Below are 72,089 nucleotides of genomic sequence, written 5' to 3' on the forward strand. Positions count from 1 at the left end.
ATAACTATGTTAAGAAAGGATTATTATTGGCCAAATATGAAATCTAAGACAAAAAGCTATGTGGCTAAGTGTTTAGGGTGCCAACATGTGAAGGATTCTTATCAATATCGAACAAGATTATTGCAACCTTTAATAATTTTAGAATGGAAATGGGAAACCATATCCATGGATTTCATTACCCAATTGCAAGGACTAGAAAGTAGCATCACTAAATTTTGGTAGCGGTATATAAGCTTAGTAAATCTGCACACCTTATCCCTATTAAATATACTTTTAAATCTATCAACATAGCATAAATTTTCATGAAGGAAATATTTAGGCTTCACGGTATTCCCAAACCTTACTTTCAGACTGTGATGCTAAATTCACTTCAAAGTTTTCGAAGAGATTATTTGAAGGAATGGGGACCAAGTTAAATTTTAGTACAACTTATCACCCTCAAACCGATGGGAAAATATAATTCACTAACCAGATCTTAGATGATATGATAAGAATGTATGTTATAGACAAACCAACTAAGTGGGAAGATTACCTTCACTTAGTTGAGCCTTCTTACAATAATGGGTACCAAACTTCTTTGAAGATGAGTCCTTTTGAAGTACTTTATGGCATAAAATGCAAAGTACCTTTAAGTTGGGACCATCCTGAATATCAGTTAGAGTTGGGGTCGAATATGTTAAAATAAATGGAAGAAGTGGTTAAATAGGTAACATAAAATTTGAAAACAACACAGGACTGCCAAGAGAGTTATGCAAATTTAAAAAGGGTTTAAAAGGAATTCAATGTGGGAGATCATGTGTATTTAAAAGTGAAACCCAAGAAAAACACGCTTAGACTTGGAAATTGTGCTAAGTTATCACCTAGATACTATGGACCTTTTGAAGTTATATCTAAAATTGGACCAGTTTCTAACCAAATTTCCCTACCAACAAACATAAAAGTAGACAATGTCTTTCATGTGTCTTTATTAAAGAAGTATGTACATGATATATCTCATATAATTGATTGGAATGTTGTATATGTGGAACTAGAGGGAGATTTCCTAGTAGAACCACTACATATTCTAGATGGAAGGTAGCCATGCTCCAGATTAGAAACATAACACAATAAAAAATTCAGTGGAAACATTTTAGTCTAGAAGCGGAAACTTGGGAATTGGAGGATGCTTTTAAAGAAGCATATCCTTCTCCATTTTAAAAAACTAGGAAGTGTTTAAAAAAATTGTGATTAGACACTAGGACAATGTCAAATTCAAGCAGGGGAAGATGTGACATCCCCTGGCTTGATGTTTTTACGTAATTAATTGTGCATATGTGTGTTTATTTTTTGGAATGTCTTAAGACTAAAATAAATTTGAATAATTTAGTTATCAATAATTTATTACTAATAATAATTAATTGTAAACTTGTAATTATGATGTTTTTTTATAAATAAAGAAATTTAAAAAAAATATTTTTTGAGTACAAATGGTTGAGTGTTATGCAATCATATCACAAACGTAAGAAAATATAGATCAATGACTTAAAAATTAGCCTCTTTGAGGGGGAATGTTATAGCACCATTTACCACTCTTGGTAGATCTCATGCTTTGATTATGGCCTAGGGTAACCCTTCCATCTAGACTTGGTCCAAAATTTAAAAAATAATGTTTTATTCCCTATACGTTACTTTGCCCTGTGATAAAAGCGTGTACACATGGGTCAGAATATACCCAACCTGCGTACATATGTTAAAACACTTAAAAAAATTAAATCTCCTTAATTTCGGGCAAAGTTCACGAGTTTTACTTGTTACTCACCTCCTATTGTCCGTGGTCCAATTGTTTCCCAACTGAAAAAACTAATTTGGAGAAGTATAAATAAAACTCCATGGGAAGGCCTTAAAGGAGAAGATATGAGATATTGATACTATAGTGAGATTATCCCTAATCGAGTCTGACGAAATCCTGTGCCTCCTGCACTCCCCAGAGCTTCAGGAAATCCTTGTTTCTTTGTTGGAGATATCCTTCATCTTTCTTGAGATATCCTTGTATTGGTGATGGAGGAAGATAGCTAAGGTCGGGAAAGGACGGATTCGGAGGACGGTTCCGCTTGGAGCCAGAGAAGGACTTAGGTCATATTTCTCCACTTTACTTGTAGCTAACTCCAATAAAGGAATGTTGTTCTATTTCCAATATTAAATGTGTTTATGCATCTATTTATATTGTAATTAGTTTTTGAATCTTACAATGATGCATAATTGTTCATTCATTCATATGATTTAAAGTTTATATCATGAACATGCTTTATGTTTCTACTACTGTATATGTTTCATTTGAATAATTTTTAGGTTTCGAAGATATCAAGAGAAGCTGAGGGTTTTCACCCTGGGGGATCTACTCAAATGTAGGACTTCTGGGTAAGGACACTCTTGCACAATTCAATAGAATAAGCATTTAGGTTGATTGCCTGAGCATTTCTTATTTTGGTTTTCCCTCTGCTCTATTGGGGTCTTCAACCCAAGACCTTAGGGTGGTCTCACGTGCAACAGGGAAACCTCCTTTACATCACATAAATGAACAATTCTTGGATGATACACATGACAAGACCTCCTTCCTATATATAGGAGTATGGGGTCACAATATAATCAGAGCCTACATAAAAATAGTAATGTAAGGGCACAACAATAACAATAGTGGGCTTGTATTGGGTGAAAAAATAACACTAAGGGGGATACACTAGTATTATAGGGACCTAACACACTGCTCTCATTCAAAAAACCATTTTTCTCAAAGCTTGAGTAGTTATGGATATTTTTGTATAAAATTCACATTCTCCCATGTGGAATCTTCAAGCGGTTAGTTCTTCCACTTAATGAGATACTCTGAAATTGGTCAATTTCATAGCTATTGGGTTCTTGTTTCTATGACTTCTTCAGGTTCCAATATGATGTTTCCTTCTTCGTCAAGTTCTGGAAATATTGTTTGAATTGGGAGCTTGTCACTGATAATCTTATTTAAGAATGAAACATGGAAAACTAGGTGTACTTGAGAAGATGCAATAAACTCTAATTTGTATGCCATAGTACCACTCTTTTGAAACACCTTATAAGGACCATATTACTTGGGTGATAATTTATTATCCTTCTGTTGATGGTGCTTGATACCACCAACATACAGGGGGTCTTCCCGATGTGAAGTCCCGATTAGACCTCACACCATTTGGAGTAGGAACCCCATCTGGAGTATCGATCTGACCACCATAGCACAAAGATTCATCTTGATTTCAAAGGATAACATAAGAGATTATATACATAAACCTTGAATAATAAAGTAAGTTGACATTGTGAAACATCGGTTGTAATGTGTAAAAGGAGACCTTGATGAGCGGGAGACAAAAGGTGAGCCTCTAGAAGGAAGTAATAGTAATAACCTAAGAGAGACACTCGAGAGAATAAAAATATTCATTAGCGAAATAGTTCACACAATGATTGTAAAATAAATACAACATGATATGTACCAAAGCCATAGAAATAGTTCAATTTCTCCAGTATATATGAAAACAATATATACTGTAAACATCCCAAGCATAGTCCTAAAACATTTGCGATACATGCATGAATGTGTGTTGGCTCATTAAATTCAATTATAGGGTGAAATATCCAAGTATAGAGTTATAACGATGAGACACTAGTTCTAATAGTTGAATATTAAGTCACTTCTTGCTTCTCCAAAGAAAAGTTTTCTCTCCTATGCCAAGTACAGAAGGAAAGACTAGCTCTCCAAAGATTAAACCTACAAAATCAATTTGCTTGAGTTATGAGGTTGCTTTTATAACAAGAGGAATGAACTTTTATATCCTTATGACCCTTGCATTACCCTCATGACTCTTGGACTTCTAGTGTCCTTTAGATGTTTAATTAATTCTTGAACTTCTAAATGAATTTTCAACTTCTTTACAATCTTTGTCCATATATGAATATGTGACTCTTCATGTTCCACATATGACTCTTGGACTTCCACACATTAAATTTTTTCCTTTTCTTTGAAAATACATCATTACACTCCACATGATGATGTGGCATGACACAAGGACATACATTGACCACTATGATGACACTTGTACAAGTTACAACTTAATAATGATGACATGGACTTGATGATGAGGTGGAAATACCAAACTGTCTTCCTTGCTGATTTATCTTGCATTTCCTATGATAGATATGATCTATGCTTTATCTTCATGAAAGATCCAATTTGTTGCTTATCTTTGTTAGAAAATCAGAAAGGAAGAAATATTTACTTATGTTGACAATTACTTGTGATATTCTTATGTTCTTATTTTGTCTTTGTTTCATCAAGAAATTATCAAAATAAAAACATGAAGATTAGGGACACTAGATGTAGGCAGACATCCAGGGCTAAAATCCCTATATAGGGGAAAACCTAGTCAAGAACTCTTCCTTCAATAATTAAGATTGAGATGGACCGAGACCTCAGACAAACAAACTTTCCTCCTCCACCAAGTCAACCTTCTTATCTAGCAAATCCAACCCAAAAACAATCCAAAAATATGACTTCCCAGTTGCAGAATTTCGATCCCCAGCAGTAGAAGTTCGGCCTCCTTGTTATTGCAGAATTTCAGCCTCCTTACAACAACTGCACAACTTCACATGGGTGGTAAAGAGAGAGAAAAAATTGACTTCTTATGCTTGTGAGAGACCTCCTTCTCCTTAACTATCCTTCTTCCTTGAAATTCACACTTTTTATGGCCACAGAAGTTTCAGATCGAACTTATTGTGAGTGAGTGACAAATGAGGTCGAGTTGCTGCCTTTATATAATGATTTTTCTGCCCGGTTTAGGCCGACTTGTCCAGATTTTAGGCCGAATTGGTGGAGGAGGCTTAGAATACTAATTTTAATATAAAATAAATTTCTTTCTTGACAAATAATTTCCAAGAAGGATTCTTTACATTATGACATGGATAAGGACACTTGACACAAAGCCTAGAAACCCGCAATGGAGGCTTTGACCTAAAAATAATTGACCCAAGCATGAACCCCATGCTTTAATAAGTCATTTTTAATAATAATAAAATTTCATTTTCTTTATTTTGAAAAATACATTATATTGAGACTTAATTACATTTATGAAGACCAAACGTAGTTACATTCTTGAACACCCCCTCATAACTAGGGAGGTATTCATAATTATAACCATATAAAGGTACATCAAAGATGTCCAATATGAACTACAAATATTTCAGGCACACTCAGTGCCACAGACTAGATACCTGACCAGGGTTATCTATCCAAGTGGGACTAATATGGACTAAAGTTTTCATCTAGTCTAGGTACCATGAGGCTCACTAACTAACCATCAATCTATGGATCTAGGTGCGTATCCAAGGCCATAGCTCCAATACCAAGCCACCCTCCCTCTTTAGGATATGGAAATCAATACACAAGCTAACCATATGTCCTCCCAAGAATCCACCATTAGATGCTTCAACTCTCCTTAATAAGCTAGATATATCCATCATGCTTCTCAAGTGTTCATCCTTCTTTATGGGGAGTTTTACCTATACAAACGCCCAATGAGAAATAAACTTTCAAATACACATATAAGTAAACACAAACCTTCAAGGTCTTCAATAATCATGATCCTCCTTTCATCATCAAGCTATATATAATATTTCAAAATATTTCTTCTTCTTTCATTTCTTCAACAACACCAAACACATGCTCAAATCTTCTCAAAGTATTTTGCTTGCAACTTGATATTCATTAATTACATTTTCTTACCTCAATATATTAATTGTCATAATATTCCCTCCCTCTTAACTGGGGAGATATACTTTATCTAGACTCCCTCTTAGCTTAGGGAGATGAACCACTTCCTTCTTCTACAACATTGGAGAACATTTCATGGATTCAAGGTCATCTTGATATATAACTTCCTTCATCATGCTTATACAAACATCTTCATCATCTTGAAGATTATGCACATGCAACACTTTAATAGAAAGTACAACCAAATAAAAAATAAGCATGAAGTTAACTATATTAAAATCATATTACTATAATGGAAGGATTTAGACTTTAGACACCTAAACCTAGTTAGGTTCATAATCAATAAAAGTTACATACTCTCCCTTTGGCTAGGATTTTGTCATAAAGCCTAGACTACATTAGAAAATCAATAAAGATATAAGTCTTATTGTATCTAGGGATTCAATATTACTTTCAAATATATGTGATCGTCTCTACTATATATTATTGTGAACCTTAGATTTCATTTTTGATGCAAAAAATCTTAGATATCAGTAATTCAATCAAATAAAAATTATACTATACATCAAATGTTTTATACTTTACTAAGGTTTGATGCAAACCCTAGAATAAACCATATCAAAAAATATAGCATCATATTGTTAAGTTTAGGTATGTTCTATGCTAGAGAAATTTATTTAAATTTTCACAGTTAGCAATCACATCACCATTAAGATAAACTGCAGATAGAACATAAATATAAATCGCAGGAGATAAGCCAAGGCAAGAGGACACAAGATATGGCGCGAGCTAGGGACAAACCCCACAATGTGTGGGGAAACCCTTTGATCAAATCTTCTTTTATCTTCAAAGTTCAGCAAAGAAAGAGAGAGAGAGTACATTTACAACAGAAGTCAACACTTTGACTTATCTAGATCTGAGCATAGATCATCTCCTATAATGATGAGATCAGTTGAAGACATTCTACTTAAACTGATACCTATCATCGTGCTGCATCTAGTTCTCTAGTTGCACCACTGCATACTTATGCACCATGCTGCTCTAATCATGATTATCATCACGCTGCCCTTCATGTCCATGATGTCATTGATCATGCTGCCCATGAATTCATCCTGATGCTGTCCATGCTCCATGTCATCATGCACCTATGCTACCCATCATGCTGCTCATAATGCTGCCCATTATGCTGCTCCTAATGCTGCCCATCATGCTGTTGTTATAACTTCTTTATGCTCCATGATACAGCCATATGCGCATCAACCTTACCTGCTTGCTATGGCTTGCAGCCTAGCGAAGTAGCTAGGCTATAGTTCCAAAATTTTCCACACAGTCCCATTGTTTGCCATATCGGGTTTGTTGTGTGATCATGGCTACATATTGGGCTTGAACAACGTATGATCCTTTTTACTGCGTAGCCCATGACTGTGTATGGATATGACCAGCGTATATAGTGTTCTTTTAACCAACGTATCATTGTCTATATGACCAGCATTTATAGTGTCTTATTAACCAACGTATCACTGTCCAGCGTTCTTCATAACTTGCGTATCAACGTTCTTTATAACCATGGTGGACTGCAATTATGACTGAAGCAAATTAGGGCTGCGTGGTAAGGTATAACAACATATATACATCCACAATGTTTTCTTTCCTTTACTGCGGCTGACTCTGCCTGATATATTATATGACTGCGTTCCAAGATACAATGACTGCGTGGTATATTATGTGACAGCGTTCCAAGATATAATGAGTGCGTGGTATGACAGCGTTCCAATATATATCTTGCATTATCACTGCATGACATATTATATGACAGCGTTTCAATATATATATTGCATCAAGAACGTCGTATTACATTTCTTCATGAACGTATTTATGCCCAGCATATATTCTGCGTATATAAGACATTAGAGTGTGCTGCCATGACTGCGTTATCCATTACACTGCATGGTAGGTCCTTTATCACTGTGGCTTCACCAGATTACTGCGGCTACCATTTATTGTTAGCGTATTAGTATTAGGACAATTGTATCAGACTTTTGGACAGCGTAGAAGCTTACCATGTTGTGCGTATATATCTCTTCATAAACAGCGTGTCTTAGGGCTGTATGAAGATCTTCTTTGCTGCGTATTAGGACATGTGTTAGGGCTTCTACTAACTGTAGCTATACCTCTTAGTGACTGCGTATAACAGGTTCATTTCTTGTTGCGTATAGGCTTCTCTTCCATGCTGTGTATAGATGTGTGTTAGAATTAGGGCATCATAGGCCAGTGTACATTCTCATGGTGTCTCTCTCCTGCTCCAAAAACCCAAGACGTGGAGAGGAGGAGATCACCTCAAGAATGAGTGTGTAAATGATATCAAATCCTCATCTATTTATACCACAACGAGGATGATGAATAGACACGTTGGTTGGGCTTCTAGAGCCTACATAAGAGTTGGTCGGCTTGATAATAATTACATAAACAAAATAAATTCATATCTCCATAAATACTTATCGGAATCGAACGATCTTTGGATCAATCCTATACCTCTCGACGAGAGGGATCCAATAAAAATATCAGCTGCCATAAATAAGCCAACCCACATGGAGTTTGGTCCTAGTTGCCAATTTAACACTCCCTCTCAACTAGGGAGAACTCCATCCATTGATCGATAAGTCCGACTATACTATCTCTGCCATCACTGCCCTGCACTGTTCTGCCCAACTCTGCTTAGCTCTGCTGGCTCTGCTCTACTCTACTCTGCTCAACTCTGCTCGCTCTGCTAGCTCTGCTCTGCTGGCTCTGCTAGCTCTGCTCAATGCTGCTGGCTCTGCTAGCTCTGCTCTGCTCAGCGTTGCTGGCTCTGCTAGCTCTGCTCAGCTCTACTAGCTCTGCTCTACTCAGCTCTGCTCAAAGCTGCTGGCTCTGCTAGCTCTGCTCTGCTCAACTCTGCTCAGCGCTGCTGGCTCTGCTAGCTCTGCTCTGCTCAGCTCTGCTGAACTATGAAGAAGAAGAATTGATCGAGAATGTCTCATACCATTCTCCACTAACCCAAAGTCAGAATCAGAGTGCGTACCACTGGTCCCAGACCAGTCTCAACCGACCCAAAGTCAGTGTCATAGTAGGTACCACTCCTACTACTAGTCCCATACCAGTATCGCAGTCTTAGAGAGTGTACCACTGGTCCCAGACCAGTCTCAGCGGACCCAAAGTCAGCGTCATAGAATGTACCACTCTCATTGGTCCTAGGCCAGTACTGCACTGACATGAAGTCAGTCTCAGAGTATGTACCACTGGTCCCAAACCAGTCTCAGTCGACCCGAAGTCAGCGTCATAGTATGTACAACTTCTATCACCGATCCTAGACCAGTATTGCAGGCTCAGAGAGTGTACTACTGGTCCCAGACCAGTCTCAACCGACCCGAAGTCAGCGTCATAGTATGTACGACTCTCACTGGTCCGAGACCAGTCCTGCACTGACACGAAGTCAGTCTCAGAGTATGTACCATTGGTCCCAGACCAGTCTCAGCCGACCCGAAGTCAACGTCATAGTATTTACAACTCCTACAACTGGTCCCAGACCAGTATCATTGATCCCAGATCAATGGAGGACATCCTAGCATAGGGAGTACGGTAGATACAACGATGCGTCCATCGGTACTACTATGGTCCCTAACTTCATTTCCATGCTCATTGATCAGATGAGAGGTACTTCCCATGAGTCCCAGATTGCATGGGTAGGATGCTTCGACAGGAGAACTTAATCAATCTTGTCCTCACAAGAGAACACATCAATCCTGCTACAATCGCCATGGAGAACACATCAATCCAGGCTGCCATGGAGAACACATCAATCCTGCTACAATCGCCATGGAGAACACATCAATCTAGGCCTCACAGGAGAACTAATCATCCTGCTACACAAGAGAGCGAATCATCTTGTCCCACAAGAGAGCGAATCATCTTGTTCCAATGCGCACCACCGGGGGAGGGTGAGTCACCCTGTGGTCGTATGTTGCTCCAATATAACTGCAAGCCCCCCAAAGCTCCCAGAGCTCAATGTATGCAACATGCAGGACCCTTTTACAAAGGTCTCTCGATGACTCCAAGTCGTTCGGGAAAATCACAAATTTGATCTTTCCTCAGGGCTCTGTCCTGTACATCATCTTAGTGTGATGGAGCCTCCTTAATCATCGACTTACCATATCCCAAATAAGGCAGTATTTGATGTCTATCTGCTAGAGCAATTGTCAAATACGGGATTCCTCAATAATCGAATCCCATCTCTTGTTGTCACAGAGAATCACAGTGGTATTCATCATGTGTACAAACAGCTCACTGAAGAGCTTCAACAACCAGACTGCCTCACAGAAGGCCATACTATCAGCAATGTATTCTGCCTTGGTGGTGCTCAGAGTCATCGACTTCTGCTTCCTGCTCATCCAGGATATCGAGGTAGATTCCAAAGAGAAACATCACTGAGAAGTGCTCTAATGATCCTCCATACTGCCTGCCCACTCATCATTCGAATAATCATGTGGTTTCATATTTCCGGCAGTGTATCTCAATTCATGAGAGATTGTGCCCTGAAGATATCTTAGAAGATTCTTGGCACCGATCTAGTGAGGCTCAACCAAATATGAGCTCACCATGCTAACTGCAACACAGATGTCCGGACGGAGGTTCTCCAAGAACATCAACGCAAATGAGTTTATGAAACTCAGAGGCATTTCCCAAATCTGGTCCAACATCATTACCATATAACTTCTGAAAGTTAAGATCCTCGAGGCAGTCACAAGCTTGCAGCTTATCTTCCCACATTCAGAATCCAACTCCCTCTATCTCCTATAAATGAGAGGGTTTGCACCTGTCAGACATAGGTGCTGGTACGAGAGGTTTATCATCCACAACCTTCGAGTAATGCTTTGGATCGGTTTCACTCCTAGTGAATCGCAGCTATATTAGACAGCTATCAATCCTCTCATACTATGCCCGAGGTGTTTTTCTTCAAGCCATAGAGGGCTTTCTTCCACCTGTATACATGAGATTCCTTGATCATGATTCTCAAACTCCTCGGGTTGTTCCAAACCTGTGAACCTGCTGCATGAGGGGAATAGTCCCCTTATAATATTTTCCTTCGGTACATTTCAGACATGTACCTTCATGCTTCTTTTTGAATTCAGGCATCCTAGTCACCATCTGACTCACAGACCTCTGGTGTTGAGTCAATGGACATGGTCCCTAGTGGACTTCCTGCAACTTGATACAACCCTGAACTCAAAAACATCTTTAAGAGATCTATTTTCAAACACGTACCTTTCCATCGATAAGTGCCACCCTGTAACCTTTGACTTCCATTTCCGAGATGGACATCAGGTTCGATCAGGTACATAAAAGAGATTTTGGAGTTCCTTGCTTTCATGGAAGAGTCGACCATTTCCTTGATGACCTGCATTACCAGTCATTCTTTTGATCATTGAAGATGTCCCAGGAATGATTGTTATCTTCATCAAGATATGTGTCTCTGCCATTCGGACACTCCTTCGCATAACGACCAAACTTATTTCAACAAGGCATTCGCCTTTCCTTCCACTCTTAGATCCGAACTTCCCAATGAAGTGATCTTAAGATGGACCATCAGAATCTTCCGCTGCGCCATTCTGATAACATTCTCTGCTTTGACTTCACCATAGGTGAATTATGAGGAACCCATTGATCCTTCTGTCTTGTCCCAACTGTCTTCGGTGATTGCTCTTTCACTCTTGCTTGGGCATTGTCTTCACCTCAGCTCCGATACCATGTTAAGTTTAGGTATGTTCTATGCTACAGCAATTTATTTAAATTTTCACAGTTAGCAATCACATCAGCATTAAGATAAACTGTAGATAGAACATAAATATAAATCACAGAAGACAAGCCAAGGCAAGAGGACACAAGATATGGCGCGAGCCAGGGACAAACCCCACAATGTGTGGGGAAACCCTTTGATCAAATCTTCTTTTATCTTCAAAGTTCAGCAGAGAAAGAGAGAGAGTACATTTACAATAGAAGTCAACACTTTGACTTAGCTAGATCTGAGCATAGATCATCTCCTATAATGATGAGATCAGTTGAAGACATTCTACTTCAACTGATACCTATCATCGTGCTGCATCTGGTTCTCTAGTTGCACCACTGCATACTTATGCACCATGCTGCCCTTCATGTCCATGATCTCATTGATCATGCTGCCCATTAATTCATCATGATGTTGTCCATGCTCCATGTCATCATGCACCTATGCTACCCATCATGCTGCTCATAATGCTGCCCATTATGCTGCTCATAATTCTGCCCATCATGCTGTTGTCATAACTTCTTGATGCTCCATCATACAGCCATATGCGCATCAATCTTACCTGCTTGCTATGGCTTGCAGCCTAGCGAAGCAGCTAGGCTATAGTTCCAAAATTTTCCACACAGTCCCATTGTTTTCCATATAGGGTTTGCTGTGTGATCATGGCTGCGTATTGGGTTTAAATAGCGTATGATCCTCTTAACTGCGTAGCCCATGACTGTGTATGGATATGACCAGCGTATATAGTGTTATTTTAACCAACGTATCATTGTCTATATGACCAGCATTTATAGTGTCTTATTAACCAGCGTATCACTGTCCAACGTTATTCATAACCTGCGTATCAACGTTCTTTATAACCATGCTGGACTGCAATTATGACTGAAGCAAATTAGGACTGCGTGGTAAGGTATAACAGTGTATATACATCCACAATGTTTTCTTTCCTTTACTGCGGCTGACTCTGCGTGATATATTATATGATTGCGTTCCAAGATACAATGACTGCGTGGTATATTATGTGACAACGTTCCAAGATATAATGAGTGCGTGGTATGACAACATTCTAATATATATCTTGCGTTATCATTGCATGACATATTATATGACAACGTTTCAATATATATATTGCATCAAGAACAACGTATTACATTTCTTCATGAATGTATTTATGCCCAGCATATATTCTGCGTATATAAGACATTAGAATGTGCTGCCATGACTGTGTTATCCATTACACTGCATGGTAGGTCCTTTATCACTGTGGCTTCACCAGATTACTGCGGCTACCATTTATTGTTAGCGTATTAGTACTAGGACAATTGTATCAGACTTTTGGACAGCGTAGAAGCTTACCATGTTGTGCGTATATATCTCTTCATAAACATCGTGTCTTAGGGCTGTATGAAGATCTTCTTTGCTGCGTATTAGGACATGTGTTAAGGCTTCTACTAACTGCAGCTATACCTCTTAGTGACTGCGTATAACTGGTTCATTTCTTGCTGCTTATAGGCTTCTCTTCCATGCTATGTATAGATGTGTGTTAGAATTAGGGCATCATAGGCCAGCGTACATTCTCATGGTGTCTCTCTCCTGCTCCAAAAACCCAAGACGTGGAGAGGAGGAGATCACCTCAAGAATGAGTGTGTAAATGATATCAAATCCTCATCTATTTATACCACAACGAGGATGATGAATAGACACGTCGGTTGGGCTTCTAGAGCCTACATAAGAGCTGGTCGGCTTGATAATAATTACATAAACAAAATAAATTCATATCTCCATAAATACTTATCGGAATCGGATGATCTTTGGATCAATCCTATACCTCTCAACGAGAGGGATCCAATAAAGATATCAGCTGCCATAAATAAGCTGACCCACATGGAGTTTGGCCCTAGTTTCCAATTTAACACATATCCTAGAATATCAATCTCTATTAGGGCTTTGTTATACACTCTAGAATTTACATGACCAACAACAATTAGGTTAGCATACTTGAATATACATATCTATGATGCACTTCTAATTAATATTTACTAGGTAAACCTCATACAATACATCAAAGTTAGATATACAACAATTTATTCATACTAGGGTTTTTGGTCATACAAACGAAAATACACATAGGGTTTTATCCCTAGAATCTTAATATAGACATTACAAAGGTTTTGGTCGTAAATCCTAAAAGTCTAGGGCTTTATTTAAACATTAACCAAAAGCCCTAAAGGACTAGGGTTTTTATTATAACAATACCAAGACTCTAAACAAGAGAATATGATTTCTAGACTTCATCGTTAACCCTAAGTAGACTAGGGTTTCATAACTATAGACATACCCTTAGGTTAGTTTATAAAGAACCTTTTAGGGTTCCATATGAATGATAAAAATATAATGAGGGTGGATTCAATATAATGATTAATCACCCAAACAAGGATCTCTTACAATTCAAAACCCTAGACATAATGATGTTAGTAATGTAGAGAAAAATTTAAAAGAAGAATGATCGTACCTTTATATGAAGAGATCTTTGTAACAAAGCTTATAGGCTAAGACATACCATGATTTGCTACTTAATAAACCTTGTATGACATCAATTCTTGAAGGGATTTCTTTGCCACATGACTTTTTTATGCTTCAAGTTCATCCTTTGATGTCTTCTCCATAACCCTTGATAAAACAACAAGCTTTCCTAACCAAGAAAAATATAATGATAAAGGTTATTAGCATACAATGCAAACATATTTTTATATGAGAGAAACCAAACATAAAAGATAAGATAAATATTAAGATAATTATCTTTTGTAAACTAGTGATGGCTCCCTCTTAATCTAATATTGAGGGATAACTACAATTTTATCAAAATAAAAGGTGTTCTAACAAGACCTGTTAGACCTACAAATTCTAGAGATCAGAACATAAAGGAAAAGAATTCAAAACTTAGAATAGAAGACCAAGGGAGGATAAGTGTAAGGGAGAACTTAGTAGTATAAGTCCTTGACTTTCGATTCTTCTCCAGTCTTGTTCTTCCTAGATGGAGATTCATCAAATACATTTGATTGGTCTGTATTTCTTTTATTATTTCTTGGATTCTTAGGAAAATGACTCTAGTAATGTCCCATATTGTGGCAATTGTAACATTCAACCTTGGATAGGTCCATTTTCTTATTTGGTCCTTTGAACTCTTGAAATTTACCTTCCTTTTGTGATCAGAAGAGTAAGAATTCAAGGTGTTTTCATCTTCATTCTCCTTTTTTGTTGTTTACCATTGATATTCTGGCTTCTTCTTGACTACATGCATGCCACATTTGTTCAAATGTTGGCATATCCTTCCAACTATTAAGTCGGGATGCATATGCACTCCAAGATTTACATAGTCCTAGAAGAGCAGTAATTACGAGTTCGTTTTCTGTGATAACTTCATCTATTGGATAGAGTTCATCTCTGATTCTAGACATCCTTAGAAAGTATGATGAAACAATATCATCATTTGTCATTTTAATAGTTCTTAGTTCATTCTTGAGGCTTGATATTGACTAATGTTCTTGATTGTGAATATCTTGGAGAGGGCCTCATATATTTCTTGAGAAGAATTTATGTTTGATATGTATGGAATTAAGTTATCCTTAATTCCATCCACTATTAGATTTGTAGCCACGATTTCAAGTTCTCTAAACTTCACTTTCTTTGCATTACTTGATTCATCGGTAGGATTCTTGACTTTTCCTTGAACAAGATCTAAAACTTTCTTCTTTTAGAGAATGAGATCTATTCTCTTTTTCCAGGCTCTGTAGTTGGAGGCCCCTTCTAATTTGTTTTCTCCCTTTATTTAGTTTTTCATTTTTCCTGTAGATGGTAGAGTTATCTTCTGTTGGGTGTGGAGCCTGACTATATTGTTTATTAAGAGGTCTTTGTTTCAGCTGGATCTATATCCCAGGAAGACTAAACACCCCTCCAAGTTGGGGGGACTAGTACGCCCCACATTGGTCCTGGGGGGCCAGTGGGGAAAACGCCCCCAAATCTAAAAATAGATGTAAAATTGCCTTGTAAAATATTATAATTTCATAGTCAATCTGGGCTGTTCATTAGGCGGATGATCTGACAATAGAAGTTATGTTTAATATAGGGTTTTTTCCCTAGAAGACAACCCCTTGCTATATATTAGGGATTGCAGATGTATATATGTGTATTTTGAGTGAGAAAGGGATAGGTGACTAATTGAGATCAAAGAGGAAATTATAGCAGATCTATTGTAGGTTATATCTCTTCATTTTGATGGATAATATAAAAGGAAGGACTAGTTGTTTCTTTGTGGACGTAGCCCAAATTGGTTGAACCTCGTATATATGTGTCTCTCTTGTTTTATGTATTTTCTATGTTTTTGTTTTTGCAATATTTTATGTTTTCCAATACTCTGTAATATATAATTTTCTAACGACTGATATCAAAGCCAAATGTCTATTTGGTTGATAAACTCACAAGGAGAGAAGTGTTCCTGGTTTGAGTGGGAGAAATGATGGAAGATGGTAGGTTTACGGTCAAAAAATTTAATAGCCAAAACTACCAGCTGCGGAAGATGCAGATGGAGGATTATATGTATTAGAAAGATCTGTACCTACCATTGAGTGGAAATACAAAGAAGCCGGTGAGTATGTTAGGCAAAGAATGGGATATTCTCGACAAAAAGGCACTTGGAACAATACTACTGTGCCTAGAAGCATCGGTAGCCTTTAATATTTCAAAGGAAATGACAACAAAAGGTTTAATGTCGGAATTAGCCAAAATATATGAAAAATCCTTGGCCTCAAATAAGGTATTTCTTATGAAGAGTTTATTTAATATGAAGATGTCAGAAGGTGGATCTGTTGCTGATCATTTAAATGAATTTAATAGGGTTACAAGTTAGTTATGTTATGTAGGGGTAAATTTTGATGATGAAGTTAGGTTTCTATTATTTCTATGCTTTTTGCCAGAAAGTTGGAATGGTTTAGTTATGGCCATTAGTAATTCTGTCACTGGATCTAGTACTTTAAAGTTTGATGATGTTTTCGATGCAATCCTTAGTGAGGAAATGCAACGGAAAATCTTCGGTCAAACATCAAGTAATGCTTTGACTGCAGAGACCAGGGGAAGAAAAATGGAAAGAGGAAAGAGCTTAGGATATCGCAGTAAGTCAAGGAAAGGCAGATCCAAGTCCATATCAAGGATAGTGTGCTGGAAATGCGGGAAGAAAGGACATCTGAAGAAAGGCTGTAAGTCTCGGAAGGGAAAAGAAGGAGTCACACAACAAGAAAACAACCATGAAGTGAATGTGACAGGTGATGTGCTGCAAGACACTTTGATTCTTTCATTAGAAAATATTATTGATGCCTGGGTGGTAGGTTCAGGGGCCTCATTCCATGCCACACTTGATAGGAAACATTTTCATGATTATGTTCAAGGAGATTTTGGACAGGTTCGTTTGGGTGATGATAAACTTTGTAAATTCATTGGAAAGGGTAAAGTTTTCATAAAATAGAAGAATGGAAACCAATGGCTATTGAAGGAGGTAAGGCATGTTCTAGATCTAAAGAAAGATATAATTTCAACAAGGTAGTTGGGAGGTGAAGGCTGGGTAACTACTTTTATAGATAAAACCTAGAAGGTCACTAAAGGAGCTCTGGTAATAGCAAGAGGAGAAAAGGTTGGTGCATTGTATTTATGAAATGTTATTTCTAATTATGTTAATGCTTTAATCTCTACAAGAGAAGATACAACATTGTGGCATCATAGGCTCGGGCACATGAGTGAGAAGGGGATGCAGATTCTTCACTTAAGAAAGTTGTTGCTAGGTTTGAAGCATGTTGATTTGGAATTCTATGAGAATTCTGTTTATGGAAAACAGAAGAGAGTCATATTTCTCAGAGTTAGGAAAGAAAATAAGAAAAATAAATTTGATCTTGTGCATACATATGTATGGGGACTAGTGATCAAATTTGAAGGGCAGGTCTTAATTTCATTTAGAAGGGCACATATTCAGGTCGCACTTCTATAATGAAAAGCATAAAAAAAAAGAGCAATTCAATTGACAACAGTAAATTATTTTCAAATTTATTTTTATTTTTTCACAGGAAAATGGTGGAACAACAACCCCATGGATGTTGTATATAAGGCAGGTCTGATATGAGCCACAGGAAAATGGTGGAACAACAACCCCATGGATGTTGTATATAAGGCAGGTCTGATATGAGCCACAACTAATATATCGAATGCATTTACCATTAATGGATAAAAAGGAGACCTATATTCCTGCTCCAGTTTAGATAAGGATTAATTTTGTAGGAAATTTTTGTGACCAAAACGTTCAAGCCAATATACAAGTAGCTCAATCAAATTTAAGTTTATTGCATGAACGAAAAAATTTAGTAAAATTCTAAACAGGTTTAGGATTCAACAAACGAATGTACAAATGTGTATATGTTTTTGGTATCTCCTTTTTTAATATGAAAACATACCAGGAATTGGGAATCCGCAAACAAATCAAATCCAGTATGTTAGGAAGCTTGTTGAATGCGCTCCTCTCCAAGCATAAATCGTGCTTAAACCTTGCTTGAAAGTCGTTTGCTGAATGATGAATCTATGCTCCTCTCCAACTTAAATCGTCATCAAACCTTGCTTTAGGCAACCTTCAAGCACAACCCAATGAAATTACAGACCTAATACATGGCCCATATTGACATCTAGTCGCTGTCAATTGAAACTACCAAATGTAATGGTATCAAGGGGTAGTTGTGACATAATAATTAATAAGAACTTCTATCATATGCACAATTAAAAAAAACAACTCGAAAAGAAACTGTTGTTTTTGAAATGGGAACAACTGCCAAATGTAATGGTATCAAAAGGTAATTGTGACATAATAATTAACTAGCATTTGCATCAGATGTTGCAAAGGAAATGCCGTAAGGCATAAATTGAAGAACACAAATACAACACAAGATTACTTTGATAAATAATAAAAATATATTGACCACTCAAATCAATGCCCCATTAACTGGAACCACTTAGTAGACATATCTATCAACATTAGGATTATACACAATGATCAAGAAATTTCCCATATACAAACAACACCTTCCACAACAACCTTTTGTCACGTCCACATTTTAAAAAATGCCTTGGAACATGATTGGAATCTCCCATATTGTCTTTTTCATTATGCAGATAAATCTTCCCTATTGCTATTTTCATCATGAATATTGTTAGTTCATTGTTGTAAAGTGTTAGTGTGTTAAAATATACAAACAACACGTTCCACAACAACCTTTTGTCACATCCACATTTTAAAAAATGCCTTGGAACGTGATTGGAATCTCCATATTGCCTTTTTCATTACGCAGAAAATCCTTCGATCAAGTCTTGTGTAATGTGCAAGACTAATCTTTGTGGAGAAGTCACCGTTGTACACTATGATCCTTTAGAGCCTTTCAGGATTTTAGACTCTCTTTCAAAATGTTGGTATTTATATCGGGGCCTACCTTCTAAAGAGTGGTTGTTACCGACGGAGTCACAGATGAGGCTTTATTTAATGAGCAAGGAATATTTTCCCTCGTACTCCAACTTTAGAGTACAAGACACTAAAAAAATTATGCAGCTGAAAGTGATCCATCTTCAAGATATTCTTCCTGTCAGTTACGAACAAAATGTTTAAAACCTCAGTTCTGCGAAGAACTCTGTTAAGCTGGAATGTAAGAGTTTGCCTTGTATTTGACAAGAGCTTGAGAAAAACTTCGCAGAGGAAATCGTTCAATAGGAGGGTTTCCTTTTCCCTTTTTCAGTTATATCTGTGATCATGAGTTTCCATTAACCCACAAGTTTCTTCGGATCAAGGTCTGATCCGTGAGTATTGAAAACTGTTTTCACCACAAATTCACCTTAACATAAGCAGGTTTCAGTCTTTTAACATACATCTCATAAGTCCTGACTAATGAGACAACCGACTAGGCTAAACTGCTGAAACCTATGTGATTCCATTCTAACTAACTTGAATGCATGCTGAGACGAATTGATTCAAGGTAAAATATTTGCAAAAACAATAGTTCCCAGAAGAAAAGGTTTCAAACATGTTGAAGAAAATAAATATGAAGAGATCGAAAAAACATAACTAATTCATATTGAAACGCCTGTCTGCTTAAAGTATTGCTTGCAAAGAAAAACCAAAGATGATTCGTCCTTTTAACTAAAAAGGAAAAATTCCTCCATTTGCTCATACAATGCAAATGTACCTATACTGTTTGTTGAGAAATTGCTGCCATCCATGCTCTAAATGCCTTTAAAGAAGATAATCTTGGGGAGCAAATAAACAATAGCAGGGATATATGCCTTCAAGATTAAAATTGATGAACAGGAAGATTGCACCGAGAGTCTTATTCTTTCTGGTGAAACACATCAGAGTGAATCCATTCCATTCACTCAAGTCGACTGGAGGAGGCCATGCCCTTGGTTCGATTCTCACAACAAAGGAATCCACTTTAGGGCATGGCGTAAAATGCCTCTTGCTCACATCCATAAGGAGCTTGGTACTGGCCAGAAGATCCACATTGACAGCCAGGCGATTGAAAAGGGAATCACCAGGCTTTGCCACGAGGCGGTGGCCAAATTCCTTCTGAAGCATGAGGGTGGCACTTCGAAACTTGGGCATGGTGGACAAAAGCTTGAAGATGAGCGGAGATGATATCTGGTAAGGTATATTGGCTACACATATGTCAAAAGTTGGCAAGTCTGTTCGTAGTATGTCCCCTCGCACCAACTGTCCATAACAGAAAAGAAAAAGGAGATAGTCATATTAGAGAAGAGCAACTTTGATTTATCGTAATCCCAAAAATTAATAAGGTATCACCAAAGACAGCAATCACAAGGAACAAAAAAGGAATTGCAAGAGACAATTACGAAGACATCACAAGGGAACCTGCAAAGCACATAGCTTAGGCTAACCTTGCAGTAAACAGAATCTCTTTCCAGTGCATTTTCCTTGTAAATCTGGCAGAAATTTTGCCAGAATCTTGGAATTACAGGTTTGAATTGCATAAATTTAATACTGAGGTGCCCAATTGGACATAAGGGGGTAGGGAATCCATCTGCAACATCAAATTTGCAAAAAGAAGAAGTGTTTTATTGCCAAAATTGGCATTTTTCATTGCCAGACAGAAAGTGCAGTACGTTACAAGATTATGGCTTCCCAAAGCACACAGGTACTTCTAAGCATCATTAGATTGGAGAAAGGTAGTAACTGAAGAAAAGAAGGCTGCTATCACATAAGCATGAGGACTTCACCCCATAGCCAGTTTTCATCGCATAGGCATGAGAAATTCACCCTAAACCCAGTTTTCAGATTGGCAAAGATTTGAAAAAGTTTTAATGTATGTGGTATTTCACAAATAAACCTTCTTCAGTATTGTTGTCAATGTAGGATTTTTTTTTGGTTGATGTTTCCAGTTTACAAATGCAGCAAGCGCACCCTTCTCCATTATATGATTATCACGATGAACTGAAGTCAGGTCATGCAGAAAGCATGCCCATTTCCATTATGTGAATATCACAACGAACTATAGCAGGTTGACAACAGATATTCGAAAACATATGTCTCAGTGATTGTGGCAGAAGACCTACACCTTGCCCCATCCACATGGAGCCGGAGCCTGAGCCGCTGCTTACACAAGTGCATAGAAGCAACAGCTCATGAAGGGAAAACATGTCTCTGAGGATTTGAAACTTGGGGTGGGCATGAAGAGTCACAATCCATGTGGAATTGACATATTGTTAATGAGGTAAATAAGGTGAATGAATGTAAAAACAAGATGCAAAGGAAATTGGAACTCACCTCCAATCTCTGAGCCATTTCGGTCCCCTTTATGCGTTTGTGAACTACTTCGATCATCCGGGGATCGATCTCGACTACGATGACTCTGTGGGCGGCCTGCAGCAACTCTAGGGTTAGATTTCCAGTACCCGGGCCGATTTCTAGGACGGTATCGCTTTCTCTCATGTCCGCTTTCTCAACGATGGATTTGAGAACACCGGGATTTGTGAGAATGTGGGATTTGTGAGAATGTGCTGCCTGCTCAGTACAGCCTTGGGATCAATCAACTCCACCCATAGACAGTACAAGAAAAGCCCGCCAACAGGGTTAGTGGGACGCATGTAGCACTAGAGAGCCCGATTCAGCTGCCCTGATGAAACTATTCGATCTGCCAAATGAAACGCCTAAACCGTTTGGGCAACCCTTTTGAATCAACGATCAACGGCTGAAATTGTTGCAATCGTCTAACATATAATCATGTGGCTTACACGATGACAAGTAAGCAGAGAGGGGAGTTGATTTCAGAGGGAATACGACGTAATAAGAACTTGCATCATATGCACAATTAGAAAAAACAACTCAAAAGGAAACTGTTGTTTTTCAAATGGGAGTTTCTAAAATGGGACTTAAGTTTTAACATGAAAAGAAATTTACAAATTCAACATTCCTAAAATTCTAATTTTTTCATTCCTAAAATTCTAATTTCAGGAAAAATGAAATTTAAAAAAAAATTGACAATTTGACAGCACTTCTTAAAAAATTTTAAGATATTATTCCAATTTTTTTTTTAAATGACAAAAATCAATTTTTAAATTTTTTTTGACTGGTAAAATTTTCCTCTTACTTCTCTGACTTGCCAGAGACCCTTTGAAGGGCTCTGACGTGTTCAATTTTGATCCCTGATGGGGACCTGCTCAGGTATCATCTCTCGATGTTTCTCGCTATTATGCTACTTTTATTGATGATGCAATCAACAAAACCTGGATTTATTGTATTCGAAATAAATTTGATGTATTTGATACTTTCAAGAAATGGAAAGCTTTGGTTGAGAATGTGATAGGAAAAAGGTTGAAGTATCTCAGATTAGATAATGGAGGTGAATATTGCAGGAAAGAGTTTGAGAAGTATTGTTCATAATATGAAATTCGTAGAGAGAAGATAGTTCTAGGAACACCACAAGAAAAGGTGTGTCAGAAAGGATGAACATGAAAATCATGGAGCATGCAAGGTCCATGAGATTGCATATAGGATTTCCTTTACAATTTTGGGTAGATGCTGTAGATACTATTTTTTATTTAATAAATAGAAGGCCTTTGAGTTCCTTGGATGGTGGTATTCCAGAGGAGGCATGGATAGGTAAAAAGTTAAACTACTCACTTTAAATACTTTTGGTTGTGAAGCCTTTGTCCACATTAATAAAGAACATATATCAAAGCTTGAGGGAAAATCAAAGAAATGTACCTTTATTGAATATGGTGTTAATGATTTTGATTATCGCTTATATGATTATGAAAATCACAAAATCATTAGGAGCAGAGATGTCATATTCAATGAAAAGGTTTTGTATAAGGATCAGATGTAGGAAAAGAAACAGGAAAAAGAAAACATAAAATACATAGTGCTTGATGAGATCATAGAAAAAATAAAGGTGCCTAAAAATCATAATGATCAACAACCAGAACAACAACAACAAGCACTTCAAACACCTGAAAGTAGTGTTAAAAGATCTACCTGGGTAAGTAAACCCCCTGAACAATACTCTCCTTCATTATATTATGAATTGTTGACTGATTTTGGTGAAATAGAATGTTAAGAAGAAGCAATGAAGGTACGAAATAGGAAGAAGTGGGAGATAGCCATGAAAGAAAAGATTGACTCCTTGGTACATAACGAAACTTGGGACTTAGTGAACTTGCCTATAGGTAAAAAAAAATTGTAGAATAAATGGGTTTACAGGTTGAAGGAAGAAGATGGAGGTAGGTAAAGGTATGAAGCTAGACTTGTGGTGAAGGGGCTTGCACATAAAAATGGTCTAGACTTTGATGAAATATTTTATCCTGTTGTTAAAATGACTTCAATCAGAACTATTTGAAGTCTAGTAGAAGCCAAAGATTTGCATCTTTAGCAGTTAGATGTAAAGATGACTTTTCTCCATGGGGATTTGGAGGAAGAGATATATATGCAGCAACCACAAGGATATGAGGTCAAAGGGAAGGAGAAACTAGTGTGCAGGTTGAAGAAGAGATTGTATGGCTTAAAACAGGGTCCAAGATAGTGGTATCTAAAATTTGATAGGTTTATGTCTGAACAAGGTTATACTAGATGTCACTCTGATCATTGAGTTTATCTCAAAAGACAAAATGATGGCAGTTATATTATATTGTTATTGTATGTAGATGACATGCTTGTTGCAGGGTCTAACGTGTAGGAAATACCTGCGCTCGAAGGAAAATTGGAAAATTCATTTGCAATGAAGGATTTGGGTGCTACAAAAAAAATCCTTGGCATGAGAATAACTAGAGACAAGAAAAATCACAAATTAACATTGTCTCAGAGTGAGTACATACAAAATGTGTTGGAAAGATTTAATATGTAGAATGCAAAACCAATTACTACACCTTTGGCTATCCATTTAAAACTAAGTAAGGAGATGTGTTCCAAGACTCAGGAAGAGATGGATTATATGTCTAAAGTTCCATATGCATAAAAAATTGGAAGATTAATGTATGCAATGGTCTGCACAAGGCCTGATATTGCACATGCAGTGGGAGTTGTAAGAAAGTACATGAACAATCTAGGAAAAGAACATTGGATGGCAGTGAGTGGATTCTCAGGTATTTGAGAGGTACCACAAATCAAGCATTATCCTTTGGTGGTTCAAACATTTCTCTACATGGATATGTTGATGTAGATATGGAAGGTGATAGAGATAATGAGAGGAGCACCACATGGTATGTGTTTAATGTAGGTGGAACAACTGTCAATTGGGTTTCAAAATTGCAGAATGTTGTTGCACTTTCAACAACGGAAGCAGAGTATGTTGCTACTACAGAGGCTAGTAAAGAAATGATTTGGTTACAAAGGTTTCTGGATGAATTGGGTAAGAAGGAGCTGGGCAAGTTATACAGTGACAACCAGAGTGCCATTCATCTTGCAAAGAACTCAAAATTTCATTCCAAGACTAAAAATATACAACTAAAGTACCATTTCATATGTTTAGTGTTGGAAGATGGACAGTTGAAGTTGGAAAAGATAAACACTAGCCATAATCCTGCAGATATATTAACAAAAGTTGTAACCAAGGAGAAACTAAGATTCTGATCGGTTTCAATTGGTCTTCAAGTATGATGATGAATATGTGAAACATCTAGGTCCAAAGTTGAGTCATTTTCTAGTAAAATGACGCAGTGATGGAGTTGCTATCATCATTCTCCAAGTGGGAGATTGTTGGGTGTGGAGCCTGATTATCTTCTTTATTCAGAGGTCTTTGTTTGAGTCAGATGTTTACCCAAGGAATGCTATACACCCCTCCACCGGGGGGGGGGGGGGAGGGGACTTTTCCCCCCAACAGTGTTTGGGAGGGGCCATCCCCCCCGGCTGTGGGGTCTTGGGGCCAGCAGGGGTTTGACGAGAGCACCCCTGAAGCTAAAAATAGATGTAAAATTTCCTTGTAAAATATTGTAATTTTGTAGTCAATATGGTCTATTCACTAGGAAGATGATCTAATGGTAGAATTTATGTTTAATTTAGGATTTTTTTTCCTAGAAGGAAACCCCTCGTTATGTATGAGGGAATTGTATTGTGGCTGTATATATTTATATTCTGAGCGAGAAAGAGAGAGGAGACTGGGTGAGAGCGAAGAGGAAATTACAATGGATCTACTATAGGTTGTAGCTCTTCATTTTGCTGGATAATATAAAAGGAAGGACTAGATGTTTCTCCATGGATGTAGCCCAAATTGGGTGAACCGCATATATCTGTGTCTCTCTTGTTTTATGTGTTTTCTGTATTTGTGTTTCTGTAATATTTTATGTGTTCCATTGCTCTATAATATATAGTTTTCTAACATATCCTTATATGATCCTCTTTAATGACCTTTCCTTGATCCTTTTCTTCAATAGATCTTTAATGTACCTTTTTCTTCCTTCTTTTGCCTTAGTTCTGATACCATGTTAGAAAATCAGAAAGACAGAGTTATTTTCTTATGTTGACAATTACTTGTGATATTATTATGTTCTTATTAAATTTCTAATGTTCTTATTTTATCTTTGTTTCATCAAGAAATTATCAAAAGAAAAACATGAATATTAGGGACATCAAATGTAGGCAGACAACAAGGGATAAAACTCATATATATGGGAAAAACCAGCCAAGAACTCTTCCTTCAATAATTCAAGTTGAGACAGACCAAGACCCTATACCAAAAAACTTTCCTCCTCCACCAAGTCAACCTTCCAAGATGATATAGTAGTCTCTTCTTATCCAACAACTCTAACCCAACAACAATCCAGAAATTTGATTTCCGAGTTGCAGAATTTTGGCCCCCTTCTAGCAGCTGCACAACTTCACAAGTGTGGAAAAGAGAGAAAATTTCAACTTCTTATGCTTCTAGGAGACCACCTTCTCCTTAGCTATCCTTCTTTCTCCTCTTCCTTAAAATTCACACTTTTTCTAGCCCCAAAAGTTGTAAATCGAATTTGTTGTGAGTGAGCGAAAAATGAGGTCGAGTGGCTTCCTTTACATAGTGATTGTTGAGAAATAACAACAAGAAATTCTAGTTTAATTTGTCCTTGAATTAAATTGTGAATTAAAATGAAATTCTATTCTCATAACAACTTGTAAATAGTTAATTAAGTTTAATTAACTTAATTAGCTTAGGAATTTCGAGTTGGAAGTCTTTCTATAGCCATGTATATGTTCTCTCTAAATTTTAGGGGTCCAATATGAGTTTACTGAGTTATGGTCAGTTAAATTGGTTCTAACTGTTTGTGGAATTAATAGAGGACTAACAATTAGTTGGTGCATTGGTGCTTCCACAAGTGTTACTCTAGCTAACTGAAGATTCCCTCATGAGAAACTCATGCATGTCAATTAAGAGAAAGACCCAGTCTAGACTAGAGTGCAGGGACAATGTACTGTAAGTTGTGTGATTTACTGAGTTGTAAATATCATGCATGCAATCAGAGAAGGACCTATGTTTGGATTGCCCAGTTTTGGAAGCATAAATTCCCTTTAAATACAAGCTATTAATCCTAGGAATTTCATAAGGAAATAGGGGCATAGCAGGCAATGGAAATTGGCTAAGTGTTGGCTAATAGTGAGCTTGTGAGGTAGAGAGTTGATATGCTTTTGCGGAATTGTTCTTGTGAGAACAAGATTTGTATCTTCACTCATATTTCTAATTTGATGCAATACACATAGGTAGGGTTTTGAGCTGTGGCTTTCCCTAGGAAAACTTATTGTGTATTGGTGGAGAAAGAGTTGGGAAAGAAGGTTAAAGCTCTACAAAGTGATAACAGTGGTAAGTATGTCTCAAACAAGTTTAATAACTTCTATGCAACGGAAGGGATTAAATGGAGTTGACGACACCCCATAACCTTTAACAGAATGGGGTGGTCAAGAAGAAGAAAAAAAGAATAGTAGGGGTAGCGAGGGCGATGTTGTAGAATTAGGGTCTCCCACTAAACTTGTGGGCTGAGGCATGCAACAAAACTATTTATGTTCAGAACTGTAGCCCAGATCAGATACTTGGGATGAAGACACCTGAGGAGGATTTTTCCACTAAGAGGCTAGATGTTGGTCACCTTAGGATTCTTGGGTCATTAGTATATTTCCATGTGACCAAAGATGCAAGGAAGAAGCTTGAGCCAACCAAAAAGTTGTTATCGGGAAATCTAGTGTCCACTCGGAGCTGCTAGTCCCACTAAGACTGGTAGCTATCTTAGAAACAAACAAACTAAAACTACTTTTGTTTCCTTTTATGAGAAGTAGATAATAGTGGAATGAAGGACACCAACCTCATTCTTGCGCTTGGTTCCTTGCTCAATTCCTCTCCCTTCTGACGGATCCTTGCCGCTTCTCCTTCATCTACCCAGCTTCATAGAGAACCTGTGGAATGAAAGCAGCATAATACTATCGAAGAACAGAGATCTACAATTATAAACAATATAGGACCAGATGTATATTGACCACACAAATGCATATATCATCAAACATACAAGAATGTGGAGGAAAACTTGAATAACTTTATTAATATCAAGAATAGCAAAGAGGATTACAACCAATTGTTCTAACCCAACGTCATCCTCCAGCATGAAAGCCCTTCTTTCACCTCATGAAAAGCTTAGATCACCCAACACTATGATATTCCAACAAGAAACCAACAACAATTCCTTACAAGATACAAAATTCCAGCCTCTGGATCTCTGGGATGAGGGATCCATATATAGATGATTGCAGGGGGGTGAGTCAGCTTCTGGGATTTCGATTAGTGTCCTCTCTCTAATAGTTATTGATTCCAATTGGAGATTGATGATCTCTTACTCATCCCTGGGCGAATTCAAAGAGGCAAGTGTCACATGAGAAGTTTCTGGAAGATTCCATGATCATCCACCTCGAAAACTGTCTCTGCCATTTGTCCACTCTCGCCCATCGCACCCCATAGAAGGGATTTTCAGTATGCATCGCACCTCCCGTGTGCATTAGGTGGGATGCATCGCACTTTGACCATGGAGCAGGTGAGATGGTCCAGTTTTGACCAGTTCTGAGCAGTTTTTCATGGAGAACTTCTGGGAGATGATGTAATTAGCTGACCTTGTTCTTTTAGGGTATGGAACAACACTTTTAGGGACTTAGGAGCCCTTGGTTTATGGACATGTTTGATTGGGGTTGCAGTGCCCAAAAATGTCTATAACAGTTGCCCCCTAAAGCATGAGGTCATTAATCTTTTAATGTCGGGTGAAATGCTTTATCATGAGGATCCGAAGTTTTTTCGAAGCTGGAAGGTGACCTGTAATAAGATACAATACAATACATTATCTTCATAATATTTTTCATGATCTAGCTGAGGCGGGCATTCCCATGCTGAGCTTTATAAATTCATTTTCATGTACATAAGACAGACAACCGTCTGTTTGGGAGACTGATGATTCTAATAGAGTAATCATCCTTTGATTCGGATGGTCATCTTTGTAGCAACAATGTACATTTGATGTCTTTATTTTCCTGAATATATCGTAGCCCAGATGGATGAAACTAGATCCGGGGTCTTCAAACTCGTTCAATCTTCACTCGGAGTACAAGTCGATCCATGTGAAAGATGTTCTGGAGTCGAACATGGAAAGACATCGTCTGATTACTAGCCAATGATGTAAGCTGTTAACAGGCGCGAGAGGAATCACCGATAATGATGATGACCCTCAAGGTACTACAGTACAATTCGCGTGGTGTGAATAAGGGACTTGGCGTTGAACACCGCGCAAAATCTTTCGGTCGAAGGCCATTGATGTAAACCTGTCGCCAGAAGTGAGAAACTTGCCATTGAGGTATGCAAGCTTCAAAGTACTGAAAGGGTTGTTCCTAAGTCGACTTCTTGGCTAATGAGCTGATGTCAACAAGAAGTGACCTGCCGTAGGAGGGCCTTAATGAATCCCACATCTATGACATGGAATAGAGTAAATGATTTTGGAGGTGAAAACGATATGATGATACAGGGTTCAGGGTGGCAGTCATGAAAGAATGGAGCATGAATGTATTGCAGCGGATGAGACACATGTGAATTCTCTGAGTGACTTCTCTTGAACATACCAGCGACACTGACATGGATTGGTAGTGTTAACCCCAAATATGGATGGTGTGATGGACCAATGGTGATATGACCAGTGAACGGAACAACCCAACCCGATTCGAATGCGGAGTGAAAGTGTCATGTTCAAGAGCGACTTGCTACCAATAAAGTTTCTTCAAGTTTTCTTCCCAATTTTTCCCCAGTCATTGCTGACTAGTACCTCTTTATTTTTGTCAAGCTTGAGGAGGATAACATATCCTTGTTCTATAATTTTCCCTTCGGGCAAACCCATCGCTATATTTTAATGAGCCTAGCGACAGTGAAACTCGTTCTTGTCTGTATGGACAAGTTTGTCGCTATTCGGTTTTAACAAGTTTAACGACAAAGATAACTTGGTCCTTTTCAATTTTAGAGAGTCTGAAAGGGATGTAAAGGAAACTCCAATAATCCTTTTTGGTCATATAATCCCTTAAGTTTGAAAAAGTATAAAATAATACAAAAGGGATGAATTTTCGGTAATTTTAACGCGCCGAACAAAACAAGCGCTCGATCTTTTTGTGTAATAATCCCTCGGGTCCAAAAAGATTAAAATATAGAAGAGGGATAGCACTTCCGGTCACTTTAACGAGCTGGAGAGGCCAATCGCTTGGCAATCTTTTCATGTTTTATGAGTCAGGTGAAAAGAGCTTAAAGGAGACTCGTTTTTGAGGAACGAGTGATAATTTCGGGTAGCAGCTGATTCCAGGTAAGTTTTGGAATTTTCCAATCACGGCAGTGTCACAAGGATGGCTAACAAGATCACTCTTCGCAGCTGTTCCTCAAAAGGGGTAAACAATCAAATGGAGGTGAATGATCGGCTAAAACAGAGTGGAGGTGATGATGAGAACACGAACAGGGCTCAAAAGCTGATGATAATGCATTCACAAGGTTATTTACCGGAAATTGGTTCATTTTTTTTAAATGAGCTTAAACTCTGGGGGAACATTTGCTCATTGCTTATGTTTAATTTTTAACGAGCTTGAACTCCACATAAAAACTACTCATGCCAGTCGTATAATAAGGATATCTCATCTAAGATGCCATTTTTTTATGGAGCTTGCACCTTTCAAAGCTTTGCCCCGGATCCTTTCTTTATGCAAGTTAGGAATGACCAATCCTACAAGTTTAAAGGGTTGAGAAACTACAAACTATGAAAATAAATGGTCGCTCTTCGCTTGCATGCAAAACGGTTTGCATGCCCCCAGGTATAGTGAAAAATTTCCAGGTTACCATATAGAAGTTCCTGCTTTCGCAAGATAGTTTCCATCCACACTGCAGATAGAAACACTTCCTGGCTTAGTCAATATGGAGCAGGGTGGTTCTAAATCCCAACCTCCTAACCTTGACGAAGGAATCTTATTCTGGTCCAATTCCGGATGGGTATCAGACCAGTCATTTTCCTTCGCGGAAACCTACTCTATACCTAGAGTTTCCCTACCGGAGCAGGCCAGGGTGCATGCCCCCTGGGATTCAGTCATGTCCTCCCGAATCACTCGCGCTCATTAGGTGGATGGACTAGAGATTGATGAGACATTCCTTGCATGAAAAGACCATTTAGGGATGGTATTTGACTATTAGCTATGTGTGAACCGGGAAACGACAGCTGGTCTACGAGCTTGACCACTCTGCTTTCGTGGGGAGAACACATTACTCTAAAGAGTGAGGAGACAATGGCTCCCATGCTATAAATATAGTCGCGTCCAAGGAGTAGATTGTAATATAAAGGCCCTTGGACTACCATTACGTTTAGATGAACGATTTTCCTTCTCAATGTTATGGGCACATTGGGAAGGATCCCTAACGGTCGACTGGTTCCTTTGTCGAAGCCTGTCAGATTTCTCATCTCAGGCAGAAGCAGTGGCGAACCAAGCGCTTCCCAAGCAATTGAGGAAAGGATACTCACAGAAACCCATTCTTCTATGATAGTATCGACCATGATCATTTTGTAAGCTTGTACAATGATTCAGAATGGTACATTGGCCGGTACCTGGGGTCTACCTAGTAGATTCCAATCGAAAGATGTTAGGATATTCCGACACATAGGATATAGTTAAGTTCAACTTGGTCTAGTATAGAGTTAGGTTAGAGTTAGGTAAAGTGTGTTTCTTTACCGTTGTACATTTTGTAACTTACAATCCGACGGTCACGATATGTAGTGATCCGACGGTTCACTCTCACCTCGGTATTACCGACACTTGATCCGTGGCTTGACACCCGATTGGTCCATGAGTTCTATTTAAAGCGCATGGAGGGTCATTGTTCGGGTAATCCGTGCATGAGAGAAGCTTATGTAAATTTTCATTCTTTGATTAATAAATTGTCTGTACCCACGTTGGGACAGGCCGTGGACTGTTTCCCTCCTTGCACTCTGAGGGTTTTAACCACGTCAAAAATACTGGTGTATTGATTTGAGATCTGGTTGTGAGCGGTGTCCTCTTGGTATTCTTTCTGAGGAACTTACCCTGTAAATTCCTACATGGTATCAGAGCTATTTGAGGGCCGCGTCCGTTGGTGATCCAAATCTGAAGCCGGTAGAACTGCATGCGGCTGTCGTTTCCTAGATCTGCTGTTTCTGACTGCTTTCGGGCCGAGAGGACTGCTCTGTTGCGTTCGGAGCATCTGTTTCAGTGAGGAACCCCTTTCGTTTCACGCGAAAAGGTTTCCGGTAGCCCTAGCTGCGTCATTTTTCAGATCGGGAGGTATACAGTGTTTTTTTTTGCAGTTTACTGTCATTTTCTCTCTGCTTATTTCGGTTTCGGTTTATTTAGCCTTTTTTTTCCGGATCTATACCTTTCATTTCTGCGTATGCTCTTTGCCCTGCGACTCTGTGCGATCTGGGCAAATCAGAAACAGAAAGAAAGGATTTTTCTCATGCGTATGCTCTTTTCCCTGCACCTTAGTGTGATCTCGGAAAATCAGAAACATTGAGAAAAATATTTAGTTTTTCGGCTAAAAGCTAACTTTGAGATTTTTTTTAAAATTTCTAGTTTTTTTGGCTAAAGCTAACTTCGAGCCATAAGGTTCGTTTTTCTTTGGATATTCGTGTTGGGTTTTGTGTTTTGTGTTTTGTAGGGGAAAAGAGTCTTCCCAAGGCAAGCACGCAAATCGAGGCCCCCCCCCTCTCTCTCTCTCTCTCTCTCTCTCAAATATTTTGTATAGATCAATTGGTTCAAAGACCTTTTAAGAGAGTAGAGGTCTTGGGTTCAAGTCTCCATTTTGTGGGGGCGGATTTTTTCATTCCCGCACATTCGCGCACTTTGCCGGCAACGTCAACAATTTTTTTTCAAAAAGCCATAACTTCTTCATCCGGAAGCCTTTTTCAGAGCCGTTTTTTTTAAAACCGCCTATTTTTTCGAGATCTATCCATTGGACCACTTACTTTCAGCATCTTCAGCTTCAGTTGTTTTTCAAAAAATGGAAAGTCCATGCCAAGTCATTCTTGACAGCACTAACTACTTCCAATGGGTAGCCTACATGGGAGATTTACTTAGAAGTAAAGGTCTCTTCAGAATAGCCACAGACCAAGAGAAGAAACCCAAAGATGAAGACAAGGCCGAAAAATGGGAAAATAGACAAGATCAAGCACGTGGTTTGATAGGAATGTCTGTTTCTCCTGATCTTAGATTCCACATTGCAGAAATTGAAACTCCTCATGAAGCATTAGAAAAACTTGCTAAAGTTTTTGGGATTAAAAATGAAATTAGAGCCCATCAACTTGAGAATGAGTTGCTTACTTTGGATCCTAATAATTTTTCTTGCATTGAAGATTTCTTGTCCAAATTCAAGACCCTTAGATATCTCTTGGAAGGTGTTAAAGTTAAGAAAGAAGATGGTAACCTTATTTATTCCATCCTTACTAAGTTGGGACCAGCCTACTCTGTATTTGTTTCCACTTTCCATTCTACCAGGGAAGCTTTCATTTGTCAAGGCAAAGACTACAAGCCCCCTTCCTTTGACTCCTTTTGTGATTCCTTAATAAGAGAACAAGAAAAACTCTTACACCTTGGTCTTCTTAATCTTGGAAACTCTTCCTCGAAAGCGTTAGCCGCCCAGCAGCAACCAAATTCAAAGAATCCTAAGAAGTCTTATCCTCAAAGGAATGGTCCTAAACCAACTCAGCCTCAAGATGAAAGATCATTTCAGCAATATGACAAGACCAATAAAAACAAATGGAAGAAGACTGACAGACATTGTAACTTTTGTAATCGAGATGGCCACTTAGAATCTAAATGCTTTAAGAAGATGGAAGCCTTGGAAGCCGCAATGAAGAAACATAACATCCATCTGGAGCCTACTTCAACTTCAACTTCCGGAACGGCACTTTCTGCATGTCATCGTCAATCATCTCAGTCTGGTTATGCATTAAATGTATCTTCTTCTTCTTCTCATTCTCATGAGTGGCTCATTGATTCTGGAGCCTCTTGTCACATGGCCAAAAACCAAGCCATGTTTTCTTCTTTAAATGATTGTAACACCAAAAATATATATGTTGGTGATGATAGATCTCTTAATGTTGTAGGGACTGGAACTGTTCATCTAGACAATGGTCAGTTCAATGATGTATTATGTGTTCCAAACTTATCCTGCAACCTTCTATCTGTCTATCAGATAACTCATTCAGGTGAAGGTAAAATTGTTGAATTTTCACCTCATGATGTTGTAATCAAGGATCTAAAAGATCCTAAACAGATTCTAGCTACTGGTCTTGCTGATGATTCCAAAAGGTTGTATAAGTTTCACAACTTTGGGTCATCCCATCTTCCCTCAGTATTTGTTGCTCATAATGATGAAGTGAGCAAACTTTGGCATGAGCGGTATGGTCACTTAAACTATCGCTCCCTTCAGCATCTATGTAAAGAAAACATGGTGACAGGTCTTCCTATGGTATCTTGCAAAGATGGTGTTTGTTCCGGATGTGTACTCGGAAAACATCATCGGGACAGTTTTGACAAACGTGCCTCTTGGCACGCCTCAGCCCCTTTACAGCTTGTGCACAGTGATTTATGTGGTCCTCTTCCTGTTGCTTCATTCTCTGGCTGCAAGTACTTCTTAACTTTCATTGATGATTTCTCCAGACGCACTTGGGTATACTTCTTAAAACTCAAGAGCGAAGTATTTACCATCTTTTTGGCCTTCAAAGCATTCGTTGAAAAACAATCTGGACATCAAATTCTTAAGCTAAGAACTGATAATGGTGGAGAATATGTTAAAAATGCATTCATCAACTTTTGCACCGAAAATGGAATTCAAATGCAACATACTGTTCCATACACTCCACAACAAAATGGTGTAGCTGAAAGGAAAAATCGCACCTTAAAGGAAATGGCTAATTGTATGCTGCAATCTAAAGGACTCAGTCTTAGTTTTTGGGCCGAAGCAATTAATTGTGCAAATTATATAATCAATCGCACTCCTACTAAGGTTCTAGAGAATATCACTCCAGAAGAAGCTTGGAGTTCCATTAAACCAGATGTAAGTCACTTTCGTGTGTTTGGAAGTGAAGCATGGGCCCATATTCCAGATGAAAAGCATAAAGCCTTAGAACCTAAGAGTGAGAAATGTACTTTTGTTGGATATTCTGAAGATGTAAAAGGCTATAGACTTATTCCATTTAAGTCCAAAAATGTTATCATTAGAAGAGATGTAAAATTTGATGAAAATAAATCGGCCTGCGAGCCTAGTCCGGCGGATGTGCCACCTCTTCCTATCTCTTCTATCTTTGAAAACATTTCTTCTTCTGATGATGAAAGCGAGGATGATAATCCTTCCCCACCTTCTCAGGATCCTCAACTTCCAAGATGGGTCCGTGCTACTCGGGATGCAGCAGGTGATCTTGCCGGTGATCCTACAGATCAGCGACGTACACGTTCTCAGTTTGAAAGAGCCTCTTCTTTACTGGCTCAAGCTCCAGTAAATCATGATCCTGACACTTTTGCAGAAGCTTCAGGCCATCCACATTGGGAAACAGCTATGAATGAAGAATATCATTCATTGATGACAAATGATACATGGGATCTTGTTCCTCTACCAAAGGGACGCAAACTTGTTAGATGCAAATGGGTTTACAGAACCAAGTATGGACCAGATGGGAAAGTTGATAAACATAAAGCTCGTCTAGTTGCTAAGGGCTTTTCACAGGTTGAAGGCATTGACTACACTGAAACCTTCTCTCCAGTTGCCAAAATGAACTCTATCCGCCTTGTTCTTTCCCTTGCTGCCTCTTTAAAATGGGAAGTCCATCAAATGGATGTTAAATCTGCCTTCTTGCATGGTGACTTGCAGGAAGAAATCTATATGGAACAACCCATTGGCTTCATACAAACAGACTCCAGCCTCGTTTGTCGACTTAAGAAATCCCTTTATGGCCTCAAGCAAGCTCCTCGAGCTTGGTATGCCAAAATGGATAGCTTTCTTTTAGAATCTGGCTTTTCTAGGTGTCATTCTGACAATACTGTCTACACCAAGAAAGTGGGCAACTCTCTCATCATCCTTGTTCTTTATGTTGATGATCTTATTCTTACTGGTAGTGATCCCAACCTTATAAACCATGTGAAGTCCAGCCTTAAAAAGAAATTTGAAATGACAGACTTAGGACACTTACACTATTTTCTCGGTCTTCAAGTCTTGCAATCCCAAGAGGGTATTTTCCTTTCCCAGTCCAAGTATGCTTGTGATATTCTTCGTCATTTTCACATGGAAGACTGTAAGCCAGCCACTTCTCCCTTTCAGTCTGGAGTCAAACTTTCAGTCTCTTGTACTTCTCCTGAAGTTGATGCTACCTTATACCGTCAACTTGTCGGAAAACTCTTGTATTTAACCCATACTCGTCCTGATCTTTCCTTTGCTGTTGGCCTTGTTGCTCGTTTTATGCAAAACCCCCGTGAAAGTCATTGGAAAGCAGCTAAAAGAATACTTCGTTATGTTCGAGGTACAGTACAGTTTGGGATTCATTACAGTGCCAAAGCAGCTCCTCTGTTAGTTGGTTTCACTGATTCTGATTGGGCTGGTGACCTTGATGATCGGAAGTCTACTGCCGGTTATGTCTTCACTCTTGGTTCAGGACCTATTACATGGGCTTGTAAGAAACAGGCTGCCATTTCTCTTTCATCAGCAGAAGCAGAGTATCGTGGTGCCGTGGAAGCTAGTAAGGAAGCCTTGTGGCTTCGTCAGATCCTATCAGAGTTTGGCTTTGAGCAGCAGCATCCAACCACACTTTGGTGTGATAATCAAAGTGCCATTCAGCTATGCAAAGATCCAGTCCAGCATCAGCGCAGCAAACACATTGAACTACACATGCACTTCATCAGAAAGCTCATTCATGACCATGTTCTTGAAGTGCAATATTGTCCAACAGATGATCAGGTTGCAGACATCTTCACAAAGGCTCTCACAGAGGCGAAGTTCACTAAACTTCGATATATGCTTGGAGTTCAGGAAGTTGTCACTAAGGGGGGATAGGCTCTAGTGCCTCCTTCCTTCTCCTATTGTGTCATATTTGTAAATCCTTCAATCCTATCCCAAGTTGTTCTTAAGGGGGGATGTTAGGATATTCCGACACATAGGATATAGTTAAGTTCAACTTGGTCTAGTATAGAGTTAGGTTAGAGTTAGGTAAAGTGTGTTTCTTTACCGTTGTACATTTTGTAACTTACAATCCGACGGTCACGATATGTAGTGATCCGACGGTTCACTCTCACCTCGGTATTACCGACACTTGATCCGTGGCTTGACACCCGATTGGTCCATGAGTTCTATTTAAAGCGCATGGAGGGTCATTGTTCGGGTAATCCGTGCATGAGAGAAGCTTATGTAAATTTTCATTCTTTGATTAATAAATTGTCTGTACCCACGTTGGGACAGGCCGTGGACTGTTTCCCTCCTTGCACTCTGAGGGTTTTAACCACGTCAAAAATACTGGTGTATTGATTTGAGATCTGGTTGTGAGCGGTGTCCTCTTGGTATTCTTTCTGAGGAACTTACCCTGTAAATTCCTACAAAAGAAACAACTAGGTTGCTTGGAGGTGGGACTGGATAGATGGCAGGATATGACTCTGACGAACTTCCTTCCTGCGGTAAAGGAACGGGTAGACTGATCCCATGTTCATCGAATTCTGTGTTTATGAAAATAATTTGGACGGTGTCATTCTCATTCTCTTCGGTGATTGTGTCATCTGAAGATGGACCTTCCGAAGACAAGACCGGGTCAACTACTGCCTCAATCCTTTGACTTTCGTCTGGTATGGATTCAGCGGGTTTATCTTCAATGGCAGATGCTTCGACTGACCACAATGGCGTGTCGGTCGGATTTTCAACTAGCGACGGACTCGGCAAGAGTTTCTTATATCCAGGAGGAAGCCGTAGCGGTGAAGCCAGATGGTCATCCAAAACTCTTTTAGCTTCGTATAGGAAGGGACAACGGTGGACGGCGTGATCCCCTTCACACAATTTACAAGGAAATTTACATTTCCTTTTTTGTCCAAATGCTTCGCTTTCACTAAGTGATGGTGTACTTTCAACATGGTATTCAGAGGTTGATGACACCAGGTTGTGCAAACGAGGAGACGAGTCCCTTAAGATCCGAGGGATGCAGGGACAATCTCGGTGATAGTGGTCTCCTTTGCAAATGACACATGGAGATTTAGGCTTAGATGGTGCAATGTGTGGATTTTCACTAGACGACACCTGGCTACCCCTTTTCGCCTTTGGATCCTTCTTCTTCTTCTTTTTCTTCTACTTCCCCTTCTTCTCCTTCTTAGTTACTTGATTTTGGGCCTTACCAGCTTCATCAAGCGAAGAGGAGGGAGGAGAGGGAGAATCGGATGAAGTAGAAGGTTGGGGGGTAACTCTAGTATCATCTAGTTGCTAAATTTATTGATTAGGATTGCGGTATTCTGAACGACGGAGGTCGAGAAGAGCCATACGGGCAAGCCAATTGTCAATCCTGGAAGCAACAATGTGGCCATATGGGGTGCACCAACATCTCCCCAAGAGGAGAAAGGACTAGGATTTCCTCCAAGGGGAAATCCTTGGTTGGTGGGCTCCATTTTCTCAACCTAAGAACAACGAGGGAACAGTGATGTTATTCCAATTAAAATAAATTTTAGACGCTTTGACACAGTTTTTTCAGTTTTTAAGAGTCGAGAAAAAAAAAGATGACTCTAGTCGCCTTTGATTTTTAATGAGCCTGGAGTGACAAGTGTTTAGATGGACCTTTTCCTTTAAGGAGTCTGAAGAGGAATGAAAGAGACTACTCTGGAAATCTAGACAGAGGGATTACCAAACCAATCGCAAAACTGCAGAATACTTTTTACGGTACGGCAGTCAATCTTCCCGAATGCTGTGTTCAGTGCATTGCGATCGATAGGGCGGCAGACACGGCTTCCTATGGATAAAGGATATAGCCTATTATGGTCTCCCAATATATACTCGATGGTACATGGGAGCACAAGTCCATACTGGCACTTATCGTCTCAAAGAGGAGGAATCACCCAACCAACAGTGAAAGCGACAGTTACCAGGCTTTACGACGCGGAATACGTCTCTAGCCTAAACTTCTAGATGTTGTGCGTTAGGTTCCAAAGCGTTTTTAGGTTCATTAAATTTATTTTACAGTTGATCTTTCTTAAGAAATTTGCCTTTCAGGTTCACCGCGTGATGTAGATGTACAATTCCTAAAATGCAATCTAAGATGATAAACAATCATTTAATCTTCTTTTTGCAATGAAAATCCTAGCTACTAAAGAAAGAGAGATGATATTCTTTCAACATAGAGCAGAGAGCACACACTAGATGCACTGTCCTAAATCAAACCAGCAAGCAGTCTAAATGCAAATGCACATGCATGTATTTGTTTTCAGATTTCTTAATGTTTGAATGACAAGAAGAATGCTAAGTACAAATCTGAATTATCTTTTCAAAGCGACAGTACTAACAAATTTCTCTTCAAAACCGAAAGGAAGATAATGACGACACTTTACTATTTTGAATTGAAAACTGCTTTTGACACTTGAAAAACTACTAATTCAAATCAAATACAAGAGTAACTATATAATCGACCATCAAGAACAATAGAATTCAACTATGCTACTACTTTGCAAAAGAGAACTGAAAATGGCGGAAAATACATAAAAACATTCACAGTTCTTTGCACAATGGAGGCGGAATGATGGAAAGGAAGGGGGTTTCAACAATGGTATACTGATCAGAGATAGCAAAACTTCTGAATAGAGCTGAAGAGAGTGAAAACAAGAACCAAAATCTGAGAGCAGAAGAGGCTCTGTCTGATCAGCGCACCTGTAACACAGGGAAAGTGCGATGCAACACACCTACTGCACACGGGAAGTGCGATGCATCCAGATTCCCAAGAGTAAAAGGTGTGATGGTCCAGGGACGAGACTTCAACTGGGTTCCAGGTCACAGTTTGCAGCTCAGTTAAGGGATTTAGGCCGAGCAAGTAATGTACAGTAAACAGAAATCACAGGGGATGATCTAATGAGATTACTAGAGCCACCACTAGGGCAATTAGAAAGTTTGCAAATCGATTGTTCAGTTTATAAACAAAACCCGAAGATAGACTGAAGCAGAATTGATCTACTTTGCACTTGCATAGCAAATGCAGTTCGAAGGCTAGCTGGCTTGACTTCAGGATCTGTCTGTAAGTTTATAAAACAAACAAATATAGACAAACAAACAATCTATTCGCTCCCCAGCGGAGTCGCCATTTTGTTATCGGGAAATCTAGTGTCCACTCGGAGCTGCTAGTCCCACTAAGACTAGTAGCTATCTTAGAAACAAACAAACTAAAACTACTTTCATTTCCCTTTATGAGAAGTAGATAAGAGTGGAATGAAGGACACCAAACTCAGTCTTGCGCTTGGTTCCTTGCTCGATTCCTCTCCCTTTTGATAGATCCTTGCCACTTCTCCTTCGTCTACCCAGCTTCACGGAGCACCTATGGAATCAAAGCAGCATAATACTATCAAAGAACAGAGATCTACAATCATAAACAATATAGGACCAGATGTATATTGACCAGACAAATTCATATATCATCAAACATACAAGAATGTGGAGGAAAACTTGAATATCTTTATTAATATCAAGAATAGAAAAGAGGATTACCAATTGTTCTAACCCAGTGTCATCCTCCAGGATGAAAGCCCTTCTTTCACCTCATGAAAAGCTTAGCTCACCCAACACTATGATATTCCAACAAGAAACCAACATCACTTCCTTACAAGATACAAAATTCCAGCCTCTGGATCTCTGGGATGAGGGATCCATATATAGATGATTGCAGGGTGGTGAGTCAGGTTCTGGGATTTTGATTAGTGTCCTCTCTATGATAGTTCTTGATTCCACTTGGAGATTGATGATCTCTTACTCATCCCTGGGCGAATTCAGAGAGGCAAGTGTCACAGGAGAAGTTTCTGGAAGATTCCATGATCATCCACCTCGCAAACTGTCTCTGCCATTTGTCCACTCTCACCCATCGCACCCCATAGAAGGTATTTTCAGTATGCATCGCACCTCGGGTGTGCATTAGGTGGGATGCATCACACTTTGGCCATGGAGCAGGTGAGATGGTCCAGTTTTGACCAGTTCTGAGCAATGTTTCATGGAGAACTTCTGGGAGATGATGTAATCAGCTGACCTTGTTCTTTTAGGGTACGGAACAACACTTTTAGGGACTTAGGGGCCCTTGGTTTATGGACATGTTTGATTGGGGTTGCAGTGCCAAAAAATGTCTATAACAAAAGTTAGGAATATTTTTGGTGTACGCTGATACACCTCACAACTATCGAGTGTACTTTCCAACCAACAGGATGACAGTGGTTCGAAGGGATGTCAAATTCAATGAGGAGAAGGCCATGCAAGTTTCCCTTGAGAGGGAGCTTCAACTACATGCGGTTGAGGAGATTTTAGCTCCTAAGGTTGAGGAGCCTCATATTGATGTGGATCAGCCACATGTAGAGGAACCGGGAATGGAGACATCCACTCAGGAAGAGTCTTCCAGAGATGGGAGAAAGCGCACTAGAGAGGCGGATAGATTGTTGTCGGATGCTAGAGAGAATGTGGGAGCACCCACATCACAACATATTCAGATGAGGTCACCTGACAAGTACACTGGATACATGGCTCTTATGAGTGGATGTGTGACAAAGCCATCTTCCTTTGAGGAAGTAGTGCAACAACCGATTCGGGTTGATGCCATGGTGGAGGAGTATGAATCCATAGTTTGTAACAATGTTTGGGATGCGGCCCTGAGACCGGAGGATAAGTCCGTGGTGAGCTCCCGTTAGCTTTACAAGGTAAATCAAGCTACAGATGGTAGTGAGGAGAAGCATAAGGCTATATTTGTGGCCCGTGGCTTTTCACAGCCAGAGGGGATTGACTATGATGAGACCTTTTCTCCTATTGAAAGGTACTCATCGATCATATCTATATTGGCAACATCAACGCAAAAGGGTTGAAAGATACATCATATGGATGTGAAGACAACCTTCCTTAATGAAACGATTAAGGAAGATGTATACATAGAACAACCCGAAGTTTTTGAAACCTTTGACCATGAGTTGCATGTGTGCTGGCTCAAGAGAGAATTGTATGGGCTAAAGCAAGCACCTCATGCTTGGTACACTAGGATATACAACTACTTCACCAGGTTGGGCTTCACGAAGAGTGAAGCAGATGAAAATCTGTACCATATAGTGGTGTAAGGTAAACTATTGATCATTGTACTTTATGTTGATGATCTCATATCGACCGGTGATGATCAATTGATAATATCTTGCAAGGAGGACCTTGCAAGAGAGTTTGAGATGAAGGAATTGGGGCTCATGCATTACTTTATGGGCATGGACATATGGCAGGATGATGGGGAGTTGTTTGTGTCTCAAGGCGAGTATGCCAACAAGATACTCAGGAGGTTCCACATGGAGAGTTGCAAGCCTATGGAGAATCCTCTAGCTAATAACTGGAGGAAGAAGGGTGCTGCTTCGAGAGAGTTGCTGGAAGCTACTATTTACAGGCATCTTGTGGGTTCACTCATGTACTTGGTGAACACACGACCAGATTTATGCTATGCAGTTAACCAACTTAGTCAAGTGATGGTTAGGCCTACCAAGTTGTATTGGAAGGTGGCAAAGCATGTATTGAGATACCTCAGGGGCACTACTCAGTACGAATTATGGTACATATAGATAAAGGGGGTGAAGATTCAAGGCTTCACCAATGCAGATTGGGTAGGGAGTCCATCCACCCAGAAAAACACATCAGGAGGGATCTTTAGTATTGGTTTAGTGACAATTTCTTGGTACAACAGGAAACAAAGATTAGTTTCACTCAGTTCGGTAGAGGCATAGTACATGGCTGCAAGTCAGGAAACGTGTGAGGCCATCTGGATGAGGAAGAGCCTGTTTGGCCTGTTTGGTCAACAGATGGATCCAACAGTGATTTACTGCGATAATCAAGGTTTGATCAAACTCACTGAAAATCTAGTTTTTCATGATAGGTCCACGCACATTGATATCCAATATCATCATCTCAGAGATTGTGTATTGAGGTAGATCATGTTGATAGAGCACATTCCCACGAACGAGTAAGATGATGACATTTTGAAAAAGGGATTGTCAAGATGTAATTTAGAGTTTCACAGAGTTAGGATCAGGGTAGCTGATAATCCCTTTCTTGTTGAGAGGGAGTATTGAGAAATGGCAACAAGAAATTCCAGTTTAATTTGTCCTGGAATTAAATTGAGAATTAAAGTCAAATTATATTCTCATAGGAACTTTTAAATAGTTAATTAAGTTTAATTAACTTAATTAGCTTATGAATTTCGAGTTGGAAGTCTTTCTGTAGTCGTTTGTATGTTCTCCCTAAATTTTAGGTGTCTAGTATGAGTTTAAATTGAGTTGTAATTAGATAACTCAACTTACTGAGTTATGGTAAGTTAAATTAGTTCTAACTAATTATGGAACTAATAGAGGACTAATAGTCAGTTGGTGCACTGATGCATCCAAAAGTGTTACTCCAGTTAACTAAAGATCCCCTCATGAGAAACTCATGCATGTCAGTTCAGAGAAATACCCAATTGAGACTAGAATTTGTTAGTGTCAGTCTTTGAAACCTTCCTCCAGTGATCAAACATGCTCTTACAAAGTGATTTTAAGGTGTCAAGGTCAAATTTTGTCATTTCAGTGAGTCTTCAAACAAAATTTGGTCACTAGGTATTAGGTCTAGGGTTTGTTTTCACTCCTTTCAAAGTTGTCCAAATGTCGATCCATGTCACCCATCTGAGTCTACTATCATTCAGAGGGTTTTCATCATCATGTCAGGGTTCCAATGTGTCATTCTACACCTTGTTCATGCTTCAGTTGTGCCTAGGTAAGGTTCATTTCCCTCTCCTAGGGTTTTGAAGGTAATTTCTCTTGGATGGCCAAATCATCAGCAAAACTTGTATCCTGATGTTCATACACCTTCCCCTAGCCTTAATTTACCTTATTAAACACTTCCCATCATTGATATCGCTCAAATTCCTCATTTTCGCACAAACCCTATTTTCTTGCTACAATTTGAAAATTTTCTAGGCTAGGCCTGTGTTTTGCCCTTTTGGACCCCTTCCCCTCACTCAATCTTTGAAATTCCACTTTCCCCTACTTCTTAACATCCCTTCCTACTTCCAAAATTTTTCTCAAGAATTTAGAAGCCCCTTATCCCCTTCATTTCACTTCATTTCAACAAATCCCATGTTCCACACATCGGGATAGGTTTTACTCCAATGATGTTTTTGAGCAAGAAAAGATGAATTTGGGAAAAATGAGAGAGGTTTTTGTCCAAAATATGCCAAGGAAGCAAAAAATCCTTCACTTTTTACACAGGTGTCATGGTTTTAGAGAAATGTCAAAAATACAGTTGCCTTAGGAGAATTGATGCACCTCTGAAGTGACCTTGGGAAAATCAAGATTTCTCCTAGCTTAGTTGGCCAAATGACTTGCATGATGTGTAAAATGATAGCTAGACATAAAGATATTTCCAATGAGCTATCATGAGCTCAATTTGGGGTTGAGGAAGACCTTAAAAAGTTGACTGCAACAGCACTCTGCCTTTAGGCAGCCTCATTTTGCACATTTTGACCCATCTTGGGAGGTTTGACTTTCGATAGGTAAAATGAACTCCAAATTGAAAAATTCAAGTTGCTTTGGAAAGTAGACTCAATAATATTTCCAACAAGCTATCCTGTGCCCAATTTGGACACCGGGAAGGCCTCCAAAACTTGTCTGCAAAAGGCGCTACGTACTTGTTCCTTGGCGCGATGCCCTTCGGTCAAGGTGTGGTGCACGCAACGATGGTTTTAAATTGCAATTTGAACGAGCACGACACACCTGTGTCTTGGCTCGGTGCACCTGCCCTCCAAGCCTTTTGCCCAATCAATCTTGCCAAGCTCCAAAACTTTGCCAATACCATTCTACAAGTAAGTAAAACATCCCTAAGTGCCATTGCAAGAGATTTGATCATTATTGATGGTGTTTTAATAGGTGCAAGATAAAACCCTAGTTTGTTGCACAGTCATATTGCAAAAAACTGTTTAGGGTTTGCAAAGTTGTCATTCTTGCTGTTACTCCCCTGCAATCATTTTCACATTCCTCACACTACATTTCACTCATTCTATTTCCCTTTCCCTCTCTCATTCACACTCATCCTACCTCCCCATCCCCAAAACCTTAAAACCCTAACAAATTACCACTACTTCCCAAACCCTAATTTGCATCCCCAAAACATATCACTCACTTAAAACCCTACAAGCCCTACTCACATCACCAAACCCTACACACTCTTCCTAAAACCCTACACACTTATCCTACTCACTCCCGAAAACCTACTCACATCCCTAAACCCTGTTCACACATACTTTTCCACACTCCCTTCCCCATACACTTTTCCCATTCCATCCCTCCATCCTATTCCATACTATTATCCACAAACCATTCATATATAATCACATTTTTCAAAACCGAGGGAAAACAATGGAAAGAGACAGTGAATATGACTATGATAAGTAGCAAAGAAAAGGCAAAGAGAAGATGCATGAGGATAATATAGATGGTGAACAAGAAAGAGAACAAATAGTTGGAGGATAAGCAAAGCCTAATGGAGCTAGAAATGTTGAAATTGAAGAAGCAAAATGACGAAGAGGACCATGTCACTTTGAATTCCATTGAACAAGAGATAAAGAATGACAAGGAGTCTTGGTTGGAGAAGATGAAAATTCACTTGGAGAGGCTACTAGACAAGGCTAACAAGGAGAAGGACATGTTGCGGCACATGGATTTTCATTATTTGGCAAGAAACATAGTTTGCAAAGCAAGAACAAGGACCTTGTAGGCCAAGTTGAGGAAAACTTTGAGGAGGAAGAAAGAGTCAAACAAGCTCAAGATTTTGGTTGAGGCTTCTTTAGCTCAACATAGCACTTGATGTAGGACACTCAACCCAAATTTCAAGAAATTTCGGTTTGTCAATTTTGAATTTTTGGAGCAAAACACAGATTTTTCTGTTTGGTGCGCCGCACCACTTGGCGCGTGCTTTTGCTAGGGACCTCCTTTGGAGGAATACTCAACATTTTTGGATTCCTCATACAAAAATATGAATGCCCACAAATGGCCAAGATATTTTGTCAAGTTTTGAGCTTCCAAAAGGGTTAAAAACACCTCAAAAATGCCCTTTCTGCCCCTTTTTGGCCACACAGGAAGTAGTGTTGGGAGAACTCACTTTTGGAGGGGCAAATTGACACCAAATTCAGAAATTCCACATGTTCTGGAAAGTAGGTAGATAGAAATTTCCAAAAATCCCACTTGGAGAAAATTTGGTGCATGGGAAGGCCTCCAAAATCAGCTATAAAAAGGCGCTATGCACAGGGACAGAGGCGTGACGCACAGGATGGAAAATTGACTTTTTTGACAAAAAACTCTATTTTTTCGCCTAGTTTTTTCTCAGTTTGACTCTTTTCTCTCTCATAGTCAAACTCATGATGTAATTTGATGTAACTTGATGGAATTTGATGTAAATATGCTAAAATTTCACTCATGGAGGTAGATACATCATGAAAAGGTAGTTTTAAACTAAATGAATTAGTTTCCTAGGTTTTAGAGGCAAGCTGTTCCACTGCCTACTTTTCAGTTCTTAGTTTAGATCTTGTTGAAACAGCTCCTAAACTCATGAATTCGACCCCTAAAGCCTATCATGAGTTTTTTTCTGCCTATATCTAGTAGTTTTTCAGTCATTGGTAAAGGTTGGACTCCTGTGAATGCTTTGAGCATTATTGTACATTCATCTCTGCAGTTTGGCAAAGGAATAGACCAGGGCTTGCAGCATTTTGTGGGATTCTTGTGGCAACTTTATTTGGTGTTGTTTTTCGCTTTGTAATGAAAGTTTACATGTGTTTATGTATGCCATAATCACTTTATGTTTAGCTTAACTAAATGAATCAAGGATAAAGGTAGAATTCATTGATGTTGTAGTGCTCTACCTAGGGTTTGTTTAGTTATTTATGTTTTCAACTGTTTGGAGAGGATCCTTGAGACTTTCATACCCTATCCAACTCTTCACCAGTCCTAAGACTCTCCATCTCACTTATTTCAAAGTACTAAACCATTTTCCTACCTCACCCCATAGAAACCTCTGCAAGACTGTGTCCATTCCCCAGACCCAAATCTGCCTTTCACATTTGAGCCAGCAAACCAAAATTAAATTCAAAAAAACTCTTCTGAGCATATACCTAGCCTAAAATTAGTCTTTACATCAGTCATCTCAAGCCTTATTGATCATATTTTCTGATATTGACAAGGAGAGAGCCCTCTCCCGACCTGGTAGGGCTAGCTACTAGGTTAAGTGTGGTTTGATGTTACCCTAGATCCTGCCTTTATCAGCCTGAGGTAGATTTAGGCCCTAACATAATGCAGGGACAATGTACTATAAGTTGTGTGATTTCTGAGTTGTAAATATCATGCATGCAATTAGAGAAAGACCTATGTTTGGATTGCGTAGTTTTGGAAGCATGAATTCCATTTAAATATATGCTATTCATCTTAGGAATTGCACAAGGAAATAGGGGCTTTGCAGGCAGTGGAATTGTCTAAGTGTTGGCTAATAACAGGCTTGTGAGGTAAAGAGTTGATATACTTGTGCAGAATTGTTCTTGTGAGAACAATATTTGTATCTTCACTCATATTTATAATTTAATGCAATAAAAATAGGCGATTTTTTGAGCTGTGGCTTTCCCTAGGAAAACTTATTGTGTTATGTGCCATTGATTTGTCTTCTTCTTGTTTATATTATTTTCATCAATCTATCGACTTCCTATGGTAGAAAGTAGAGATAGATTCTTATCATGTGCTTTAGTAAATTGCATGAGCTTGTGAATCTACAGAAAATTCTATAGTGGTTCTACTACCCAGTTTTAGGCCGACATGTCTAGCTTTGAGGCCAATTTGGTTGAGGAGGATTAAAAGACTAATTTTAATACAAAATAAATTTCTTTCTTGACAAATAATTCCCAAGAAGGGTTCTTTACATTATTACATGGAAAAGGACACTTGAAACAGACCCTAGAAGCTGCAATGGAGGCTTTGACCTAAAATTAATTGACTGAAGCATGAAACCCATGCTTTAATAAGTCAATTTTAATAATAATGAAATTTCATTTTCTTTCTTTTGAAAAATACATTAGATTGAGACTTAAATACATTTATGAAGACCGAACCTAGTTATATTCTTCAACAATATTCACCCTCCAAAGGGTCTTGGATCAACATTGGAATCCTCTGGGTCATCATGCAATGTGTTCCTTTTGTTTCGAACCATGATCTGCTTCATGTCTCCATGATAACTCTCTTTCTTCTCTATAGGTGTTTATTTATGCTTTCTCCTTGTTATTTTCTCTTGAGAATCACCTTGTCATGCTAAGATGGTACTCCTGTGAATGAAAACAATTCATTATGAGGAAAAATCAGTTTAAAACATCTATCTTATCACTGCCTAGCTCATGGAATGATCTCCTCATGTTAGGCCTGTGAGAGGGTGAAAAGAAGAATGCTTGATTAGGAGGGCACAATTAAACTCATCACGGTTCACAAGAGGCATTCAAGGTTTGATTTTGTGCTCAAGCAAGAGAGAGAGAGCTCACAGGCCGCAAGGGCACACTCCGAAGGGACGAAGAAGTGAGGGTTCAAGCCTTCAAGGTGTGCTCATGCGCTCAGAGAGACGAAGAGGGCGCAAGGGCACACTCCTAAGATATGAATGAGTGAAACTTCGGGCCTTCAGGCCTTCAAGGTGCACTCATGTACTCAAGGACAAGGAGGGTGCAATGGCGGATTCCGAAGGGATGATGGGAAAACATTAAAGCCTTTGAGGTCTGCTCATGTTATCAAAGAGGGTGCAATTCTTTGTGTCGAAAGAGTGCACTCAATATTAAGGTTTTGTGATTGTGCCATGTGCTCAAAGGCAAGGATGAACCTTCATGCTTCATGAGTGTGACATGTGCTCCAAGAGGGTGCAATTCTTCATGTCAAAAGAGTGCGCTCAAGATTCATGCTTCAAGAGCGTGACATGCGATCAAAGGGAAGGATGAATGTTTGTGTTCATGAGTATGCCATGCACTCTAAGTGGGCACATTTATTCATGACAAAGGGGTGCAGTCAAGCTTCGTGCTTCGTGAGTGTGACATACGCTAAAAGGGAAGGATGAAGCTTCGTGCTCTATGAGTGAGACATGTTCTCTAAGAGGGTGCATTTCTTCATGTCGAAGGAGTGTGCTCATAGTCCCAAAATGTGCTCATGGTTTTGAAGTTCGCTTAGGCTCTCAGAGTGCACGTTTTTAGGAAAGAAGGTCCTTGTTTTTCCAAAGTGCGTTTTTTAGGGGAGAGAAGGTCCTTGTTTTTCCAAATTGCACTTTTTAGGGAAGAGAAGGTCCTTGTTCTTTTGAAGTGCACTTTTTCACCGAGCGTTTCAAGTGAACTTCATCAAAGTGTGATTCATTTTTTCAAAGTGTGCTTCATTGTGTTGAAGTGCACTTCATTGTTTTGAAGTGCACTCAGGCTTGAAAGGGTGAATTTCTCTCCACTAGTGGCTACTTGTTCATCTAGAATGCACTTTTCACTGATGGATGTAGCACAAGGCTAGGTGACTTATCCTTAAGATGTAATAATGCACTGTGATAGGGAAGAGAGCTTAGAAAAGACATAGTGTACAAGAATGGGAGGAAAGATGGGTCAATGAGGCTCATGGATAAGCTTTCTTCATTACATAATGAGAACGATGATGACTCTATGATCTAGGAATATTTTGCTTATAGATGTATTAAAAGAATCCCATGTGAAAATTGCAGCTTAACCATAGAGATTTAATGTGCACATGAAAGAAGAAGAAGAAACACATAAGGCATGAAAATAAGACAACAAGACTTGATAATGGAGTTCGTCCAACTTGGACTATGTCTTCGGGCCTTGCTCGATCAATGGGGAGGATTTCATTCATTGAATGGCATGAAAATAAGAGAATACCATCATCAGTTACATAAAAGGAGTCTTATACCTCCCTTCTGGAAAATGGTTGGGAAATGGAGACTTCAGATGGAGAAATGGATACCCAATTCAGAACAAATTCCCTTTCGCCCCTCTTGCACTGCTTCTACCTCGAACTGCGTGCAAAAAATCCTCTTTTCGTACTTTTCCATGCTCCTCGGGTTTTATAACATAATGCTGCTTAAAAATCAGGATCTGTTGTTTAGAATAGAAGTCGTTCTATCGAATAGATCGGAGGGCACAACAAACCCTGAGAATAGGCCTTTTTTGTTTATACACAAATACACGTGGAAACACTAAAAAACAAAAACCCCAGACTTCAAATTTTATCAAATCGGGCTTATAGACCTAGAGGGTTCAGCCCTTTATCACAAATTGCTATTGCTGATGTCAATGGCCTTGTATATTGGGGGATCGACGATCGTCGATCGCCGATATGCTGATCTGCCGATTATATTTGGACTGTTGATGTGTTCCTTGATCGGACGGTCCAAATTGCATCGCATGTCGCTATCGCATCGCCCCTTGGTATCTGGGATCGCCGATTTAATCCTAGCCGTTGATCTGTTTTCCGATTCGACGACGAAGAACGTGCATCGTTGATTGGCATATCACAATTGCAATGATCTAGAGGTCCTAGTCTTATGCCTTGTGTTTCGCCGACCCGATCTGCCGATGCCGATCACTCCATTGCATGTCTTGAGTCCCCGATGTCACTGATATCCTGCCTTCCTCCGACCCGATATATCGGTGACCGCTGATTTGGGGTTTTAAATGCCTTGCGTTACGTCCGCCCTTCGCACTTCTTTCGATGCGATTTTCCCTTTTAAGGCTAAAAACCCATTTTTTAGGGAAAAAGATTCATTTTCCAAAGGAACAAGGCAATCTTCTCTCTGCCATAACTTCATCATCCGGACTCGGATTGGAGTGCCGTTCACATTGTTGGAATCAGGGTGATGATCACTTTGATTTGATGTCAAGATACTTGCTTTTCTGCCACTTTGAATTTTGAGCTTTTCCATGCCATTTTGTTTGAAGATCAACTTGGATCACTCTACAACTTGCATTGAATAGTAGGACCAAGAAAGGGCTTCAAAATGGATAAGTGTGAGACAATTAGAGTAAAAGAGAGAAACACATCTAATCAAAACTCAAACATTGATCACACACATGAATTCCATTGATGCAATCCAAGCGAATGCACAAGACCCATGAACAAAAATCACACCTTGAAATGATAGCAAAGAAACAATTACAAAAGTTAACAAAATTGAAGGAAACACATGCCAGAGGGAAGATAACACGAGTATGACACTTGTTAAGGAAAAATCAAGCAAAAGTGATATCCACGAAAGTGAAAGTAGCACTTGTGAACATATAGGAGTGCAAAAGCGATAGTTGAGAACACTCATAGATATAGGAGTACAATTGCAACCAAGGTGAGGGAGACTGTCAACAAAAGTGTGTACTGGTTGTTTACATGAGTTGAAAATCAAAAAAGCATTGTCTTGATGGTTGGTGCCATGCCTATTCAAGCTTGCATGAAGGAAGTGTTCTCATGAACTCATCGAAGATTGAGCATGTGTGTGCAAGTGACTTAACAGTTAAAACTAGGAAGAAGGCCTAAACAATTTACAAAACATCAAATGACCATGGAGTGGCCATAGGATGATAAACCATAATATTCTCAGTAGGCTCCAAAATTCAAGTGTGGGAAAATTTTTGGAGGGTGTTGATCGCAGTGACAACACTTGGCAACACACTGGTAGAACTCCAACTTCTCTATTTAGGTTTAATTCTCTAAGTGCAAGGTCTCAGTATTTCAGGAAGTATTGATTCATATTACGCATTATCTTGGATTCCCTACTTATCCCAGTTATGGATATAGTCCCCTCCATTCCCTTACTCAATTAAACACATATCAAGGATTTCCAAATCACAATTATTTCGATCTAGGAAAGGGTAATATGCACGATGAGTTTAAGATGTTTAGAGTATGAGTTTCATCTCTGGTGTTGCTCCGCTGCTAGTAGGCCTAGAAAGTACCCTGACAGAGTCACTACAAGAGAATAAGCATTACTTTGATGCTAGCGATCCTGGATAGTACCCTGATGAAGTCACTTGTTTCACCTCCCTGCACATGAAGCCTTTCTCTTCTTTCATAGTTTATTTATTTATTTAATATGAATGTGCATCGACACTTATTTATTTTCAATGGGCTGAATAGGGATCCAAAATTATTTATAGCAGATGATGTTTCCCCTTCAGAGACGTATTTACGTAACCTCTGATATTGGTTTTCATGATTTAGATTTTTCCCTTATCCTTTCTCTACTTGATTGGTTCAGTAAGAAAATCACTATTTACTTACAATACCGAGTTGAGGAACGAGGATAGTAAAATGGGTATGAGCTTTATAGTTCAATAAAAAGGCTTTCATTTCAAGTGGATCGTATTTTCCATTCATAGATCATCAAATTTAAAGATATATAAACCCAAGATAGAGAAGAGGTAACAAATTAGCCACACATTGTTCGTCATCACAATTTCCCCTTTTCAAGTTTTGCCACAAGTGTTTTGAGCCTAACAGAAACATCTCCCAGGTGAAGTTTTACTAAATAAAACCAAAGGAACATACATGATAAGCCAACAAAATCGAAAAATAAATAAAATTGGGGTGGGACATAAAAGCAACGTGCAAATATACAATAATAAAACAAACAAATGCAAAGAATCAATGGAGAGTAGGGTAGAGGGTGGATGCAATGCAAATGAAACTAAATACAACTAAGCCTACTCCTAACATAACTAGCTCAAAGGTCAGGGATAAGTGTACTGATATTTCCATTGAAGCTACCATAAATGGTCTCGCCCTGTAAACACAAATATAAGAGCAATTACAACCGATATATAATAATGTGCTTCATAAAAGATAAAATATTTATTATATCACACAACAAATAGAAGGTATTTCTTAAAGAAATAAATAATTATCATATCACCTCACTTTACTCAACTTTCCACCTTACCTTTTTGACTAGAACAAAATTCATACAAACCTCTATAACTCCTTGTGAAAGCACCTACATCTATATTGTCTTGCTTAGCAAACATCAGGAAAGATCGGAACTTGCTCTTAGAAAATACGCTTGCTAAGTAAGATGCATCTGACTGATGATAGATTGGATCATGAAATTCAAAACAATGCTCTTGGAAACCTTGAAATCATTGGGAAAAAGTATTTTCAATTAATACTGTGGAATCAAGACGAGAATCTTTCGAGGGAAAATAAATATGATCATATTCAGAAATATTGTCAAGATATTGAGGACCTGACATAACCATCAGCAAAGGCTGAAGTGCCTTAACTACTTGAAAAGTATCTAAATATTGAGATGATAAACCATAAATATCAACTAATGTAAGACAACCATCATTATGTACAATAGTGGGAAAATGATCAATCAAATGACAATTATCAGAAAAATAACCACGATCATATGGGGTGATTAAGGCATATGATTCTCGGTTAGGAGACATCAAAGATAAATCAGTTTGCACAACTTTAAAAATGCTTCAAACAAAAGAATCATCTTCCTCATATGTTGAATTTGACACACCATCTGCTTGTGATTGGATACAACTGTACTGATATCATAATCATTAAAAAGGAATGCGAGTATGGAAAACACATTAGACTAGTTGAGATGTAGTGCACGAGAACGAGGAATTTGATTCAACACATAACAAAATCATTCATTGACATTGAAGAGGACATCTGGTGCCATGAAGAAAATAAACATTATCAAATTATTCGCAAGAAGGATTAGGAGTTGGTTACTTTCAAAACAATGTGACAAGTATGAATCCTTCAACCGAAGATAGTCTTTAGAGTGATCGACTTCACAACTTCGCTCATCCATGAAAGGTATACATTCCAAACTTGAGTTTTATATAAGAGATTTACATGAGGAAAGATCAATTGAAACAAAATCTTTAATCCGACGAGAAACCAAATCTTGAAAGTTGCAAGAGATATATTCGAAATAACAAACATCTTTCAAGAAGGAATTTGCATTCATTTAAACCATGCGAAGAAAAGGAATTTTGCGAGAAAACACAAAGTTGACTTATTTTAGGGATCTTACTAGAGTATCAAGAACCTAACATAACCATAACTGAAATTGAAGTGCCTCGACTCCTTGATGAGTCCTAGAACTTTCAAGAATTATATAATTGCATTTTATAGATTGAATCAGATCATGCATGGTACGTGGATGGTTACCATCAACAATTTGAATGAGATCACTACTATCCAAATGGAAACCACCTGCATCACTGATTTGTTCACAATTTACATCTTCAACAAATAGGTTACCCATGTAATAAGATTCTTCTGATTGAACATCCAAGGATGGGTAGATTGCACAAATCTCATGAGTAACCTGAATAGAAGAATTTTATTCATGAAAAATTGGAAATGATAAGGAATGGAATAGATATTTGATAACTTGCTTACCTTCTTCTTCATCAAGGATTACCTCACTACCATATGTCAATTCAAAATCCAAGTCATGAGATAATAAACATAAAGAGTGTTATCACTCAAGAAAAAAATTTCAAAGCTGAAATTGTCCAGGTGATTTCGTAGCGCATAATTCATATTTTGCACTGGCTGCGCTACGAAATTGGGGAATTGTTTGAATCTATAGCCAATATTTCACAGTTGTCTCCTATGGATTCTGTGGGAATATCTAACTCAACATGTCACAGTGCTGGATCTTATCATCAATATACAAATAATACTGCTGTGTTTCATTCTCAAGATTTTTCCTATAATCCCACTACATTGGCCGAAGTTCTGGTATCCAGTGGAGGTGAATATCCTAGCATGCCTATTGTACAGAGTTCTGTTTCCCTCCAGAAATCCGCATCTAGTGAGAATCTCACAGGGGATCATACATCAGATTGCCAAAGAGGAGCTATACATGGTAGTATCTTTGATGAAAATCCAGAATACATCAGGCAATGGCTGCAAGAGTTGGAGAGAGAACTTTTTAGTGATATTGATAAAGCAAGTATCATTAGCCCCGCTCAAAGCACATATATTGACAGGGAATGGGTAGACACAATAGAAAATCTCCTGTATGAGGATTCGCCTATGCATTCTCCGATGGAGAGCACAACCTTGAAGGATTATTCTAATGGAAGCGTAGATTATCCCAGTGTTGCAAATATCTATGATTTATGTTCTGTTTCACAAACTAATTCTTTGCAACAAGAAGCATATGCATCAATTGGTCACCGGCAAGATAATGTTCATACAGGGACCTCTTCCAAACAGCTGTTAGTTCAATGTACAACTGCAATATCTGAAGGTGACAGTTTTAGTGATTGCAAGGTACTACCTCAGGTTAAAGGCACCCTTGTTGTTTGTCCCATGGTAGCTGTTATTCAATGGAGGAACGAGATTGCTCGGTTCACTGCTGAAGGAAGCACTAAAGTTTTGGTTTATCATGGTGCAAATAGATGTAAAGATGTGGCCGAGCTTTCTCGATACGATTTTGTTTTGACTACTTATTCCATTGTTGAGATAGAACATAGAAAGCATTTGATGCCTGCAAAAGAAAAATGTTAATGGTGTATTAAATTATTTTATCCAGATCAGTTGGCCATCCACCTCTGTTTCTTTTGTGGACCCACTGCCGTGAAAACTGAAAAGCAATGCCAATGAAAAAATGTAAAAAAGGAAGTCAGGTAATGCGGATACTGATAGTGAAACAGATGTCCATGACAAGAAGTTGAAGGGGAAGCGAAAGTCTAAGAGATCAATAGATGATGAAAAATTCGAACTGGCTTCTGGCAGGAGGAAATGCAAATCGCAGATGAAAGAGACCGATGGATATGTGGAGGAATTGTCAGTTTCCCATGATCTCTGTGTAGGCGGTGATTGTTTCATGATGTTGCAACATACGAATGCTATACATTCAGTGATCTCATATGTGAAGTTCAAAGATCTCAGGGACCGATTAAAGGGTAGCAGAAGGTTCATATACTAGATTTTGATGTTGAACAGAGTAATGCTGCATGGATTCTTGATAAGTTTGGGGAATATGATATATGCGTAGCAAAGTCAGGTTTCTGCAGTGATGTTGAACGACATCAACGTGCACACATGGCATGCATCAGAGCAGGGTAATGAACACGCGGCACTTTAAATTGGGGATGCCTATTATTATGGATGAGGTACATGTGGTTCCAGCACATATGTTTCGTAAAGTCATTAGCATTACAAAGTTTCATTGTAAAATTGGGCTTACAACTACACTTGTCCGAGAGGATGAGCGCATTACTGATTTGAATTTCTTGATTGGGCCCAAGTTATATGAAGCCAATTGGTTGGATTTGATGAGGAGGAGAATAACTCAAGCCAGATAGCTTCTCATTTAGCAGCTGATGCAACAAATTTCAAATCTGCAATCGCGGAAAGAATCTCACAACTGTCTCTCAAAGGATTTGCGGGAGACACAGCAAAAGCGCATGCAAGGGCAAGCATGCTGGCAGGTGAAGCAGTTAGCAACATATGAACTGTAGTCGCTTTCAATACAGAGGACAAAGTTCTCAATTTTTTGACCAAGAGCTGAAGTTACCTCAAACCCAAAGCATGAAACGTGGCCAGTTTTCTGGTTTTCTATTTGAAATCTCGCAGCTCTCACTATATGGATCTCAAGGCTTAATACTGTGATTTCATCAAAGGTGGAGAAGCAGTCAGTTCTATTTTTGCAATTCTTGACCGAGGAACAAAAACATGAAAACCTTATGCTGAATGATATATGTACTCGTGGAAAGGATCACCCTGTTTCTAATCATGCAGAGAGTCAGTCTGAGTTGAGTATGGAAATCAGTTCTCAAGATCCTGAAAGTTCACCTGCTATAGATTCCCGTCAATCACCACATCATATGCTTTCCAAGGAGTCTCACATGAGTGCACAGCCATCTGTAATGGATGCTTCAAGATATTATCGTGCACCTTTTAAGGATGTTCCAGCAGTTAGTGGACAAGATCCCATGGGGGATTGGACTCATATGCGAGGGCTTCATTCTATACCAACAGAAGGATCAAGGCATTATTATTCACCTTCTGTGGATGGTCCAGTGCTCAGTAAGTCACCCTACATGGATGTTGTGGGAGGCTCTAAGAGTTCTTTAACAGAGGAGACAAGGTCACTTCAACCATCTCTTGATCGCTTTCAAAGAGATTCAGTATTTTTAAGAGAAACTTCAGGAAAGAGTCATCAACCTATGGTTGATGTGAGGTCACGTGCTCTTGGAAAAACTCCTATTGAAGGTGGACATGACATTTATGCAGATGAGAGACATCACTTCTCTAGTTCAGGAGTTGCTAACAGTTCATATAGCTTGGATGCAAATGAAAATTATCGTAAGAGTTATTTGTATGGTTCTAGCTTACAGCCTTATGGCAGTGGTGCTCAATACTGTATGTTAAGTGAGGAAGCTGAGAGAAAAGGTAATATTCCTGTTAAGGATAACCTTCCGGATTATATGCACTAATCTTATGCACTTAACCCCAGACAGTCATGGAATGGTGGTGTATCTGGTCAGAGGTTTAGTAATGCAGATGTAGAGAGAGGTAAATTCCTTTCCCGTGATTATCTTGAGTCTTCTGATAATCATCTTTCTAGATCTCAATTATGGCAACAGGCAGAAGTAACAGGAAATGCATCCATTAATCAACCAGTGAGGTACCAGCCAGCTTCATACAGTTATATTTGGAACAGTCAATGGTGTTATTGATGTCATTGCATCTTTTCCTCAGGAGAAATATCTGGTTCTTGAAAATTTGCAAGCAAATCTTTTCAAAATAATCAAGGGAGTAAGGTGCTTAAGCCATGAACACTAGTGATCATTTAGCTATGAAAGGAAGACTGTGTTTTTGAAATTACACAGCAGTTTCGTAGCGCGCTACGAAACTGCTGTAGGTGATGATTTTAACACAGATAGACAATTTTGTATTATGAGCGGGAATTTTGAAAGGGAAACGCCAAAAGGGTATGCAAGAACATAATCTGGAGCTGCCAGCACTCAATCAAGTCAAGACAGGTGGATGCCTAAAAAGGTTGAAGATTTAAATCCAATTTTAAATTTTTGTTGTAAAGCCCCTTTATCACCACTCAAGATACAACAAATGAGCTGCCTGTAAGAAACTTTTGCCTGCACACATGTCCATCGATGAAGCTCACAGCACATCAAGAACGTGGCAGTGTTCCATGTTTTGGGTAATTAAAGGCTGAAGACATGTTTCTGTGCATTCGAGTACTTTGGAGAAAATTGAAGCCGACAAACCAGGGACATCTCCTAATACTTCTGAACAGTTAAAAGATTCAGCATCCAAGGTAAACGTGGGGCATTAAACATCTCAGCTATCTCAGCTAAATTCCAGATGTCAAAGAACGAAGAGAAGCCATCATGAATATAATATAGAGTTAGAGTCATAGTAGATTTAGAACTCTTAAAAACTACAGTCAGCACTTTAGTTGTATTTATTAGTTAGTTCATTAGCTGATAGGTGTCAGTAGAGGTAGTTATCGACTCCCCTCATGCTGGAGGAGGAAGCTCGAATTAGTTAGAATAAGGATTCTATATACAGCTGAAACAACAATGTAATGAGGGTTGGATATTTTATAAAACAGAGTACTGTTTTGGCTTATGTAAAGACAGAGTTCAGTAATATAAGTTGACTGCTTTTCTTCTCAGGATTCATGAGAGATTTCTATGTTCAGAATGTATGATTTTATCTTTTCCTTAATGTCTTTTACAGTTGCATAGGTGTACAATCACTCAGAATTCACTGATTGTGCTCTGATTTCCTGTGTGCATTTATGAGCTGTGGTTCCATATATGTTGTGTTCTGAACATCTAAATGTTAAATGCCCTGACTTCTATGTAGAGGCAGTATCATGGTTTACTGAATTATGGTTGACTCCATAGGCCCAATGGAAACTAGTTTAATGCTTGTCCAGCCTTCATATTTGTTAATGTTATTCCACAAGAGTTAGCCATCTTATTAATATTCAAAATCAATAACCCTTTGAGAGAGCCCTCTCAGGCTAAGGAGGCTAAGCCTTAGTCAAAATATTGGTTTGAAATAGTTACTTGAAGTCTTCCTGGTTTGCAGCCTTCCAGGGCTTGATTTTGAGATAACATTTTGGTGCGTCTGCCGGGAGCCTGAAGATTAATCATTCCCGAAATCAAGAGGCTGAACTTCTGAAGGTAGCAGGAGCTCAGAAACTTTTTGAGGCTGCAAATCTACCTTGGCGACCCCATTGTTGAAGAATTCAAAATTCATACATTCATGGTGATTCCACTGGAGTTATGAAGAACCCAGATGCTACCATTCTTATTTCAAGGTATGCATGCATAGATTTTTCAGGAATTCATGGTTTCCCAAATCATTTTCCCAAGGATGCATATTTTCTAAGGAATGGTCCAAAATTCAATGGAGAAGATTTGAGTTTAACTTTGAAGCATATATTAAATTTCTGTGATTTTACTGAGCTTCTTAGAGTTAAACATGAGGATGTTTGCATTATATTGTTCTATGATTCATTTCAAGGGAAATGTAAACAGTGGGTTGAAAGCTTTCCTGCCAAATCCATTAAGTCATTTGAAGACCTATGGCTTATGTTTTTGGAGGAATGGATAGATAGATCAGATGAGGTGGTAAACTCTCCTACAATTCAAGGTTTCAAACAATGGAATGATGATCATATTAATGAAGAAATAGGTGAAAATTTTTCTTTGTCCTTGTCCTCGTATCTAAAATCATTTGACTGTAAAGCAGAGGATAAGATGAAATTTTTGGATGAAGTTGCTAAGGACATTGAGAAAGACATTGAAGGTTTACAAGGTCAAATTCAGGCATATAGTTTTCATAATCATGATCATTATTTTCAGAAGTTTTCTATGGCAGAACACAAGGAGAGAGTGTTGCTTCCTTTCTCTTTCACGATTGAGGAACTGTACACTGTTGTTGAAGATCAGTTTGCACAACCAGAAATTTACAAGAATCATCAAGCTGATAATGTATTCTGGGATCCTATAGCCAAATATATGGAAGAGTTCTACTCTCCAGTGTTTCAGTTTTTCTATGAAGATCAGAGGCAATTTCAGCGGTAGTGGTCATCGCCATATCATAGTGGCTCTGAACTCCGATGCAGTCAAAAAACTCAAATATCAGATAAGACAAATGATTGGCTACATTGGAAATTTCACATTGATTGAGCTGAAAGAAGTTTGAATTGATAGGGTAGGTAGGTAGGAAAATGCAAATAAGCTCAAGGTTGACTGAGCATTTATTTTTCAGTAGATGTAGATTTCTTTCTCCTACAGTCATCATCAAGCTTAAGCCCGAGGTGAAGGCCCAAGAAGCTTGAAGGGAATGTTTGTCAAGCAGATTTTCGTTTGTAATAAAAAAGATAAAGCACTGGACCTACGAGTTCTTAGTGTACCACAGGAGCACACTATCCCAAGTGGAGCCACTATTATCACTCAAGAAAAAATTTTCAAAGCTGAAATTGTCCAGGTGATTTCGTAAGCATAATTCATATTTTGCACTGGTTGCGCTACGAAATTGGGGAATTGTTTGAATCCATAGCCAATATTTCACAGTTGTCTCCTATGGATTCTGTGGGAATATCTGACTCACATGTCACAGTGCTGGATCTTATCATCAATATACAAATAATACTGCTGTGTTTCATTCTCAAGATTTTTCCTATAATCCCACTACATTGGCCGAAGTTCTGGTATCCAGTGGAGGTCAATATCCTAGCATGCCTATTGTACAGAGTTCTGTTTCCCTCCAGAAATCCGCATCTAGTGAGAATCTCACAGGGGATCATACATCAGATTGCCAAAGAGGAGCTATACATGGTAGTATCTTTGATGAAAATCCAGAATACATCAGGCAATGGCTGCAAGAGTTGGAGAGAGAACTTTTTAGTGATATTGATAAAGCAAGTATCATTAGCCCCGCTCAAAGCACATATATTGACAGGGAATGGGTAGACACAATAGAAAATCTCCTGTATGAGGATTCCCCTATGCATTCTCCGATGGAGAGCACAACCTTGAAGGATTATTCTAATGGAAGCGTAGATTATCCCAGTGTTGCAAATATCTATGATTTATGTTCTGTTTCACAAACTAATTCTTTGCAACAAGAAGCATATGCATCAATTGGTCACCAGCAAGATAATGTTCATGCAGGGAGCTCTTCCAAACAGCTGTTAGTTCAATGTACAACTGCAATATCTGAAGGTGACAGTTTTAGTGATTGCAAGGTACTACCTCAGGTTAAAGGCACCCTTGTTGTTTGTCCCATGGTAGCTGTTATTCAATGGAGGAACGAGATTGCTCGGTTCACTGCTGAAGGAAGCACTAAAGTTTTGGTTTATCATGGCGCAAATAGATGTAAAGATGTGGCCGAGCTTTCTCGATACGATTTTGTTTTGACTACTTATTCCATTGTTGAGATAGAACATAGAAAGCATTTGATGCCTGCAAAAGAAAAATGTCAATGGTGTATTAAATTATTTTATCCAGATCGGTTGGCCATCCACCTCCGTTTCTTTTGTGGACCCACTGCCGTGAAAACTGAAAAGCAATGCCAATGAAAAAATGTAAAAAAGGAAGTCAGGTAATGCGGATACTGATAGTGAAACAGATGTCCATGACAAGAAGTTGAAGGGGAAACGAAAGTCTAAGAGATCAATAGATGATGAAAAATTCGAACTGGCTTCTGGCAGGAGGAAATGCAAATCGCAGATGAAAGAGACCGATGGATATGTGGAGGAATTGTCAGTTTCCCATGATCTCTGTGTAGGTGGTGATTGTTTCATGATGTTGCAACATACGAATGCTATACATTCAGTGATCTCATATGTGAAGTTCAAAGATCTCAGGGACCGATTAAAGGGTAGCAGAAGGTTCATATACTAGATTTTGATGTTGAACAGAGTAATGCTGCATGGATTCTTGATAAGTTTGGGGAATATGATATATGCGTAGGAAAGTCAGGTTTCTGCAGTGATGTTGAACGACATCAACGTGCACACATGGCATGCATCAGAGCAGGGTAATGAACACGCGGCACTTTAAATTGGGGATGCCTATTATTATGGATGAGGTACATGTGGTTCCAGCACATATGTTTCGTAAAGTCATTAGCATTACAAAGTTTCATTGTAAAATTGGGCTTACAGCTACACTTGTCCGAGAGGATGAGCGCATTACTGATTTGAATTTCTTGATTGGGCCCAAGTTATATGAAGCCAATTGGTTGGATTTGATGAGGAGGAGAATAACTCAAGCCAGATAGCTTCTCATTTGGCAGCTGATGCAACAAATGTCAAATCTGCAATCGCGGAAAGAATCTCACAACTGTCTCTCAAAGGATTTGCGGGAGACACAGCAAAAGCGCATGCAAGGGCAAGCATGCTGGCAGGTGAAGCAGTTAGCAACATATGAACTGTAGTCGCTTTCAATACAGAGGACAAAGTTCTCAATTTTTTGACCAAGAGCTGAAGTTACCTCAAACCCAAAGCCTGAAACGTGGCCAGTTTTCTGGTTTTCTATTTGAAATCTCGCAGCTCTCACTATATGGATCTCAAGGCTTAATACTGTGATTTCATCAAAGGTGGAGAAGCAGTCAGTTCTATTTTTGCAATTCTTGACCGAGGAACAAAAACATGAAAACCTTATGCTAAATGACATATGTACTCGTGGAAAGGATCACCCTGTTTCTAATCATGCAGAGAGTCAGTCTGAGTTGAGTATGGAAATCAGTTCTCAAGATCCTGAAAGTTCACCTGCTATAGATTCCCGTCAATCACCACATCATATGCTTTCCAAGGAGTCTCACATGAGTGCACATCCATCTGTAATGGATGCTTCAAGATATTATCGTGCACCTTTTAAGGATGTTCCAGCAGTTAGTGGACAAGATCCCATGGGGGATTGGACTCATATGCGAGGGCTTCATTCTATACCAACAGAAGGATCAAGGCATTATTATTCACCTTCTGTGGATGGTCCAGTGCTTAGTAAGTCACCCTACATGGATGTTGTGGGAGGCTCTAAGAGTTCTTTAACAGAGGAGACAAGGTCACTTCAACCATCTCTTGATCGCTTTCAAAGAGATTCAGTATTTTTAAGAGAAACTTCAGGAAAGAGTCATCAACCTATGGTTGATGTGAGGTCACGTGCTCTTGGAAAAACTCCTATTGAAGGTGGACATGACATTTATGCAGATGAGAGACATCACTTCTCTAGTTCAGGAGTTGCTAACAGTTCATATAGCTTGGATGCAAATGAAAATTATCGTAAGAGTTCTTTGTATGGTTCTAGCTTACAGCCTTATGGCAGTGGTGCTCAATACCGTATGTTAAGTGAGGAAGCTGAGGGAAAAGGTAATATTCCTGTTAAGGATAACCTTCCGGATTATATGCACTAATCTTATGCACTTAACCCCAGACAGTCATGGGATGGTGGTGTATCTGGTCAGAGGTTTAGTAATGCAGATGTAGAGAGAGGTAAATTCCTTTCCCGTGATTATCTTGAGTCTTCTGATAATCATCTTTCTAGATCTCAATTATGGCAACGGGCAGAAGTAACAGGCAATGCATCCATTAATCAACCAGTGAGGTACCAGCCAGCTTCATACAGTTATATTTGGAACAGTCAATGGTGTTATTGATGTCATTGCATCTTTTCCTCAGGAGAAATATCTGTTTCTTGAAAAGTTGCAAGCAAATCTTTTCAAAATAATCAAGGGAGTAAGGTGCTTAAGCCATGAACACTAGTGATCATTTAGCTATGAAAGGAAGACTGTGTTTTTGAAATTACACAGCAGTTTCGTAGTGCGCTACGAAACTGCTGTAGGTGATGATTTTAACACAGATAGACAGTTTTGTATTATGAGCGGGAATTTTGAAAGGGAAACGCCAAAAGGGCATGCAAGAACATAATCTGGAGCTGCCAGCACTCAATCAAGTCAAGACAGGTGGATGCCTAAAAAGGTTGAAGATTTAAATCCAATTTTAAATTTTTGTTGTAAAGCCCCTTTATCACCACTCAAGATACAACAAATGAGCTGCCTGTAAGAAACTTTTGCCTGCACACATGTCCATCGATGAAGCTCACAGCACATCAAGAACGTGGCAGTGTTCCATGTTTTGGGGTAATTAAAGGCTGAAGACATGTTTCTGTGCATTCGAGTACTTTGGAGAAAATTGAAGCCGACAAACCAGGGACATCTCCTAATACTTCTGAACAGTTAAAAGATTCAGCATCCAAGGTAAACGTGGGGCATTAAACATCTCAGCTATCTCAGCTAAATTCCAGATGTCAAAGAACGAAGAGAAGCCATCATGAATATAATATAGAGTTAGAGTCATAGTAGATTTAGAACTCTTAAAAACTACAGTCAGCACTTTAGTTGTATTTATTAGTTAGTTCATTAGCTGATAGGTGTCAGTAGAGGTAGTTATCGACTCCCCTCATGCTGGAGGAGGAAGCTCGAATTAGTTAGAATAAGGATTCTATATATAGCTGAAATAGCAATGTAATGACGGTTGGATATTTTATAAAACAGAGTACTGTTTTGGCTTATGTAAAGACAGAGTTCAGTAATATAAGTTGACTGCTTTTCTTCTCAGGATTCATGAGAGATTTCTATGTTCAGAATGTATGATTTTATCTTTTCCTTAATGTCTTTTACAGTTGCATAGGTGTACAATCACTCAGAATTCACTGATTGTGCTCTGATTTCCTGTGTGCATTTATGAGCTGTGGTTCCATATATGTTGTGTTCTGAACATCTAAATGTTAAATGCCCTGACTTCTATGTAGAGGCAGTATCATGGTTTACTGAATTATGGTTGACTCCATAGGCCCAATGGAAACTAGTTTAATGCTTGTCCAGCCTTCATATTTGTTAATGTTATTCCACAAGAGTTAGCCATCTTATTAATATTCAAAATCAATAACCCTTTGAGAGAGCCCTCTCAGGCTAAGGAGGCTAAGCCTTAGTCAAAAGATTGGTTTGAAATAGTTACTTGAAGTCTTCCTGGTTTGCAGCCTTCCAGGGCTTGATTTTGAGATAACATTTTGGTGCGTCTGCCGGGAGCCTGAAGATTAATCATTCCCGAAATCAAGAGGTTGAACTTCTGAAGGTAGCAGGAGCTTAGAAACTTTTTGAGGCTGCAAATCTACCTTGGCGACTCCATTGTTGAAGAATTCAAAATTCATACATTCATGGTGATTCCACTGGAGTTATGAAGAACCCAGATGCTACCATTCTTATTTCAAGGTATGCATGCATAGATTTTTCAGGAATTCATGGTTTCCCAAATCATTTTCCCAAGGATGCATATTTTCTAAGGAATGGTCCAAAATTCAATGGAGAAGATTTGAGTTTAACTTTGAAGCATATATTAGATTTCTGTGATTTTACTGAGCTTCTTAGAGTTAAACATGAGGATGTTTGCATTATATTGTTCTATGATTCATTTCAAGGGAAATGTAAACAGTGGGTTGAAATCTTTCCTGCCAAATCCATTAAGTCATTTGAAGACCTATGGCTTATGTTTTTGGAGGAATGGATAGATAGATCAGATGAGGTGGTAAACTCTCCTACAATTCAAGGTTTCAAACAATGGAATGATGATCATATTAATGAAGAAATAGGTGAAAATTTTTCTTTGTCCTTGTCCTCGTATCTAAAATCATTTGACTGTAAAGCAGAGGATAAGTTGAAATTTTTGGATGAAGTTGCTAAGGACATTGAGAAAGACATTGAAGGTTTACAAGGTCAAATTCAGGCATATAGTTTTCATAATCATGATCATTATTTTCAGAAGTTTTCTATGGCAGAACACAAGGAGAGAGTGTTGCTTCCTTTCTCTTTCACGATTGAGGAACTGTACACTGTTGTTGAAGATCAGTTTGCACAACCAGAAAGTTACAAGAATCATCAAGCTGATCATGTATTCTGGGATCCTATAGCCAAATATATGGAAGAGTTCTACTCTCCAGTGTTTCAGTTTTTCTATGAAGATCAGAGGCAATTTCAGCGGCAGTGGTCATCGCCATATCATAGTGGCTCTGAACTCCGATGCAGTCAAAAAACTCAAATATCAGATAAGACAAATGATTGGCTACATTGGAAATTTCACATTGATTGAGCTGAAAGAAGTTTGAATTGATAGGGTAGGTAGGTAGGAAAATGCAAATAAGCTCAAGGTTGACTGAGCATTTATTTTTCAGTAGATGTAGATTTCTTTCTCCTACAGTCATCATCAAGCTTAAGCCCGAGGTGAAGGCCCAAGAAGCTTGAAGGGAATGTTTGTCAAGCAGATTTTCGTTTGTAATAAAAAAGATAAAGCACTGGACCTACGAGTTCTTAGTGTACCACAGGAGCACACTATCCCAAGTGGAGCCAGTGTTATCACTCAAGAAAAATTTTCAAAGCTGAAATTGTCCAGGTGATTTCGTAGCGCATAATTCATATTTTGCACTGGCTGCGCTACGAAATTGGGGAATTGTTCGAATCCATAGCCAATATTTCACAGTTGTCTCCTATGGATTCTGTGGGAATATCTGACTCAACATGTCACAGTGCTGGATCTTATCATCAATATACAAATAATACTGCTGTGTTTCATTCTCAAGATTTTTCCTATAATCCCACTACATTGGCCGAAGTTCTGGTATCCAGTGGAGGTCAATATCCTAGCATGCCTATTGTACAGAGTTCTGTTTCCCTCCAGAAATCCACATCTAGTGAGAATCTCACAGGGGATCATACATCAGATTGCCAAAGAGGAGCTATACATGGTAGTATCTTTGATGAAAATCCAGAATACATCAGGCAATGGCTGCAAGAGTTGGAGAGAGAACTTTTTAGTGATATTGATAAAGCAAGTATCATTAGCCCCGCTCAAAGCACATATATTGACAGGGAATGGGTAGACACAATAGAAAATCTCCTGTATGAGGATTCCCCTATGCATTCTCCGATGGAGAGCACAACCTTGAAGGATTATTCTAATGGAAGCGTAGATTATCCCAATGTTGCAAATATCTATGATTTATGTTCTGTTTCACAAACTAATTCTTTGCAACAAGAAGCATATGCATCAATTGGTCACCGGCAAGATAATGTTCATACAGGGAGCTCTTCCAAACAGCTGTTAGTTCAATGTACAACTGCAATATCTGAAGGTGACAGTTTTAGTGATTGCAAGGTACTACCTCAGGTTAAAGGCACCCTTGTTGTTTGTCCCATGGTAGCTGTTATTCAATGGAGGAACGAGATTGCTCGGTTCACTGCTGAAGGAAGCACTAAAGTTTTGGTTTATCATGGCGCAAATAGATGTAAAGATGTGGCCGAGCTTTCTCAATACGATTTTGTTTTGACTACTTATTCCATTGTTGAGATAGAACATAGAAAGCATTTGATGCCTGCAAAAGAAAAATGTCAATGGTGTATTAAATTATTTTATCCAGATCAGTTGGCCATCCACCTCTGTTTCTTTTGTGGACCCACTGCCGTGAAAACTGAAAAGCAATGCCAATGAAAAAATGTAAAAAAGGAAGTCAGGTAATGCGGATACTGATAGTGAAACAGATGTCCATGACAAGAAGTTGAAGGGGAAGCGAAAGTCTAAGAGATCAATAGATGATGAAAAATTCGAACTGGCTTCTGGCAGGAGGAAATGCAAATCGCAGATGAAAGAGATCGATGGATATGTGGAGGAATTGTCAGTTTCCCATGATCTCTGTGTAGGCGGTGATTGTTTCATGATGTTGCAACATACGAATGCTATACATTCAGTGATCTCATATGTGAAGTTCAAAGATCTCAGGGACCGATTAAAGGGTAGCAGAAGGTTCATATACTAGATTTTGATGTTGAACAGAGTAATGCTGCATGGATTCTTGATAAGTTTGGGGAATATGATATATGCGTAGGAAAGTCAGGTTTCTGCAGTGATGTTGAACGACATCAACGTGCACACATGGCATGCATCAGAGCAGGGTAATGAACACGCGGCACTTTAAATTGGGGATGCCTATTATTATGGATGAGGTACATGTGGTTCCAGCACATATGTTTCGTAAAGTCATTAGCATTACAAAGTTTCATTGTAAAATTGGGCTTACAGCTACACTTGTCCGAGAGGATGAGCACATTACTGATTTGAATTTCTTGATTGGGCCCAAGTTATATGAAGCCAATTGGTTGGATTTGATGAGGAGGAGAATAACTCAAGCCAGATAGCTTCTCATTTAGCAGCTGATGCAACAAATGTCAAATCTGCAATCGTGGAAAGAATCTCACAACTGTCTCTCAAAGGATTTGCGGGAGACACAACAAAAGCGCATGCAAGGGCAAGCATAATGGCAGGTGAAGCAGTTAGCAACATATGAACTGTAGTCGCTTTCAATACAGAGGACAAAGTTCTCAATTTTTTGACCAAGAGCTAAAGTTACCTCAAACCCAAAGCCTGAAACGTGGCCAGTTTTCTGGTTTTCTATTTGAAATCTCGCAGCTCTCACTATATGGATCTCAAGGCTTAATACTGTGATTTCATCAAAGGTGGAGAAGCAGTCAGTTCTATTTTTGCAATTCTTGACCGAGGAACAAAAACATGAAAACCTTATGCTGAATGATATATGTACTCGTGGAAAGGATCACCCTGTTTCTAATCATGCAGAGAGTCAGTCTGAGTTGAGTATGGAAATCAGTTCTCAAGATCCTGAAAGTTCACCTGCTATAGATTCCCGTCAATCACCACATCATATGCTTTCCAAGGAGTCTCACATGAGTGCACAGCCATCTGTAATGGATGCTTCAAGATATTATCGTGCACCTTTTAAGGATGTTCCAGCAGTTAGTGGACAAGATCCCATGCGGGATTGGACTCATATGCGAGGGCTTCATTCCATACCAACAGAAGGATCAAGGCATTATTATTCACCTTCTGTGGATGGTCCATTGCTCAGTAAGTCACCCTAAATGGATGTTGTGGGAGGCTCTAAGAGTTCTTTAACAGAGGAGAAAAGGTCACTTCAACCATCTCTTGATCGCTTTCAAAGAGATTCAGTATTTTTAAGAGAAACTTCAGGAAAGAGTCATCAACCTATGGTTGATGTGAGGTCACGTGCTCTTGGAAAAACTCCTATTGAAGGTGGACATGACATTTATGCAGATGAGAGACATCACTTCTCTAGTTCAGGAGTTGCTAACAATTCATATAGCTTGGATGCAAATGAAAATTATCGTAAGAGTTCTTTGTATGGTTCTAGCTTACAGCCTTATGGCAGTGGTGCTCAATACCGTATGTTAAGTGAGGAAGCTGAGGGAAAAGGTAATATTCCTGTTAAGGATAACCTTCCGGATTATATGCACTAATATTATGCAATTAACCCCAGACAGTCATGGGATGGTGGTGTATCTGGTCAGAGGTTTAGTAATGCAGATGTAGAGAGAGGTAAATTCCTTTCCCGTGATTATCTTGAGTCTTCTGATAATCATCTTTCTAGATTTCAATTATGGCAACGGGTAGAAGTAACAGGCAATGCATCCATTAATCAACCAGTGAGGTACCAGCCAGCTTCATACAGTTATATTTGGAACAGTCAATGGTGTTATTGATGTCATTGCATCTTTTCCTCAGGAGAAATATCTGTTTCTTGAAAAGTTGCAAGCAAATCTTTTCAAAATAATCAAGGGAGTAAGGTGCTTAAGCCATGAACACTAGTGATCATTTAGTTATGAAAGGAAGACTGTGTTTTTGAAATTACACAGCAGTTTCGTAGCACGCTACGAAACTGCTGTAGGTGATGATTTTAACACAGATAGACAGTTTTGTATTATGAGCGGGAATTTTGAAAGGGAAACTCCAAAAGGGTATGCAAGAACATAATCTGGAGCTGCCAGCACTCAATCAAGTCAAGACAGGTGGATGCCTAAAAAGGTTGAAGATTTAAATCCAATTTTAAATTTGTGTTGTAAAGCCCCTTTATCACCACTCAAGATACAACAAATGAGCTGCCTGTAAGAAACTTTTGCCTGCACACATGTCCATCGATGAAGCTCACAGCACATCAAGAACGTGGCAGTGTTCCATGTTTTGGGGTAATTAAAGGCTGAAGACATGTTTCTGTGCATTCGAGTACTTTGGAGAAAATTGAAGCCGACAAACCAGGGACATCTCCTAATACTTCTGAATAGTTAAAAGATTCAGCATCCAAGGTAAACGTGGGGCATTAAACATCTCAGCTATCTCAGCTAAATTCCAGATGTCAAAGAACGAAGAGAAGCCATCATGAATATAATATAGAGTTAGAGTCATAGTAGATTTAGAACTCTTAAAAACTACAGTCAGCACTTTAGTTGTATTTATTAGTTAGTTCATTAGCTGATAGGTGTCAGTAGAGGTAGTTATCGACTCCCCTCATGCTGGAGGAGGAAGCTCGAATTAGTTAGAATAAGGATTCTATATATAGCTGAAACATCAATGTAATGAGGGTTGGATATTTTATAAAACAGAGTACTGTTTTGGCTTATGTAAAGACAGAGTTCAGTAATATAAGTTGACTGCTTTTCTTCTCAGGATTCATGAGAGATTTCTATGTTCAGAATGTATGATTTTATCTTTTCCTTAATGTCTTTTACAGTTGCATAGGTGTACAATCACTCAGAATTCACTGATTGTGCTCTGATTTCCTGTGTGCATTTATGAGCTGTGGTTCCATATATGTTGTGTTCTGAACATCTAAATGTTAAATGCCCTGACTTCTATGTAGAGGCAGTATCATGGTTTACTGAATTATGGTTGACTCCATAGGCCCAATGGAAACTAGTTTAATGCTTGTCCAACCTTCATATTTGTTAATGTTATTCCACAAGAGTTAGCCATCTTATTAATATTCAAAATCAATAACCCTTTGAGAGAGCCCTCTCAGGCTAAGGAGGCTAAGCCTTAGTCAAAAGATTGGTTTGAAATAGTTACTTGAAGTCTTCCTGGTTTGCAGCCTTCCAGGGCTTGATTTTGAGATAACAAAGAGCATGAAGTATTTTCATTACAAAAGGTAGAGCATGAGGGATAGTGAGGTGAAGAGGAAGTTTCCATAAAAACATCCTCTGGGGCCTAATTAGATTTGGGGTCTAAATCTTCCAAAACAAAATATTCTTGAGAAACTATAATATCAAACGGTGCACTTGGGAAACCATCATCACATACAATAATGGAGTAAGAATCATCATGATGATGGTTGTCCAAGACTTTGGATTGATTAGGAAAATTGATTCCACTTGATTCATCACTGAGATTCTTAGATTGAAAATCAACCAAGGATGGAAGAGCATTATCTTTACACAGAGGATTTTGAAAGAGTAAAGAAAAAAATGAAAGAATCCTTAGTTTCTTTCTCCTCTACCTATGAAGAGTGACTACCTTTCACTTGATCATTGTTTGGATTAGAAAGATGAAATTCCATAGTAGGAGAATGATAAAGCAGATCGAGGGGAAAGGGATAATGGGAAAGAGATGATGGAGGATAATATGAATCCAAATCGGATTCTAGGCTGGAGTTATGAGTGATAATATAATCTTGAGGAATAGGCGGATCAACCTTTACATGAGTATCCATGAACCATGCCATGATTTCCTCCATTGGATTTGAATCATGGAATGTGGGATAAGGTTGAGAAGATGGATTAGGAATTTGATTTCTAGATTTCCCAACTTCAACATTATTATAGGGAGGCACCCAAATTGGTACTGGAAAAGGATGAGGACAAGGAACAAAAGGAATAGTAGGTTCCTCCTCTAGAATTAGAGGTGTCTCACAATTTGCAAAAGTTGGGGAACACAAACATTAGGGGGTTTAGATTCACCCTATAGAGATATTCAAACCAAACTTTCAAACTTCCTTTTAAAGAAATTCCAATCCGATTTTTCCTAGGAAACTCACAACATAAGTGAAGGAATATATTAGAAAAACCATTAATTTATTCATTAGGATTCGTTATAAGTTGATTGATTCTTTCTAAAACATCTCAGCAATCAGACTTGTCAAAATCTTGATGAAGCTCCTTGAGGAAATTATCACAAGAATGAATGGAAGCATATGGTAAGGTATGATACAATTGATTAACATGAACTTAAA

General features: G+C 38.8%; 1 protein-coding gene across 1 annotated transcript; it reads right to left on the reverse strand.

The window, feature by feature from the left end:
* Positions 1 to 19,902: 19,902 nt before the first annotated feature.
* LOC149139300 (uncharacterized) lies at positions 19,903 to 54,381 on the reverse strand. The gene is made up of 4 exons (XM_089450674.1): positions 54,371 to 54,381; positions 54,208 to 54,274; positions 21,451 to 21,687; positions 19,903 to 20,379 (listed from the first exon to the last, which is right to left on the reverse strand). Exons 1-4 carry the CDS (start codon positions 54,379 to 54,381, stop codon positions 19,903 to 19,905), a joined length of 792 nt encoding a protein of 263 aa, XP_089306800.1.
* Positions 54,382 to 72,089: the final 17,708 nt, after the last annotated feature.

Source organism: Pinus tabuliformis, chromosome X (assembly GCF_031772625.1).
Source record: "Pinus tabuliformis cultivar Carrire ecotype Pingquan chromosome X, CPIR1, whole genome shotgun sequence".
NCBI classification, from domain to species: domain Eukaryota; kingdom Viridiplantae; phylum Streptophyta; class Pinopsida; order Pinales; family Pinaceae; genus Pinus; species Pinus tabuliformis.

Bases quoted from the DNA above. Each gene is read 5' to 3' on its own strand.
- LOC149139300 (XM_089450674.1), bottom strand. The intron at 21,688-54,207 runs GTAACCTATTTG...TGTACTGAGCAG, and splicing joins AGAAGAATCTTATTACATGG to GCAGCACATTCTCACAAATC. The intron at 20,380-21,450 runs GTGAGTTCCAAT...TGTTATGGACAG, and splicing joins AAATGGCTCAGAGATTGGAG to TTGGTGCGAGGGGACATACT.